The sequence below is a fragment of the Harmonia axyridis genome, chromosome 3 (assembly GCF_914767665.1).
Source record: "Harmonia axyridis chromosome 3, icHarAxyr1.1, whole genome shotgun sequence".
NCBI classification, from domain to species: Eukaryota; Metazoa; Arthropoda; class Insecta; order Coleoptera; family Coccinellidae; genus Harmonia; species Harmonia axyridis.
The window spans coordinates 49,336,223-49,408,311 of record NC_059503.1 but is presented as its reverse complement, the minus strand read 5'-3'; the positions used below and the strand labels follow the sequence as shown (position 1 = coordinate 49,408,311).

At 34.3% G+C, this 72,089-nt stretch overlaps 6 protein-coding genes across 6 annotated transcripts; 2 read left to right on the top strand and 4 right to left on the bottom strand.

Annotated features, from left to right (window-relative positions):
* Window positions 1–364: 364 nt before the first annotated feature.
* On the top strand, window positions 365–1,050 carry LOC123675068 (histone H1B-like; the record flags this gene model as incomplete). The annotated part of the gene is made up of 1 exon (XM_045610311.1): window positions 365–1,050. A coding segment is annotated over exon 1 (603 nt), but the record flags the coding sequence as incomplete, so codon positions are not given.
* Window positions 1,051–21,704: 20,654 nt separating this feature from the next.
* Window positions 21,705–22,706, bottom strand: LOC123675071 (histone H2A). The gene has a single exon (XM_045610315.1). The coding sequence runs from the start codon at window positions 22,168–22,170 to the stop codon at window positions 21,796–21,798; it is 375 nt and encodes a 124-aa protein (XP_045466271.1). The 5' UTR covers window positions 22,171–22,706; the 3' UTR covers window positions 21,705–21,795.
* Window positions 22,707–28,353: 5,647 nt separating this feature from the next.
* On the bottom strand, window positions 28,354–28,970 carry LOC123675078 (histone H2B-like). Its single transcript, XM_045610323.1, has one exon. The coding sequence runs from the start codon at window positions 28,763–28,765 to the stop codon at window positions 28,394–28,396; it is 372 nt and encodes a 123-aa protein (XP_045466279.1). The 5' UTR covers window positions 28,766–28,970; the 3' UTR covers window positions 28,354–28,393.
* A 1,405-nt stretch (window positions 28,971–30,375) lies between these two features.
* LOC123675388 (histone H3-like) lies at window positions 30,376–30,956 on the bottom strand. The gene is made up of 2 exons (XM_045610741.1): window positions 30,936–30,956; window positions 30,376–30,877 (listed from the first exon to the last, which is right to left on the bottom strand). The coding sequence occupies exons 1-2, from the start codon at window positions 30,954–30,956 to the stop codon at window positions 30,449–30,451; spliced, it is 450 nt and encodes a 149-aa protein (XP_045466697.1). The 3' UTR covers window positions 30,376–30,448.
* On the top strand, window positions 30,886–65,713 carry LOC123675387. The gene is made up of 3 exons (XM_045610739.1): window positions 30,886–31,371; window positions 34,794–35,071; window positions 65,323–65,713. Exons 1-3 carry the CDS (start codon window positions 31,065–31,067, stop codon window positions 65,665–65,667), a joined length of 930 nt encoding a protein of 309 aa, XP_045466695.1. The 5' UTR covers window positions 30,886–31,064; the 3' UTR covers window positions 65,668–65,713.
* Window positions 55,896–56,395, bottom strand: LOC123675064 (histone H2A-like). The gene has a single exon (XM_045610308.1). The coding sequence runs from the start codon at window positions 56,362–56,364 to the stop codon at window positions 55,990–55,992; it is 375 nt and encodes a 124-aa protein (XP_045466264.1). The 5' UTR covers window positions 56,365–56,395; the 3' UTR covers window positions 55,896–55,989.
* Window positions 65,714–72,089: the final 6,376 nt, after the last annotated feature.

The following is a 72,089-nucleotide window of genomic DNA, read 5'->3' as shown; positions in this document are numbered from 1 at the left end:
ACAATTTACGTTCCCTGAAATACAATTGATTATATTTCCTATTAATCAAATTACATGGAGAAAACTGAGGCCAATACTCTGGCTCGAAGGACCACCTTTGTTAACGATAGCGTTTTATACCGGAATTCACATTCCTTCGTTCGAATGTCGTTTATTATCGATTATGGGAAATTTTCCGGAAATATTTCTAGACGATATGGTGCAGAAATTTTCTATTTTTGATTTTTCCATTCGGAAATTTCAAGGATTGATCAATTGAGCATTTTGCTCGAAATAATCCTCATATTCATACATTTCTAGCCAAAGTTCCGTCGACTTCAGTTTTAATGCATTAATTTTCAGTATTTTTCCTGCAGAAAGTGTATCTAACGTTCTTGATATATATACATATATACATATATAGATAAATATATATACCGTGTAACGATTTCATCAATTATCACGATAATGTCTTCTGCCGATACAGAGGTGCAACAAAGCGGTGCGTCCGTTCCAATCGGTGCGAAAACTGCGAAGAAATCCGAGAAAAAGACTGCGACCGCGAAACAGGCCAAACCCAACCATCCTCCGACTTCAGAGATGGTTAATAACGCCATCAAAGATTTGAAAGAAAGAAGTGGATCGTCATTGCAGGCCATCAAGAAATTTATAGCTTCCAACTATAAAGTAGATTCGGAAAAGTTGGCTCCTTTCATTAAGAAATACCTCAAATCAGCTGTGCAATCTGGATCTTTAGTTCAGACAAAAGGAAAAGGCGCATCTGGTTCGTTCAAATTGGCAGCTGGTGGTTCGACATCGGGATCCCAGAAGAAAGTGATTAAAAAAGCCACCTCCAAGTCCAAAGATGATCTTAAAAAATCCACTTCGGCATCAGCTGTGGTGACCGACAAGAAGAAAAAGAAGTCTACTGTTGCCAAAAAACAAGCCGCTGTAACGAAAACGAAGAAAGCAGTTGCAACAACCGAGAAGAAGAGCCCCAAAGCCGCCAAATCCCCTTCTAAAGCTAAGAAGATTGCGAAATCGCCAACTAAGAAACCGAAAGCTCCAAAACCCAAATCAGTCAAGTCTGTGGCAACTCCGAAAAAAGCAGCACCTTTGAAGAAGAAGAAGTGAATATAAAAATTACTGTTGTGATGAGAATGGTTCGTCTAACTAATCGGTCCTTCTCAGGACCTTCAAAAATTATCGATCAAATTTGAAATATTCATCTTGTTCTCCAATTTTTCTGATTCCCCATTTCTCTGTCCACCTTGAAACCGAAAGGCCTTACCGTATTGATTGTTGTCCTTCAATTTATTTTAGAATGAGACTACAAAAATTTTTTTTACAAATTTTGCCTTGAAAATGTTCTTCATTTCATTTCAGGGATCTTAGGGCTTGATGTGCTCTGAGGAAGATGAAAGACTCTGGCATTCTTGTATCGTCAAGTTCTGCGTGCCGACCAGATCTGTCCCCTATTAATTGTACTTGACTTCTCTCTTCGCCTGAACCACGGCACATTCATCTTTCCCCGGCTTCATTCCGATAGCCTCAAAGAACGCTACCACATTTCCCAATTGCTCGTCGTTAGCGGAGTAGAGCTTGAGGTCGTCGATGTATCTAACTGGCTTCTCAGTAGGTTTAGCGCCAAACAAAACCAGAAGAGACTCTGCGTGTCCCCCTGAAAAATATCTATCCTGATTTTGATTTCGACAGTTTTAACATAGATCTTGTTCTTATCCAAAAACATGTGGACAAGAGGTGGCGGGTCAGGTTTTTTTACCTTTAAAACAAAGTCAGTACTTACAATCAATCATTACCGAATACATATAGGTACTTCAAATAAATATATAATTCAAGCGGAATATCGAAAAAATGCCAATATTCACGTAACAATAAATCGGACAAATGCAGGTACCGAATGAATAATATAAGGCTGCTAATTTCACACATACTTTCTGAAGGACTAATTGATACGTAAGTATCTATCACTTTGCAATCACAAATAAACGTTTCAGAAACTATAATTGATCATTTCAATGAGCGATTAATATTTGTTATTCATATTTAATACCTATATATGTGTGCTCGTTAAATCGCTCTTTGAAATGATCAATTATAGTTTCTGAAAGGTTCTGTGTTTGCAAAATGAAAGGTACCTACGTGTTCATTAGTCCTTTAGGATGTCTGTGTAAAATTAGAAGGTTTTTTCTTATTCCTGCATTTCAAACAGCTGAAAATAGAAAACATGAAATTCGAGCGATTCTTGGGTGTTATTGGTGGTAATAACCTATTGATGGCGGAGCTTATCAGAGAGAAGCACTCTAGCTCAACGATAGAGTCAATAAGGAGGCTCTCAGAAAGGTCCGGAATGATAGTTGGGAAGAGAAACTACTTTCTCTTTCCACAGAAGACAACAGTGTTTGGCGGATGGCCAAAGCACTGCACTCAGATAGGAAACCAACCCCGCCGATTCACGGTTTACGAGGAATGGTATACAGTCCAGAAGAAAAGTCTGAAGCTTTCGCAGATAACCTCCAACGCCAATGCAGCTGTAGTTACAACTATGCGGAATTGGACCACATTGAGGACGTCAACCGCAAAGTGAAAAATGAATCAACGGAAGCTATTGGTTTCGAACCGTTCAGGAAATCCAGAACACTATTATGTCGAGTAAAGTGAGAACGGCACCAGGACCGGACGGCATTACTAACTTGACGTTGCGGAACCTCCCTCGAAAAGCTTTAGTAGCACTGACGAATATAGTCAATGCTAAAGATTCAACACAATAACGAAAGAAAAGAATATCATACAGTAGGAACAGTTCGGTTTTTAAAGCCAACATTCCACTGTGCAACAAGTGCTCCGAGTAGTGGAACCAATCACGGATGGATATAACCGGAAACAAGTCACAGGAGCTGTGTTTTTGGATGTAGCCAAATCGTTTGATAAAGTACGGCCCAAAGGACTGCTATACAAACTGCTTACGGCAGGTTTCCCACTCTCCATGGTCCAACTTTTAGCTTCTTACCTGCATTCTCGCAAGTTTAGAGCCAGATTTGACGGAGTATTGTCTTCAGAGAGGTCTCTTTTAGCCGGAGTTCCGCAAGGATTTCTGCTGTCTCCAATATTTTTCACAATATATGTATCCGAAATGCCAAAAACGGTGAAAAACTCCATGGCACTTTACGCTGACGATACCGCCTTTCTTGCCAGTTCTTGGTGTCCCAAAATGGCAACGAAGTACCTACAAGAAACCCTGAGAAGATCAAAGCAGTTTTTTTTAGCCGAAAGAAAATAGATCCCATCGGACTCGTCGTAATGTTCGGTAGGAGGATTGTAATGGAAAAACGAGGCCAAGTATCTGGGAGTGATACTTGACAAAAAGCTCACTTGGAACCAACACGTCACATCAGCTGTGACGAAGGGGAAAGACAACAGCGGCAGCGTTGCAACCGCTACTTTGCAAAAGCACAAAAATGTCTCTTTCCAACAAGCTTCTTCTTTATAAGTCCACCATCCGGCCGGTCATGTGTTACGCATGTTCGGCTCCTAGGAAACACAAACGACCGAAGATGGCACTTCTCTAGGAAGTGTGTATTAGAGCCAAACCCTTACTGGCACAGAGATTGTGTAATGATTACACAAACTTTGCCACCTGCTAGAGCAGATCAAAATAGCTCACCAGAGGTGAATTATATTGAGATGGAGCAGTAAAAGGCTAATTTATAGCCTGACTGCAAAAGAGAAAGAAGTTGTTAGCTCTTCACTGTATTTAATAAGTAGAGCGAGTATGGACTGTATTTTTATTATAGATGTTGCGATGGCAAAAACAATTCACAGATTTTCCGCTAATGAGAAACTGAATATAAAAGCTCTTACCAACTCCAAATGGGCCGTGATGATTTTGGGGGCTTCCTTTTCTTTCGTAGGCCAGGAGGGATCCCTCAATGATGGCACACCAGTTGTCATGCACTTGATATTCTTGAACCTTATAACTAATTACTGTCTCTATCAGTTACTAACACTTGAATTAATTTGCCACACACAGCGAAGTTAATAAACTTATCGAAATTAGCGATAATGCGAATACTATTGTTTATAGCGACGAAATATGCGGAGAACAAGAAAGTAACATTAACAGTTCCAATTAATAATAATGTTTTTGCTGTTATAAAAAACCGCTCGTTCCATATTGGCTCATATTGCCAATATTTTCAAAGCGTTTTATGAGTCAGCAACCCACAATACAGAAAAGTGCAATTGTGTGCTGCCGACACAACAGAAGTTGTAAGTTAAAAAAATTCATACTAACTTTTTTTCTCAAAAATAAAGGGGGAATTCATTTGTTTCAAATTTGATTCATAATGCATTGGGGAGAAGACACAGTAATAACACTAAGAAGTTTTAACACATGATTTATTACAATTTCGATAAGTATGACAGCTTCATAATTTTTCTTTTTGGGTTGAAGGAATCAATAAGGTCAATTGGCTTGAAAAACAATTATGTATGATAATCAAAAAAACAGTTCCTCTGTCCGAAATGATCAATGAGCCTCTCCTTCAACGGAATCGTTCTTCTAATTCTTTCTTTCTACTGATTACTGGTTTTGGAGTTATCTACTAAAAATCTACCATCATCGTTCAGAAATCTAACAAAAATCTACTGACATACTTTTTAGAAAAAATTCCACAGTTGGCACTGCATTACAATTTCACATTATTCAGATTACACTTCATTCTAGTGTCTCTTATGGTTAAATTTTACTTCATGAATAGGATAGATATTAGAGATGCGTATAGATTCGCACATAAAACAAGAAAATTTTTAGGAAATCGTTAAAGAATGGATCGAATTTTTTAGACGAGATATATTCTACGCCTATGGACTCAAAACGTGAACTTACCTATGATAGGTTAGGTTTTCATTTCCGGATGTTTTACACACTATACATGTTTTTCGAGGTTTTACCATGATTAAAATTAACAATATGTAACTTTAAATTCACAAACTTGTATAAAATAACGACGATTACAAACGTGAAATTAAAATGAACAGTTAACCCTTAACGTCCCTCTAGTTGTCACGTGCAATAACAACAACAGAACCGTGTTGCCAAATCCCCACAATATTCGCAAAACATCTATGCCACAGAACGGAGAAAAGTTTACTTCTTCCTCAGAATGGCAACGCAGTACATTATAAGTGTTTGTAAACAAAAATGTTATAGCGATGTCAACAAATGCTATAAGGCACCTCTATATTTTCTTTCCTCTGACGTATTCACCATAAAATCGTACTCAACTTATTATATTTTTCTGTTTATCAATAAGAATTTTCCTTTTATTTACTGTTTTGAACTTGTGACCAATAAATTTTATGTAATGTTGTCTTTGATTTATTGAAATTCAGATGCTTTTTGGTCAAATTTTATCCAGACTGATATATTGGTTGCTGTTGGTAACGATCAAATCATTCAATGATTCTTTGAAGGTGAAATCGTATTTCACAGATTTTCTTCCTCTAATAATCCAGGCTGTAATGACTTGCCTTCTTTTTTCAAACAGTACTGTGAGAAATACTCAAATAAACTAATCAATGTGTGTTTGAAATTGATACAACTTTTTAGTTTCAAAATTTCTTGGATCAAAACCAATAATACAAACAAACTGAATAATCTAACCTCCTGTCAATGACATTTCCAATGCCAACCCGAAATCTGCAATTCAAAATGTTACTGATCGAATGAGCCATTACCAACTTAATTTCGATTTTCCACCAGCCACCCGGGATGTCAATAATTCCTGAACGGACTATATTCTAAAACAAGTTGCAGAATGGGCTTCTATTCTAACACGAATGCGAAATTCGAACGCATGAGTGTTGGAATTGCCTTCTGCAACGAGTATTAGACGATATTTTCTCTATTTCAGTCAAGTTTTGTGAATTATTGTCGAAATTAAATGAAAAATTTAGATTGAATATCCTAGTGACATTTGTATTGTATCATTGCAGTTGGTGTGACTGTTACGAACATTGACAGATTACGAAATTTGGATATGAATCGTACGTTTAGAATTTTGAAATAATTTACAATTACTCATTAAATTCGTTAGTTATGTCTGACGAAATCGATTTAACACCACCAGAATTAAGAGAAATTGCGATTAATGTTGCAAATCATTTCACTATATCCGAATTACTGTCTCCAATGAGTAACGTCATAAAATTCGTACACTCGCTCATAGATGTCCCTAGCAGTATTAAAAATACGATATATCAAATATGATAATTAATGCAGTTAAGAGTTAACTCGTATTACTCGAAACACCACGGGAGCAAGATTTTTCGTTGAGTTACGTATAGTTCGACATAGGCGTAGTTCGAGTTATACAATTCATTCTTGATTAAATTCGACTTACGGGAGAGTTGGATAATACCGAGCCCCTAAGGACTTGGACCTATAATTAGGAAACTATTTGATATTGAAAGAAACAACATTGAGTAATTAGTAGGACATTTATTCAGGTACAATAACCGCATAACAAAAACTTCTGAAATTTAATCAAAAAGTATTTATTGTCAATTTATAAAAAAAAATAGAGGCGCGGTATTATCGAACTGATTCGATATTATCGTGCCCAGGTTTGACAAAATCGTGCCCACATTATTTGCTCGCGAATGGGTAAGTAACAAAAGTATCTAATAATAAAAAAATTGATATCTTTCTGAGTAATTTTCCTGCGTGAAGATAGGGAGAGCCGAATCTTCTTCTCAAAATTAAATCAGTATATAAAATATCACGCAATAAGTATTGATGGAAACTTAAAGTCTATATGACAACAAAACGTAAATATTTTTTTATAACATGAAGTCTAAGTAAATTTTCGTCTGAAGTTTCTAGCAGATGTCTTTATTTTATTTCCGTTTCGAATAGCCTCAAGTACAGACTTCATATTTTACGGATTGATAATATCGCGCCCCGGCGCGGAATAATCAAACTTGATAATTTTATTTTTTAAGCTCAAAATTTTATGGGAAATATTATAGTACGTAAAAAAGTATTCGGTCAATAATTCTACAGTGTACAAGCATTAGAAATTTATAGTATCAAAGTATTACAATATAAATACAGTATTACTTACCTCTTACTGAAAGTACGCGAAAAATTATAAGGAGTGACGAAAAAAACTTCTACAGGGCGTGCTATTTTCGTCGTTTCAGGGACCGTGATGGCATTGCGCGGAGAAGGATGTAGGCATGTCCAGCTTTGATGTATACACACTACATCAAAGAAAAAGTGAATAGTTTTTGAATAATACTGAAGCGCGGAATTATCAACCCCGCGGTATTATCCAACTCTCCCCTACAAGATGATATAGACCTAAACCGCTTTATAGAGGTAAAGAATAGTGATATTTATTCCCTATAATAGGAGTAGATCGTACATATTTGATGAATTTACTGAAAAATGAATTGACAGTGAAAAATTTTATAATGAGATAGACCAATATGTCTCTCTGTGTTGACAAATTCTGAACATTTTAAGAGTTTGTCTGATGGAGGAGTCTGATTTAGACTCTAAAACAAAGGTTAATTAATTCAAAGTGTAAGTATTCCATTTTTTCGTCAACATTTTTTTCAATCCAAGAGCGTAGAAATGGGGAGGTACTGGGTGTGATTACCCCACCCCAAGATTTTCAAAATATAAAATTCTAGAAATATCGCGAATACGAATAACGAAAATTTCTCCATCAAATGAACCAATAATAATAATCATTTTTCTTTCCTTTGAAATCGACACGTCAGTAAAAAATCGGACCCCTTTACCGTTTATGAGTTTATTATCGCTTTCAAAATGAGTACATTAATTGCATTTCAGCTCGTCTTTGTCCGAGGTTTATTATTTTCCTTCATCTATCCGTTTTCTCGGCATCGCCCCTTTTTTGTTACCTGTGATTTTTGCATTCGTCATCGGTATACACTTACCTACCCGTTGTTTTCAGTTTTTTGTATAATTTTCGTCACAATACTGTAGTTGTCAAAGAACTGAACTGAGTAATTCCCATCTGAAAATTGTCTGGGCTGTGTTATATAATTTATTGTGGATCATTCAAATTGCAATTTTTTTTGTGAATATATCAGTTTTGAATTGATTATATCTGAACGGTGTTCCTAAATTGGAGGTACAAATGAAAATGACAGATTTCTCGGATCCTTTTAGGAAAAAAAGTCCTAACACGATTACGCAAACGCTTTGTTTTTGAGATGCCGGTGTTAAAGTTCAAGTTTTTTTCTCATATCACCTATCCTTCACAAGATATTCAATTTTAATTGGCATAGATCTTCCGATTTAAAGTTTTCAGCTTGTGATATGCTTATTTTGTATGCAAATCTGCAGTGTGATATTTTTTATGGAAGGGTACCTGCTTCTTTCCACCAGTACTATTTTTTGGTGAAGCACTGGTTCTATAGAAAAATGTGGAAAGAAACTCTTGTCTTGTACAACACTTTTTGTTTTGTTATAGTTTTGTCGTTTCTGCTATCGATTTCGAAAAAAAAATTCAAACAGCTCTCTGGTAATCCTCAGGAAAATCCAAATTATTATAAAAATCCAGTTAGTAAGCTGTGATGAATAAATTGATTATAACTTCTGGTACTTATCAACAAATTCTGTAGCGAAGATTAATAAAGATTCGATAAACTAATAAATATAAGCATCACTAAAAATTATGACTATACAAGAAACACCCTGTATCTCGAAAACAAAGCGTTTGCGGTCTCATGTTTATAGGACTTTTTTTTCTTAAAATTATCCTAAGGAATATTTTCCTTCGTAAATCCTTTTTAGGAAAACCCAGTATAAGGTGAGAACAATCGAATTGGTAATAAAAAAAAATATTGAGTAATTAAGATTCAACTTCGTTATCAAACTTTTTTCCCACATTACAGATATGAGTAAACGTTGTTGTAAAAAAAAATTTTGTTCGAGAATCCCCCCCCCCAAGAAAAAGAAAGATCTCCGTCCTTGGTTTCCAGATTCCTCGTCATTGCTCGTTGCGAGGCGTATACTTGAAAACCGAGTTGTGATCTTTCGAATTATTATGTGTGCTCCAATTATTTTTTCTCTTGATATTTTTGGGCGCCCCTGCAGACCTTGCGCCCGTGACAAGTGCACCTTTGCCACGCCCTAGATACGGCACTGGTATTGCCTATTACCCTAACTGAATCAGGGATGTAATGTATTTCACAAAGACGAAAAACAACACTTCGAATTACGTGTGTTAAAGTTGTTTACACATTTAACATATGGAAATTTCCTACGATTCTGCGTTCGAAACTAGTTACTGACAAAGGCTAAGTGTTTTCAGCGGAACAGATGTTTTTAATCTCATTTAGTTTTCGAAGCTTTGCATGCCTTACCGCCCTTTGTATCAAGGCACTTAAACATGAGCCCGCAAACGCTTTGGTTTCGAGATACAGGGTGTTTCTTGTAGTGCTACTTTTTGTGATGCTTAACCAGTTTATCGAATCTTTATTAATCTTCGCTACACAGTTGGTAAATAAGTATCAAAACTTATAATTAATTTATTCATCACAGCTACCTAACTGGATCTTTATAATCATTTGGATTTTCCTGAGAATTGCTATAGAGAGCTGTTTGAATTTTTTTCTCGAAATCGATTGCAAATACGACAAAACTATAACAAACCAAAGTGTAGTACTGAACAAGAGTTTCTTTTTATTTTTTTTAAACTTCCAGTGGTTCACAAAATAGCCTAATTTACATTTTCTTGATATCTCTTTTTGTTAAAAAGTTATTACCATCGGAACACCTTACCCCGGGAACTTCCAGCCCCACTCTCCCCTAATCTCATACCGCCAGTACGTGAAAAATGCAAATCGAATATGAATTCTAACATATGAGTTTAGCAATAAAGAGTTCTAATAATAATAACATAAGATTCTACGGATAGAAAATACATTCGGAAAGATGAGTATGATATGGGTTCTTTGGTTTTTTCAATGAAATAAATTCTACGAAAGTAAGAAAGATAATGGAAAATAAAAAATATATACCTGTATAGCTATAATGGGTTCATATACCTGTATACCTGTAATGGGTCTATGTAGATTGTAGTGTCCCAGCGCAGGTTTTACTGCGTCTACTTAAAGATCTATTGTATTTTGTACGTTGTCATGGAATAGAACTAATTGCTGGATTTTCCAAACGACAATTTGATTATAAAAATATAAGTAACCATTTTTTCGGTAAAACCAGGGTACTCTCGACTTTCCAAGAATAACGAACATTTTTACATTTATCCATCAGATAACAGTAAACTGTGTTCAGTATTACCTGTTCATTCAATAAATCTGTTGAATAATTATGCATATTTTTCTGCTATGGAAATTGATGGCATGGTGGCTATGTTGGAATATCGTGATATTGATGGAGATTCTGTGCCAGTTTTAATGGCATTCAAACATGGATTGGAGGAAGAAAGTCTAGATGACTTTAATAGCAAAATATTATTTATGACAATTCCATCTTTTTTCAATTGTGAAATGCTCATTATTTTTTAAACCACCGGAAATATATTTATTTATTTAAAGATATCAACAAAGTTCCAGTCATAGGTGGCTAGGTTTTTTGAGTGGAATCTGGAATATTCGAATAAGTATTAACTAAATAATCATTGAATATTCACTTAATATTCATTGAATGATCAGTTATTATGTCATAAGAGCATATATAATATTCGATTAAACACTGAGACACGAGAGTGCAACTCGTGTGGTGTTTCCCGAAATACGACGAGATGAAAAGGTCCGCATAATCGAAATATATAGTCTACACTCTGGTATTCGTTATGATTATATCACGAAAAATAATTTCAATTTCTTATTTATTAATGGACCTATAACCAAAGCGCTGCCTTTTAAAAAATTCAATGACATTTCAGTGAGCTTGACTTTTTTTTTTTTGGGCGAACGTCCAAGTACGTTACTATGGAAATAATCACAATCTGACAGGAGGCGAAACACCAAAACGATTATACCAAGTCGTCAAAGGTGTATTTACTTATCAAAACGCCGGAATAGGGTGATAAATTAGTTTGAATAGAGCCTAAAATTATTATGTTATTTAAATTATTCTGAGGAGTATAGTTACGATTGGGTTCCGCTAGCTCAACCGTAAAGCTCGCAGAACCCGCGATTTCTCCGACAATTCAAGAAAAAAAAATTTTTGAATAAGGTAATAATAAATAAGCCTACAAAATCAAAATAAAAATCAAAAATTCGAAAGTCTTTCTGCTAGCTTAACGAGGGTGCACCTTCTCCCCACAAGATATTTAACTTGAATTTGGCATAGATATTCCAATTTAAAGTTTTTGTGATATTTTTTCTGGAAGAGTGCCCGCTTCTTTTCACCAGACCTTTTGGATGAACCACTGGTTGTTTAGAAAAATGTGAAAAGAATCTCTGGTCCAGAACTACACTTAACGGTTTCTTGTCAAACAAATTTTCAGAAATCCCAAGGAAAATTCAAATTATTATAGGATTCAGTGATAAATAATTAATTATAATTTTTGGTATTTATTTATCCAATCTGTAGAGAGGATCAATAAGAGATTCGATAAAATGTTATATGCATCACAAAAAAGTAGGACTACAAGAAACGTAGGTACCCTGTATCCAGAAAACATAGCATTTGCGGGCCCATGTATAGTACATTTGCTCCTTAAAATTATTCAGGGAATTTATCATTTTTCTTCGCACCTCCAATTTAGGAACAATCGAATGGTATGAACAATCGAATTAGAAAAATTCTATTTTAATTTTTGCTTCAAACTTCATTATCGAACTTTTTCTCACATTACAGATATGAGTAAACGTCGTCGTCAACAATTTTTTTTTGATACGCACATTTATCTGGTTATCTAGAACTTCAAATATATCCTTTTCAGAATTTCTAGATGCTTTAACTGTTCCAAAACTTAGAAAGTTTGCGACATACTTCCAAAATATCTTCTCCCTCATCGGAGTTGAATGTGGATATTTTTAATTGAATGTTCGACAAGATCCAAAATTTCATTAATTGAATAGCGGAGATTCACATGGGCGCCCGCAGGGGGGGGCCATGGCCCCCCCTGAGATTTTGATTTCCTCATTTTTCAGCACAACACCCTCAATATAACTTTATCAATCCAAAGAGCAAAGAAAAAAGGAAAGTAATGGATTCACAACAATTTTCCGGTTTTCAATGACAATCAAGGACACCTTATCGTTTTTCAATAATTTTCATTTTGCCCCCCCTGAGAAAAATTTCTGCGGGCGCCCATGGAGATTCAGTTCGTGAAATTATATTGCACTACTTTCAATAATGAATACACCTGTCACTTGTGAAAAAATTACATAGTTTAATTTCTATGCTATAGAATATTTATTTGAAACGCACCCTAAAAACACATTAGATGGAATTAACCCTACGTATAAATAAATAGATAACATTGATTGATAAAATCTCGAATGACTTTTAAATTATTGAATTTGGGAGCATAATAATGCTGGAACAGTACCCGCTTCATTCAATATATACTTGCGCAGAATTACCCCATCCCATGCGCGATATTATCCCAGCACATGGGGAATTTCGCGCAATGACATTATTATTTCAGATTTTTAATATATTCTCAAAGCGATTCGTCAAATAAATGCAAAATTTCGAAGTTAAATTGTGAAAGTTTGCATTTACATAGGAAACATTTTTGAAACCTTTTCCGTTAGGTGCGCGAAATTCCCCCGTTCTCCCCTACTCAATAGATAAATAATAATGATACTTCCGTACACCGTTCTCTGAAACGATTCGTATCAAAGTTGGTATAAATTAAAATCCGATTGTCAAACAGTATTAATATTAGGGAGAAAAGTCTCACAATTAGACATTAGTAGGAAATCGGAGAAATTAAAGTAGAGGCGTAGGGAATAAAATTCCAGTCCTTATTTATTTATTTATTTATTTATTTATTACAAATTATTATTATTATTATTATACCTAAAATGAACATCTGAGTCATTATTAATATTCCTACCCCTGATTTTCGATTATGTGAAAAAGGACCTTTTCTCGGAAATTCTATGGGAACTATTTGTAATATTGTTAATGTCAACTTTCAAAGAAAAAGATGGTCATTTAGCTATTGTATAGGTAGCGTTTATTATTGCATTCAAAGGATTTCAGACATGTTTTATTATATACATAGGAAAGGTTGATTTCACTTTTATATGGGTATCTTCGATTCTGAGAAGCTAAAAAAATATCTGCTCATTAATAACGAATTTGCCTTCTGAAAGACAGGACCTACAAATCCTTTTGTTCGAGTAATAACCAGAGGGCCAAGGGCGTAGAAATGAGAGGATACTCGGGGTAATTACTTCCCCCCCCCCAAGATTTACAAAATATAGAATTTCAGTTTATTATCGCTTTCAAGATGATTACTTTTATTGCTCTGCGAGCACGTCTATGTCCGAAATTTATTATTTTCCTTTATCTACCCGCTTTCGTCGGCGTCCCCTCAGAGGAATATAAATGACTTATCATATTTCAAAATGAAAACAATCTTAACGCGTGACACCACATTTTGCTAAATTCACTATTTGAAGGAAACCTATAAATGTAAGCATTGAATTGAGTTTTACGATATCGCGCAAATACTACACCATAGACGAGATATATTCTATATGTAGAATTACAAGGAACACCCTGTATCTTGAAAACAAAGCGATTGCGGTACCTCCAATTTAGGAACACCCTGTATAAGGGTTGATGATCGAATCGGTAATCAAAAAATTGCTATTATTTTGAGTAATGTTTGCTTCGAACTTCGTTATCGAACCTTTCTTTCTCACATTACAGGTATGAGTAAACGTTGTCGTCGAAAAATGTTTTCGATTTTTTTTCGGTCTATCATATCAGTTCATTTACATATATGTATTATTTCGCGTTATGAACTATTTTGTGTTATCGTTCGAGAAAAACAGACAAATCTGCAACATAAAAATTCCTTTTTTTTTCATTTCGCAAGCTTATAATTATGATGATAATCTTGAGCAAATTTTTGTGATATAAATAAAAATTTTTTTTTATCAAACACGAAAAGCACGGAAGTTCGTTAGGAAAGATATACCTACAGGAGGTATATTTACCCCTAATATCCAGAGGGAAAGGTCATAAAAAAAGGTTATTTTTGAAAACATTTCTTCCCAGAAAAGGCGAGCGGCATTTTCAAAGAAGTGAATAACAACAATCGTAAAACCCACTAGAGTATTAGACCAGATGTAACCATTCACCAAATATTTTGCAGCAGAAAACGGTTCATTTCAATTATGTGCGTTGAGCTGATAAGTGAGTTTTAGGTGCGTCGTTATGTGAATATAATAATTCTTCATTCTACGCAGTGTTCGGAAAATAATACATAGGTTATTTTAATAAAACTGTATGAATCATTCGATGACGCTATTGAAGGTGAATAGGTAGGTCATGTAATCTGTATGTACCTATTTATCGATTAAATATTAATTTCATCAGATTTGTGGTCGATTCTAGATTTATAAAACTAGCAAACTAGAATTCTGTTCGAATCTGAAGGAATCGTTATAAGGATATAACGATCCCCCAAGATGACTCATCATTCGAAGCACTCATTGAAAAGTACATTGTTAGTGGATATCAGACGATTCATTAATAATGAAATTCCATAACATGAAGCAATATCTATATGACATATTTAATTATCAATTGCTCCACTGATCATATTTTTGTACAGTATCGTCACAGTTATTACATCAACCCATAGAAGTACAGTGCATCCCATTTTGGGTGAGACAGCCAGGTTTCTCGCTTGTTATTTAAGATAGAGCCTTGCGGATTTCACGTTCCTGTCCTACTTTTTCGTGAAACTCAAGTTGGTCGAATCAGATTCTGTATAACTGTTTCCGTTCAAAAGATACAGGGTGATTTTGGAAATTTATACTTTTCGGACCCCTTCTTTATCTCCGAAATTATGAGAAACAATGCTGAGCTGAAAACTACGTCTGAATCAGAATTTTGCGTAGAATCCAGTGGCGTACTCAATATTTTTTTTCGGGGTATGGTTTTGAAGATTCAACACAAACCTATATTTTTTTTAATGGAACACCCTATATATCATTACTTCGTTGAATTCGTTATTTTTTTCCCTTCAAAATGATACATGATACTATGTAGGTAGGATGTTCAGAAATGTTAAAAAAACACTAAAACGTCAAATAATGATGATTTTTCTGTAAATGGGCCATGAATTTTCTATGTTTCAATAAGAGGATTATCACTTTCGATTTTTAAAAATAGTAGGTCATTGATGACACAAACATCCTTGTTGTTATTATGGCTACTATGCATTCGGGAGCATTGTTTTATCAAGTAGGCATTGGAGGGAAAAAACCAATCTGATCTAGCTGTCATCGCTATAAATTATTGTTATTATTATTGATTCTTCTTTTCTATGGAAAATCCATTGCCCATTAACAAAAAATCATCATTATTTGATGTTTTAGTGTTTTTTTAACATTTCTGAACATCCTACCCACATAGTGTCATATATCATTTTGAAGGGAAAAAAATAACGAATTCAACGAAGTAACGATACACATAGTGTTCCATTTAAAAAAACATAAGTTTGTGTTGAATCTTCTAAACCATACCCCGAAAAAAAATAATGAGTACGCCACTGGATTCTACGCAGAATTCTGATTCAGAAGTAGTTTTTACCTCAGCATTATTTCTAATAACTTCGGAGATAAAGAAGGGGTCCGAAAAGTATCAATTTCCAAAATCACCCTGTATCTCTTGAACGGAAACAGTTATGCACAATCTGATTAGACCAACTTGAGTTTCACGAAAAAGTAGGACAGGAACGTGAAAACCGCAAGGCTCTATCTTAAATAACAAGCGAGAAACCTGGCAGTCTCACCCAAAATGGGATGCACTGTACAGTGACTGTCTCTGCAGTGTGCAAACAAATATGCTCCGATAACGTTTCTGATTATTTTTCATTCAAATTAATTCAATCGTCATATTTCAAGCGCCATAAATTTTTTCAATTTTGAATCCGTTTTCTCTTCTTCATATCGCCAAATTGTACATATAACAAACTTTTGATGATGACCTTTATTGTTATCTTCATTTACTTCTGAAGATGTATAATTATTTTCTCTACAAATATATTTTAGGACCTCAAAGTATCAACTTAGGTACATGTGTGCTCTAGCTTAATATTCTAACAGTTATCAGTCCATTTGATATCTGAAATTCATAAAAATTAACTTTCATATTGAATATTTGATATGATGCACCTCCAGCCCATAAACGTGTTGATGAACATCTAGAAGACAATACATATTTATTTTCTTTCCATAACATACTATTCTCGTCATTTCAGGTAAAATGACGAGAAATTGAAGGCTCAATTTTAATTAATATTTCATATTGTAAACTATCAGATGAGTCATTTTAGCTATTATTAGCAGTTAGCTATAGCTTTCCGCGTGGTGATGTCGGTTGTTGCCCGAAAACACATTGGGTCTTCCTGCTGAAACCACAAATGGATTGCTGGCTTCTGTTGTTGACTCTGTTTGTTTGTTGTTTCTTTCAAGTGTTGCACATCCTAACACTTGTTCACCGTACTGATGAGGGCCGAAAGCCCGAAACACGTGTCTACGGTTGGTATTTCTCTGAGAGGGACTGTCCTTATCCTTATGATTTATATATATATATATATATATATATATATATATATATATATATATATATATATATACCAACCCTATAAGGTGGAAGAAAGGAGAATATATATATATATATATATATATATATATATATATATATATATATATATATATATGATAGTTCTGGATCACGGATATGGTTATTGTTAAAATCATTAATATTTTCCATACAAGAAACATTTGGGGAAGTTCTGGAATCATAGGGATGATGATAATTAATTTGATATTTCAGTAAAGGCCGAGGAACAGAATTTAACTTAAATCCAGTTGATTTTGAAGGAATATTATAATCGCAAGTAAGAGGGCTTTCAGATATATTAGTACATTGAAATACGATATGAGGAAAAACCCAGTCTAATTATGTTCTAAATTTAGTTTCTCATGGATTACCTGAAACCTAAAACAGAACTTGTAATAAGCGACAATAAAAACTACTTGATCTGTTCATTGCTACCATACATGCATTACAAACACAATTAATTGTTGGCTGTTCAATCAAATACCTATTTATTGGAAACCTCGAACGCTGATTGGCTTGTTATGAGAATAAAATTTTTACATCGTGATACGTATACCGTGTAATGCTGAGTGACTGTGACGTCACATCCGTTGCCAGTGTTAGCACTAGCGGTTTCACCCCCCTGCTCTAAAGGCTGTCGTGTAACTTTGCCAAACCCCTCATTTGTAAGAATAACCCTTTTTACAGTCGCGGTTTTTGTTGCGCGTGTCACAGTATTGTTTCGCTATTTTGATCCACTCTGCTTATGTAATTGAAAGATTTGCGCGAGAATAAGTTATTATGATTCGATTTTCTAACGTTTCCATATCACATTCATTCTCAATTTCAGAAGTTCATCGCACCTGCGCCAACTCAGGAGATGGCAATAATCAAAGCAACCTGTTTTAATATGCACTGAAGGAATTCAGAAGTTACCTCACTAGGGAGACATTCTACAGGAGCATCGTTCAGAAATTTTTATTGCTCCGGAAGGAACACTTGACTTATTCGCTTTGTATCCAACATTCTGCCTTTTCAAGTATCTATGCTCGCTATTTAGCATAATGCACTGGACTTATTTCATCTTCACTCGCACACCAGTTTATAAAAGCTTCGTACGCTTTTCGGATAGCTACTCGAAGTTCTGGTGACGTGGATTCAAATTCACAGTCGAACATTATCCGTTGAAATCGGCGATAATTTAATTAATGACTCAACTGTCGTCAGTATTATCAAAACTTGATTATTGGTGTGATAGATCGTTAAAACTGTTCAAGTATTCTAATGAAAAGTGTTTTTGGCCACAATGGAACGTATGTTCAAAGGGAAAATTAACAATCCGCTGAAGTTTACGGTTCTTAGTGACAAATTGTAGTTTAGTTATAAGTAGATTATAACGATATACTGTGATTGGTAGGTGTTACGATTAACCTATAATGTGGTAGGTAGTGGAGGTAGTTTGAGCCCCCCTCCCCAGGGACATGTTTTGCTATATATAGTTAGTAGCCTAACGTTTCTGAAGATCACATCGTTGGCGAAACGATTCGAGTGTGGTTCTACATAATTCATCAATCGTGAAACATTTTCATCATTCTCTACCTCGTTGAATTTTTCATATCGGGATGATATAAAATCATCCCGCGTGCTTTCAATTCCCGGATCCCAATTAACCGTAAAAAAATTTCCTTTTGTAGGTAAGATATCATTCACTTTACGCATTTTCAATTAGGTGTTCATGTTGTTAAGTTACGACTTTTATTCCTAGATTGTCGAACTTGTCGGATTGTCGGATTCTTCAGCAAGTAGAATTTTTGCAGCTTTTCGTCGATACATTTTCCTTACTACAACACGAACCCTAGCATTTTTCAAACCACGGGAGCGTTATTGATAGGTGTAGCATTCCTACCTGTTTGTGTGAGTTCGAGGTATAGCGAAAGATGGTAAGTTCGCGAGTGAACAAGTGAACAATTGGTGGCTTCATTCGGAAACTCCCGCATTATTCGTCGATTTTATATTCGCTCGAACGCATTATGTTAGAGCTTTTCTACACCGCCCTTGAAAACCGAAAGTTGGAGCTGAAATACAGGGTGTTTCCTAAACATGCGGCAAAAATTCAGGGGGTTGTTCCTTGGACTATTCTAAGAATATTTTGTCCTTTGATGATTTTTGAAAAACCTATTTGTTTCGAAGATATAGGGGAAACAAAATTTCAGATAACATTTTATTATGAAAAATTACATGAAAATTCAACTCAACCTACAAAAACTGTTGAAAATGACCACCTCTAGCCAGCATACAAGCATCCAATCTTCTCCTCATTGACTGTCGAACCCTTTCAAAAACACCAGGATCATTTCTTATTAAGTTACACCCAGCAATGATCCGATTTCGCAAGTCTTCCACATTTTCTACTGGAGTGGTATAAACTAATGATTTTAGATGGCCCCATAGGAAATAATCTAAGGGGTTTAAGTCCGGGGAACGAGCAGGCCATAAATGAGGTCCACCTCTTCCAATCCAAATTATTATTAATTATTGAACTATTATTAATTTTAAAAATATGAAAAATGTTGTTCGCCCTGTATCTTCGAAACAAAGAGGTTTTTCAAAAATCATCCAAGGACAAAACATGCTTAAAATAGTCCAAGGAACAACCCCCTGAATTTTTGCCGTATGTTTAGGAAACACCCTGTATATCCCGCACCAAGGGCCCTGTGGAGAGGCTATGTTTTCTAACCTGACGCCCATCAGGTAAGTTATAATGTTAACCACAATTTTAGACTTTAGTATCATTTTCATATGTTTCGCTGTCGCTTATACAGTCCACCATTTCTCCACTAATTTAATGAACAATCGGACTCGACTTACCTGTTGCAACCTCGTAGTATAGTTATTTTTTATTGAGTTTGATTTCATTATCTTTTACTTTTGTTTTATTTCATTTTCAAAAGATGAAAGCACCAATTAACATAGCCCCATTAGTTGACATAACTATTGAATAATACAAAATAAATAAATTGTAGCTCGAAAGTAACTCCGAAATCCATCGTTGCCACCGGTACGATAATTATCGAATTATACGATAATTTATTCGATTCGATAAATCGAAGTTTGAAGGTCTAGTTAACTAGAATAAGTCCTTTCCTACTGTTCATAGTGGGGGACTGTTTTACAAATTTGTTCATTTTTATTCGAAAATAGACCATTATTCAGAACAACCGATTTCGTAAATTTCTTACCTGATCTCCCACTGTATTATATTATGTCTTTCGACCCGATTATCTCGTCGGTGGGTTGCGATCGACCCGGGTCTAATAGCTACCTAAGCCACTGTATATAGGGTAAATGCACTGGTTAGCCGACCGTCAGTGTCTCTCGACTCGACCATTCCGTGATTTGAGATAAAATAATAATAAAATATATCTTGTAGTGTAAAATATTTCCGCCGTACGTGTTTTCTCGACCATTGCTACCCTTTCAAGATAGTTTGCATAGTAGGGGTATAGGTCAAAGTTTTCGCGCTGAAATAGTATATTGTGCAACAAGTGGGGAAAGTCCAACTTTTCTCGCGAGTTCACACGAGCGAGAAAAGGACATTCTCCACATGTTGCACACTGTACTTTTCCTACAACTGCACAAATTTCAATAATTCAAGTAATGGACTTGATTCAAATTAAAATGGCCTTCGTTGACAGTATGCGCGAATTTATTGCGTTTCCATAGAAACGACTCAAAAGCCCAATTACATTGGTCTACCCAGCGAGGTGTGGGCAAAGTGCTGTGAGAAATAATATTTCCCACAGTATGAGCAATACATAGTTTTGAAATTGAGTAAGCTATGAAGAATACGCTACTTTTCATAGCAGTTGTGGGAAAATGTATATTATTCGACAGTCGCGAACTGGTATTGGAAAATTTTTACCTTTTATTTCTCGACCAAAGTGGTCGACAACCAATATGTAATTTCAATAATTGTTTATTTCAACCGATATATTTCTGTTGGATCATGTTCGTTTTTTTTTTTGAATATTAGTTTGCGACCACTGAATTAACGTTGAAACATACTTATTCTACCTTTCATTTATTCTCGGTCGAGAACCAATTTGATTGTATAGTATATACAAAGCCACTTGAACTAGTCCATAAAAACGCTCGGCCAGATGTCTCTTTGAAATGGAAACCGCGATCCGCTAAATACCGGGGGTTTATTCGAAAGTATTGTTAGGCAATAAATTCACTGGCCCCAAAGGAATTTCTGGAAACTTGGACAACCCTTGAACATATAATTGAAATATTCTGGCTTCCTCCAAGTGACTTTGGATATACTATACTTAATTCTCGACCACTTGTGGTCGGTGTTTTATATACTCATTAGTTTCTGAAAAGATATTAAGAACAAAATAACCAAATAATATTATTTAATATGAGTTCCTATTTTGAAATACTTATAGAAAATGAAAACTTTTGCAGAATAATTTTTTTACGTTCCCAGTGTTTCTTACTCAATTACCTCATCTGAAATCCATCTGATTGATATAAATATAAAATTTTTAAGTGAAGACGAGAAGTGAGCAGCCACTATTATTAGTGGTCGAAAACAAACAAAAAAATGGTCGAGAACTCTGCGGCATGGTCGTGACCCGAATGTTATTCAGATTTTCTCTGTTTTCACATTTCGAAGGTTGAATGCGAAGAGAACGTTTGAAATTATATGACAAATTATTTAAAACTAGCCAAAGAATCGATGAACATCAACACCTTTAAAATTAGTTTATGATTAGTTTATGTGTGAAAAAGTCGTACCCGAAATCGATGTTTTTGTTAATTTGGTCGAAAATCAGAGCATTTACCCTACTTACGAATGTCAGTAGGACCGTGAAATTGTCGCAATTTTATTATACCCAAAGTGATCAGATGATAAAAAAATCTTTTCAATGAGGAAATATTGTGGCCCTGAAAAGGGCCGTTTCACATACAGATTGTATTTATGATTTCTTTTCTGTCTTCTTTGGCAAGAGGACGGCTTGGATATTCGGTAAAACACCACCTTGAGCGATAGTTACTCCCGATAGCAATTTGTTCAACTCTTCGTCGTTTCTGATTGCCAGCTGAAGATGTCTGGGAATAATTCTGGTTTTCTTGTTGTCACGTGCTGCGTTACCGGCCAATTCCAAAACTTCGGCGGCTAGATATTCCATAACAGCGGCTAGATAGACGGGTGCTCCAGCTCCAACTCGTTCAGCATAATTTCCTTTGCGTAATAAACGATGAATACGACCAACTGGAAATTGTAATCCAGCTCGGTTGGAACGAGACTTTGCCTTACCCTTAACTTTTCCACCTTTACCGCGACCAGACATTATAATATAATACGGGAATATGGGAGAGTAAAACGATTGTTGGGCTTTGATAATTCCTCGAAAATGTCCTCGTATACATATATATATACTCGCGGTTTCGACCAATCAGCGTAGTACGTTCCATACTCTGAATGAGGTAGGGCTTAGTATACTAATTTCATACATTGAATGCCATTGATTGCCATCCATAGAGTTTGAATTATTATTTGTTTTTTGTTTGTTTTTTTATTTGCATACAGTCCCAATATATTTGATAATTGGTTCCGCAAACAGCTAGAAATTAACAGGAAGAAAAATACAATCGCACAGTTGACTATGCAGGTTTAGTCATTTCATTTGAATCTTTCACTTAATGAAACATTCGTCTGTAATATATAAATCATCTAGTGCTGCGATCACTATTCTGTAAATGACATCTATCATCTGCGTATAGAGCTAGCATATTCCTTGACCTTTTTGGGGCGTTGCATATGCAGATGTTGTTGATTTTGGGCTTAGAACTGAACCTTGAGGCACTCCTGCTTCCATTTGTCTGGTGGGGATATTACGTCGTCTATTTTAACATAAAAACTCTTCAGAATCCGAATAGCTCGAGCGTTCTATCAGATACGGATCAAAATAATGATTTTGACTAATTTATTCGGTGTGATGTCATTTTGATGATGACATCAGCATATTGGATTCCCTTCACTTCTAGGTACTGTTGTTGCCTAGTGATACCGGCAGCTAGATAGGTCAGGAGAGGAGTTTTTTTTCATCTTTCGTAGAAGTAGATTGTGTGATATTAACTACGTCCTTTGGGGAGACCTCTGATTGCTTACGGGCTCTAGAGTTTCCGTTAATTGAAGAACACGTAATGATTGTAACAGCATGATATATGTAATCTTTTAGCGTTAGTTACTCTGAGAAATACAGAGTTGAAAATTACTACACAGCAGAAAGGATGCCCCAAGAATAGGATCGAAAGAACAGCTAGTAGACATCCTAATTAGGAAAAAATCTGGGTAAATCTTTTTACGACATACATATTTAAATTTTGAGAATATACAAGATCCGACCCCAATTAAAATAAACTTCCTGGAGTATGCGACTGGAGAACTATGATATCATCTAACATATAAGATCCCCAATTAATGGGGGCCATTTCTATCGAGACTCCTCCACCCCTACTCAACTCTATCTATAAACAACTGAACGGCTACTGAAACGAAAAAAAAAGGTTTCAATATCAGAGGCAACAATCTACACAACAGTTGTAGAATCTATTTTAACTTATGGCTGTGAATGCTGGCAACTTCCAGAAAAAAAAGACCATAGACAAATTAGAGATGGACATTTCGATAAGATCTTGTAGAGTTTCCAGATTGCAACATATCAGGAACGAAGAGATAAGAAGGGAAACTGGGCGGGATTTTACAACGGTAGAACGCATGGAAACTAAACAGTTACTGATATTATTTATATATATATATATATATATATATATATATATATATATATATATATATATATATATATATAAATCGAGGTGTATGTTTGGTTGTCTCGTCTTGAATCATGATTTTCTTTGTTGGTTGAAATATACTGTATATATATATATATATATACTATATATATATATATATATACTATATATATATATATATATATATAATGCAGTACTCTTACTGCTCTTGCCGGATGTAAGCATGAGTTGTTTTTGTAGCTTTCCAACTCTGATTTTGTAATTTGTGTGATTTTAGCCTCCTGAAGAAGAACCGCACCTTGGTTCGAAATATAGATGAACAGACGATAGATTGTTGATCATTGATATATATATATATATATATATATATATATATATATATATATATATATACAGGGTGAGTCTTTGACTTGTACATATATTTTAACCCAAGATTCCTGAGGTCAAAAGAAACACTTTTTTCCTTTACCATTTTTTCCGATTCGGCCCGGTTAAAAAGATACAGGCTGTTGAAAATCGTTAAAAAAATGTGATTTTCGGCTATATCTCGTAAATGGTTGTATCGAAGGAAATGATTTTTGAAATATAGCTTTTTTTTGATGTGATACATCTTCTCCGAACACCAGATTCCATACACATTCTTCTGTTTCTTTGTTATGAACATAACATACCATAAAAATACCAGAAATTCGAAGAAACCAACTCTTAATAGTAATTTGAACGTTCATTGAAGAATATTTGGCTAATTTGAAAAATAAAAGTATTCTTCATATTTTCTCGTACAAAGCGCCGTTTTCGAATAACTTGATCTTAAAAAAAAAAAATTATCTGTGAAATTCAAAAAATTGGGTACTTTGGCTGAATGCAACTCTGTTCTATTGTGGAAAAAAAAACCACAGAAATGAATATTTACTATGAAGTCATGTCTCAGATTTAAGAATTGAAGTACTAGCCAACTTAGTTTGAAAATGAAGTTATTTGAATAAGCTCACCTCAACTCCTCGATTTGATTAAAAATCACTGAGCTTTGGCACAGCTCTGATAATAAGAAGATACTTCACTAAAATCAACATTCTTTTTGAAAAGTCCAGATTATTCATAAAACCCATGTTTAAAAAAGTTTTCACAAAATAGTCCCATTATAATGACAACAATCAATATCCCACTAAAGACTGCTGCTATCGAACAATACTGTATTCTTCTTCGGCTCATTCAAACTCACATCGAAACATAGGACTAGGTACATACTAGACAAATTTTCATGTGATTGAGATTGAATACTTTTATTCTTTTGCTATTCCATAAATTCATCCTAAGAGCTTATGATTGACATACTTCCAAGAGGGCCATAATTGTTTTAATGTGAAAACAAATTAGGTGAGTTGAAAGAAACCAAATATTCTATTGTGGATATTTACATTGAATACTTCTCATTTATTTTCAATGCCAAAATCAAGATGAATTAAGTAGTAAAGTTGGCTATAATGTAGGTACACATTAACAACAAATTTGATTACAAGTGGAGTCTAACATTTTCCATTGATTACAGAGCCAGAATATTTTACATATTTCCATATTTTCATACTGATGGTTTCAAAAATATTGATGCATTTCAATATTTTTATGAGATAGTTGGAACAAATCAAATGCTTCATTTCATAACAAATATCTTATAACAATAACAGTGTAAACTGTAAACTGTAAATGAAAATTTTAGGTTAGAACTTAGAACATAGATTATTCGAACCGAACTGCTGTGTTTATATTTGGCATCACTCGAAATTTGAAATTCAAACTTAAAACCACAGATTACTATAGTCTGTGTTAGATCTTTCATAGATGAATATTATTTATTTGAGATTTTAAGGTTAATTCTTGCACGAAAAATAAACAACGATATCATATAAATGAAATATAATGAATGAATGGATATGAGTATCAGAGCTAATATGGGTGGTAGCGAGCTCAATTCGTTATAATTATCGAAAATGAAATAGAAATCAAGAGAAGAATATTTAATCTTTAGCGTCAACGAAATTGGAATAACTCATTTATTTGATTATAAACACTACTTTGTTCAACAAATGGAATGTTAAACGTGAGTTTATGATGGTTTTTCTAATTTAGTAGCTTATTTCCAAGGTTCAAGAGGTATATCTTATGCTTGAGAAAACTTCAGTGTTCCGGTTTTCAGGGGTGAATTAGCTCATTTTGAAAATTTAAAATGGCTATATCTTTTTAACAGGGCCGAATCGGAAAAAATGGTAAATGAAAAAAGTGTTTCTTTTGACCTCAAGAACCTTCGGTTAAAATATATGTACAAGTCAAAGACTCACCCTGTATATATATATATATATATATATATATATATATATATATACAGTAAGAGAATTATTTGCCGAATAAAGTAAGTAGGGGGTGATTTGGGTATCTAGGCAATTTGAAATGATCAACAATCTATCGTCTGTTCATCTATATTTCGAACCAAGGTGCGGTTCTTCTTCAGGATGCTAAAATTACAAAATCAAGAGTTGGAAAGCTGAAAAAACAACTCATGCTCACATCCGACAAGACAGTATTATCAATGCTAATAAGTATAGCAACAAAGGTCTTCTGCTCATAAAAATTATAAAAATTACAATAAACCAAAAAGAAAGGAAAGAAACGCTATCACAATGAATCTGTCAAAATTATAGGTTAACATTCACAGACAAGGGAACACAGAGAAAACAACAATGCAGGAAGTGACATAAAGTCATGTTTGTCTAGATGGCCTACGATCTAAGGATAATAAATAACTATATATAACACTTAAATTCTTTAAGTCAATCTTCTTATTAATATTATTTTCATTTTTGTTTATGAAACACATTTCAAATTTTGGTACTAGACTAAAGATAACCTCAACTTCGGTGGGAATTTGTGTAATAGTGAGATTGCAAAGCCAGACAGATTCATTGTGATAGCGTTTCTTTCCTTTCTTTTTGGTTTATTGTAATTTTTATAATTTTTATGAGCAGAAGACCTTTGTTGCTATACTTATTAGCATTGATGATACTGTCTTGTCGGATGTGAGCATGAGTTGTTTTTTCAGCTTTCCAACTCTTGATTTTGTAATTTTGTAATTTTAGCATCCTGAAGAAGAACCGCACCTTGGTTCGAAATATAGATGAACAGACGATAGATTGTTGATCATTTCAAATTGCCTAGATACCCAAATCACCCCTACTTATATATATATATATATATATATATATATATATATATATATATATATATATATATATATATTATAAGTGAATTTAAGAGTCTCAGGTATATTTAGATCAATGAGATAAGGGTTTATCGACTCAATGTTTGGAGGAATAAATAAAAAGATAAACTCTTTATTCTGTGCCAAGCTTTCGCATTTTTTTAATGCTTCTTCAGGGCTTCTAAAAGAATGTACAATAATTTTCACAATGAACAATCTAAAATATTTTTTACACATTGAACTTACCGAATGTGAGATTTTTGAAGTCACTAGCATCATGCTCAAACATTCGTCATTAAATAAAACTTACAGACTAGACAAAACAATACAAATACAATTATCAATGTAAATTAGCCGCATCGCAGTTTATAGAAATAAATGATTGATAAACTTGTTATTGTTGCTTTGTTTACGAAATAATTACAGGTTATGTTACAGCTCTCTGTGGATTTAGATGGGATGGGATGGGAACACAAAGTAAAGATCTAAATCCACAGAGAGCTGTAACATAACCTGTAATTATTTCGTAAACAAAGCAACAATAACAAGTTTATCAATCATTTATTTCTATAAACTGCGATGCGGCTAATTTACATTGATAATTGTATTTGTATTGTTTTGTCTAGTCTGTAAGTTTTATTTAATGACGAATGTTTGAGCATGATGCTAGTGACTTTAAAAATCTCACATTCGGTAAGTTCAATGTGTAAAAAATATTTTAGATTGTTCATTGTGAAAATTATTGTACATTCTTTTAGAAGCCCTGAAGAAGCATTAAAAAAATGCGAAAGCTTGTCACAGAATAAAGAGTTCATCTTTTTATTTATTCCTCCAAACATTGAGTCGATAAACCCTTATCTCATTGATCTATATATATATATATATATATATATATATATATATATATATATTTTTTTTTTTTGTTAACAATCACTGTTTGCAACAGGTTTATATATATATATATATATATATATATATATATATATATATCTACTCACACCACGAATGGGCTGGTTGAGATGCATCTAACTGGGAACACAGCCAAACTTGGACTTCACGAAGATCTAATAGAGAAGGCGCAAAAGGAGATGATCTTGTGGACCACGAGAATTGTGAGAAGTTTCCTCAGAAGCAATTGAGTGTTGCCTTGTTCTGAGAGGAACCGGCAACCTCTAAGCCTTACCCTGCAACGGTATAAATATATATTTATATATATATATATATATATATATATATATATATATATATATATAGTAACAATTGAAAAGCAGGTAAATAACATTGAACCGAATATATATACATATATATATGATATTGGTGTGCAAAATTATCAGACATGGTATAGGAAGTTGACGAACATATTCGAATTATATTAGTATGGATTATTTCAAATTGATAAATCTACATGTCGTTAACGGTGAAATTAGAGATCAGACTATAATTATAAGTTTTAAAAAGTTGTGGTTCTGAAAAGAACCGTTTGATATGCAACAACAATTCCTGCTTTATTTGGAACTGGTGTATTTTGTTACTGCTTTAGTTCCTTCGCTGACGGCGTGTTTTGCCAACTCACCGGGCAAGAGAAGGCGCACTGCTGTTTGAATTTCCCTGCTGGTTATTGTCGAACGTTTGTTGTAGTGAGCAAGTCTACTCGCCTCGGCGGCGATGCGTTCGAAAATATCATTAACGAAACTGTTCATGATGCTCATAGCCTTGCTTGAAATACCCGTATCCGGATGGACTTGTTTCAATACTTTATAAATGTAGATAGCGTAACTTTCCTTCCTCTTGCGTTTCTTCTTCTTGTCGCTTTTAGAAATGTTTTTTTGGGCCTTGCCAGCTTTCTTGGCAGCTTTTCCGCTAGTTTTAGGAGGCATCTTCAATCGATCAATCTGACGATAAGTGTAAACTAAAAAATTGGCTTCTCAGTGTAAACTTTTTATTTGAGATCGTACCACCTAAATTGACTCCACCTATTTAAGTTCGGGTATATACCCGAACCTACAAACTTCAAAAGAAAATAGAAGTTGGTCCCGGGTCATCTCCGACAAAACCATTTAGGAACCATAGCACTGCCTTTCACAACACTGCTGACGCATCACCTGAATAATCAACTGATGGACATTTCATCAAACCCGAAGAATTAAAGCTTAGCACAGAGTTCGATGGACTCTAGCAATGGCGAGTGTCTGCAAAAACTACCGCCATCTCATCGTCTATGGTATTCCAAACATGTCGCAAGCTAGATTGTTGTACATTAACCCTTACTGGTGATGGGATGTTATTTACAACTTGTATGCTCATTATCCTCTTCAAAATGTTATGAAACAGTCGGTGGAATGCTGATTAGAGAAGAGCGATATTTCACGAACTGTGATTTAATCACTGAGATCAGAATGTCACAGGTAGTCACGGTTCCGAAAAACGAATACAGAGCGTGACGGGATCACAGTTTGAACATTTCACAGATCTTTTCAGGGCATATCATCGTCCGTTGCAATCGTAAATTATGAAGGCAGCCTGATGTTTTTATTGCTTCGGAACCTTTTTCGACTAACATAATTGCATATTTTTATGACAATCCCAGCATCGTAGGCAACTTTGCATGCTGTAGGAAGTATTTTTGTAGAACTAGTTAAACAATAAATACTTGCTGCAAACTAATAACTACTGCATTACTGCATAATTGGTGGTGGCAATAAAATTCTAATTTTATGCTTATCTTTGATAAACAACCCCAAAGAAATTCTTTCTATATTGAAGTTGTCGACCGAAGCAATAAATGGTACTCTGTATTAGAAAAAATAAACGAAAACACGTCAGCGACATAATAATAATAGGCGAAAGAATAATAACAGGCGAAAGACCAGCAATCTTTGGGCTTTCTTCACAAAAGTTGATGTAAATTATGCTACTTGTAATTTATGCAAGTTGAAATTATCTTTCAAAATCACCTCTTCAAATTTGAGGAAACATTTGAAAAGTCGATATCCTTCTGTTACGTTCCTAACTAAATCTGAAATAAGGAAAAGAGTTGAATATGTAAGAAAAATGGATGTTTTCATAACAATTTTGCTTTGAATGAGTGACCAATTCGAGTTGCAAATATAATCGAACCCAGGTTTGGGTGATTCATACAAATATTATTAACAAGCAACCTAAACAGTGATCACGTCACGCTTTAATTTCACTGATATCATAAAGTAACGTTCACGTTTCACAACGTGATCTAGAAATCACGGTATCGCTTCTCTCTAATGCTGGTCATCAGAATCTTTTGCAGTTGAATGATCGAATTGGAAATGAGACGGCATAATTTGCTTCCAGCTTAAAATAAGCTATTGCGCCAAGATATAGAGGATATCAAAAGACTGATATCCATAATCAAAATTGAAATTCGTAACGCATTTTGTTGGAAGAAATTAAGTAAGGTTATATTGCACTATTGATATCGGATCTTTAATTTGGGATACCTTATAAGAAAGCAATCAATTGTATAAATGTAAAAAAAAAGTTGTGGTTCTGAAAAGAACCGATTTTAAACTTTGTGAAAAAGATGCTTAAGCACGTTCGCCACGGATACGTCGAGCAAGTTGAATGTCCTTCGGCATAATGGTTACTCTCTTGGCGTGAATGGCACATAAATTTGTATCTTCGAATAGACCGACCAGATAAGCTTCGCTAGCTTCTTGAAGGGCCATCACGGCGGAGCTCTGGAAACGGAGATCGGTCTTGAAGTCTTGGGCAATTTCGCGCACTAACCTTTGGAAAGGAAGTTTGCGAATCAACAGCTCGGTACTTTTCTGATAACGACGGATCTCACGAAGAGCTACGGTACCTGGACGGTAACGATGAGGTTTTTTTACGCCACCTGTAGCGGGTGCACTTTTACGTGCCGCTTTTGTGGCAAGTTGCTTACGCGGTGCCTTTCCGCCAGTGGATTTTCTTGCCGTTTGCTTCGTACGGGCCATCTCGAGTATGGGTATAAACTAGTTGAGGTAAATCTTAGATTCATCTATTTATAGCGGAATAGGTAGGCGGTTCCACTGCACATTCTCGCAATATCATTGGTTGGTCGTGTAGATCTAGTGGTGGGGAAAACTGTGATGGTATAAAAGCCGTATTTTACGGTAAAACCTTTAGTTAATTCTTGTTATTGTAATCGTTAACGGAAAAATGACTGGCAGAGGCAAAGGTGGTAAGGGTTTGGGAAAAGGTGGCGCTAAGCGTCACAGGAAAGTTCTACGAGACAATATCCAAGGAATCACGAAGCCCGCTATCAGAAGATTGGCCCGCCGCGGAGGGGTGAAACGTATCTCTGGTTTGATTTACGAAGAAACTAGAGGTGTACTTAAGGTATTCCTAGAAAACGTTATTAGAGACGCTGTAACTTACACCGAACACGCAAAAAGGAAGACTGTAACAGCAATGGACGTCGTATATGCTTTGAAACGCCAAGGTCGTACGTTGTACGGTTTCGGAGGTTAAATTTCACCATCGAAATATTGCTATCGGTCCTTTTCAGGACCACAAAGTTAACGTTTCTTCGTTTTTTCCATTACACAAATATCATACAATCCGAAAGCAAACAAAATTCCCACAAAGGCTAAACCTGTCCGTGAGATGGGCAACCAAATTACAATGACGAGATAATTCTTTTGGAATTCACCGTTAAGGGTAAACAGCTAACATTTTCATTCACCCAACTATAAATATTATTTATTAATTTTTTTTTACTTGGAATTGCTGTGACCATACGATCACAAAATATATAAATATTCCGAGGACAAACAAAAGTGTTGTCTATTCAAGTTTATAAGCATTTAGTTAGTAGTGCTCTAGGAGGAACATTTCTTATCCAAATTTTATTGCCACCTTATTTTATCAATTTGAACAAATTAAGAAATGGGCATATATAAATTATTCCATAAAATATTTTCACAGAATCGATGACGGTAGGCGGCGATAAGATATATAATTATTTCTTCTGCGCGTTCCGTTCATCAACTTTACATCGACAACAGAATGGTAGAGAGTCGAAACAATTTCGTACCTCGGCATGGGATCATTCAAGGGAAATCCGCTGTAGGATTGAAAAGGCAAGAGCAGCTTTCATTAAAATGAAAAAACTTTTCACGATTCACGACCTGAACAAGAAGACCAAAATACGACTTCTTATTAAATATATTCATGTACTAGTACAATACATGTTTTTCCTATGATTACACTTTTCGTTTATTATTATTGTTATGGCAATCAAAAAAAACTTGCAACCTGGTGTGGACATTTTTATTATGGTCCTTAATTTCAGAAGAAAGATTATAGTTTATACCTGTATTTAAATTAAGATAATATTCAGAAAATTTTAAGATTCGTTGTAGGTACTAAAAATACACGTGATGTTGCGAAGGGGGAGGGGGGTGGTCTTAAACCTCACTACGTATCACCAATGGGTGAGGGGGGTTTAAAAAATGCTAAAAAAAGATCACGTGATTAATGGACAACCCCTAATACAGCAGGCATGGTTGGGGGAAGGAGAGGTCCCGGCAGGAGGAGAATTTCGTGGCTCTGAAATTTGAGAGTCTGGTTCTGGGAAACAACAATTGGACTGTTTCGTGCAGCAGTGAATAAGGTCACAATAGCCAGAATGGTCTCCAATATCCGATAACGGATTGGCACTATCAAGAAGAAGAAGTTCCGTTCATCCCACCCGTTTGAGTTGATAATTCTCGCTAAGTTAATCCCCTCCGCGTATAACGAGATCACACATTTTCTAATCGAGAAGCCAATTTTCTCATTCCTATCCCGCATTGCACAATATTTCACACACGGTACAATCCATATTATATTTACAAAGAAAAAACATATATATCAACCGTTGAACTTATCTCTCATAAGGGTGTCAAATATGAACCGCTGGGTTCATATATATATATATATATATATATATATATATATATATATATATATATATATATTAGGCCATTAAATATGCTGATGATGTCAGTGGTGCCGGTATTAATCATATTAATTGCTTTCACTTAAATATAACATCATTAGTAGTGAATCTTACAATAGAGCGTCTGCCAAAAATATTACATGCAAACTGCTCACCAAAACCTCTCAGCGTGTTCAGATGTTCATTTCTGTTCTATATTGTTAACAAGTGTCGGGGACGTGGCACATCCTTGTATTAATGCTTTTTGAACAATATTCCTTATTCTTCATATAGGGATCTTGTTTTCGCTGTATATTACATGACTCCGATCAACAATACCATTGCATAAACCAGCAAAAATTCTTCATTGCTCACCTCTTTCTTTCTTCTTTTCTTCAATAACAGATTTATGGAAAATTACATTACGGCACTATTATGACCGTTAATAACAATAAAAATTAAATCTGCCAGTATGTACTCATCATCATAAACATTTCAGGCTCTCTTCATCGTTCAGCTTAATGACGAGTTGATGGAAATTTATACTTTCGATTCTATGACCATTCAATCTGCCAGTGAGTTATCAGACTCATCATCAAGACATTCCATATCCATTATAATATAATTATAATACAATATTATTATAATATGATAATAATAATGAGTGGAGGGTGAAGCAACTTTACCTAGACATTCTTCCAGTGCCCATTGGACTGACAATATTATACTTGAGATTTATACTCTCCCGTGTTAATTAAGTTTCACATGTTTGAAGTGCAGAATTAACAATTTAGTATTTCACTTGAATTATTAAAAGTAGTTTACTTACTGAATTATTTGATATCTTAATTAAATGAGGTAATATAGTTTTGTTTGCACGATATCGCTGGTTCCCATTTATATCATTCGCTGATTCCTGCTTCAGGTATGGGATTACAAATTGTTTTTTTTTATGGAGATTTTATATTATCCTTTTTTTTCAAACTATTAATTTGTATGATTACCTCCTGGTCCGTTCTTCAGGTAATTCATCCGTTAGTGCGTGTCTAACATTAATCGAGTTTTCATATTAGATTGACTACTTTTTCCGAACGCTCTTTTGTATTACGGCATTATGTAGCGGAAAAGCTTTTCTATGAATTTATGAACAATCAGCTACATTTCCAGCCTGCTCCAAAATACGATTATTATCCTTTCCTGTTTGTTATTTCTCACGAGTTGATTTAAAATTGTCTTCATTGAACAGTTAGAAGATTCATCCACACTAGATCACCCTACCGACTCGCCACTTTCAGAACTATAATAACCCTAATTGTAGGAAAGTTATCGATTATATCAAGTATGCTTTGAATTAATGAAAATTCGAACAATTTACGTTCCCTGAAATACAATTGATTATATTTCCTATTAATCAAATTACATGGAGAAAACTGAGGCCAATACTCTGGCTCGAAGGACCACCTTTGTTAACGATAGCGTTTTATACCGGAATTCACATTCCTTCGTTCGAATGTCGTTTATTATCGATTATGGGAAATTTTCCGGAAATATTTCTAGACGATATGGTGCAGAAATTTTCTATTTTTGATTTTTCCATTCGGAAATTTCAAGGATTGATCAATTGAGCATTTTGCTCGAAATAATCCTCATATTCATACATTTCTAGCCAAAGTTCCGTCGACTTCAGTTTTAATGCATTAATTTTCAGTATTTTTCCTGCAGAAAGTGTATCTAACGTTCTTGATATATATACATATATACATATATAGATAAATATATATACCGTGTAACGATTTCATCAATTATCACGATAATGTCTTCTGCCGATACAGAGGTGCAACAAAGCGGTGCGTCCGTTCCAATCGGTGCGAAAACTGCGAAGAAATCCGAGAAAAAGACTGCGACCGCGAAACAGGCCAAACCCAACCATCCTCCGACTTCAGAGATGGTTAATAACGCCATCAAAGATTTGAAAGAAAGAAGTGGATCGTCATTGCAGGCCATCAAGAAATTTATAGCTTCCAACTATAAAGTAGATTCGGAAAAGTTGGCTCCTTTCATTAAGAAATACCTCAAATCAGCTGTGCAATCTGGATCTTTAGTTCAGACAAAAGGAAAAGGCGCATCTGGTTCGTTCAAATTGGCAGCTGGTGGTTCGACATCGGGATCCCAGAAGAAAGTGATTAAAAAAGCCACCTCCAAGTCCAAAGATGATCTTAAAAAATCCACTTCGGCATCAGCTGTGGTGACCGACAAGAAGAAAAAGAAGTCTACTGTTGCCAAAAAACAAGCCGCTGTAACGAAAACGAAGAAAGCAGTTGCAACAACCGAGAAGAAGAGCCCCAAAGCCGCCAAATCCCCTTCTAAAGCTAAGAAGATTGCGAAATCGCCAACTAAGAAACCGAAAGCTCCAAAACCCAAATCAGTCAAGTCTGTGGCAACTCCGAAAAAAGCAGCACCTTTGAAGAAGAAGAAGTGAATATAAAAATTACTGTTGTGATGAGAATGGTTCGTCTAACTAATCGGTCCTTCTCAGGACCTTCAAAAATTATCGATCAAATTTGAAATATTCATCTTGTTCTCCAATTTTTCTGATTCCCCATTTCTCTGTCCACCTTGAAACCGAAAGGCCTTACCGTATTGATTGTTGTCCTTCAATTTATTTTAGAATGAGACTACAAAAATTTTTTTTACAAATTTTGCCTTGAAAATGTTCTTCATTTCATTTCAGGGATCTTAGGGCTTGATGTGCTCTGAGGAAGATGAAAGACTCTGGCATTCTTGTATCGTCAAGTTCTGCGTGCCGACCAGATCTGTCCCCTATTAATTGTACTTGACTTCTCTCTTCGCCTGAACCACGGCACATTCATCTTTCCCCGGCTTCATTCCGATAGCCTCAAAGAACGCTACCACATTTCCCAATTGCTCGTCGTTAGCGGAGTAGAGCTTGAGGTCGTCGATGTATCTAACTGGCTTCTCAGTAGGTTTAGCGCCAAACAAAACCAGAAGAGACTCTGCGTGTCCCCCTGAAAAATATCTATCCTGATTTTGATTTCGACAGTTTTAACATAGATCTTGTTCTTATCCAAAAACATGTGGACAAGAGGTGGCGGGTCAGGTTTTTTTACCTTTAAAACAAAGTCAGTACTTACAATCAATCATTACCGAATACATATAGGTACTTCAAATAAATATATAATTCAAGCGGAATATCGAAAAAATGCCAATATTCACGTAACAATAAATCGGACAAATGCAGGTACCGAATGAATAATATAAGGCTGCTAATTTCACACATACTTTCTGAAGGACTAATTGATACGTAAGTATCTATCACTTTGCAATCACAAATAAACGTTTCAGAAACTATAATTGATCATTTCAATGAGCGATTAATATTTGTTATTCATATTTAATACCTATATATGTGTGCTCGTTAAATCGCTCTTTGAAATGATCAATTATAGTTTCTGAAAGGTTCTGTGTTTGCAAAATGAAAGGTACCTACGTGTTCATTAGTCCTTTAGGATGTCTGTGTAAAATTAGAAGGTTTTTTCTTATTCCTGCATTTCAAACAGCTGAAAATAGAAAACATGAAATTCGAGCGATTCTTGGGTGTTATTGGTGGTAATAACCTATTGATGGCGGAGCTTATCAGAGAGAAGCACTCTAGCTCAACGATAGAGTCAATAAGGAGGCTCTCAGAAAGGTCCGGAATGATAGTTGGGAAGAGAAACTACTTTCTCTTTCCACAGAAGACAACAGTGTTTGGCGGATGGCCAAAGCACTGCACTCAGATAGGAAACCAACCCCGCCGATTCACGGTTTACGAGGAATGGTATACAGTCCAGAAGAAAAGTCTGAAGCTTTCGCAGATAACCTCCAACGCCAATGCAGCTGTAGTTACAACTATGCGGAATTGGACCACATTGAGGACGTCAACCGCAAAGTGAAAAATGAATCAACGGAAGCTATTGGTTTCGAACCGTTCAGGAAATCCAGAACACTATTATGTCGAGTAAAGTGAGAACGGCACCAGGACCGGACGGCATTACTAACTTGACGTTGCGGAACCTCCCTCGAAAAGCTTTAGTAGCACTGACGAATATAGTCAATGCTAAAGATTCAACACAATAACGAAAGAAAAGAATATCATACAGTAGGAACAGTTCGGTTTTTAAAGCCAACATTCCACTGTGCAACAAGTGCTCCGAGTAGTGGAACCAATCACGGATGGATATAACCGGAAACAAGTCACAGGAGCTGTGTTTTTGGATGTAGCCAAATCGTTTGATAAAGTACGGCCCAAAGGACTGCTATACAAACTGCTTACGGCAGGTTTCCCACTCTCCATGGTCCAACTTTTAGCTTCTTACCTGCATTCTCGCAAGTTTAGAGCCAGATTTGACGGAGTATTGTCTTCAGAGAGGTCTCTTTTAGCCGGAGTTCCGCAAGGATTTCTGCTGTCTCCAATATTTTTCACAATATATGTATCCGAAATGCCAAAAACGGTGAAAAACTCCATGGCACTTTACGCTGACGATACCGCCTTTCTTGCCAGTTCTTGGTGTCCCAAAATGGCAACGAAGTACCTACAAGAAACCCTGAGAAGATCAAAGCAGTTTTTTTTAGCCGAAAGAAAATAGATCCCATCGGACTCGTCGTAATGTTCGGTAGGAGGATTGTAATGGAAAAACGAGGCCAAGTATCTGGGAGTGATACTTGACAAAAAGCTCACTTGGAACCAACACGTCACATCAGCTGTGACGAAGGGGAAAGACAACAGCGGCAGCGTTGCAACCGCTACTTTGCAAAAGCACAAAAATGTCTCTTTCCAACAAGCTTCTTCTTTATAAGTCCACCATCCGGCCGGTCATGTGTTACGCATGTTCGGCTCCTAGGAAACACAAACGACCGAAGATGGCACTTCTCTAGGAAGTGTGTATTAGAGCCAAACCCTTACTGGCACAGAGATTGTGTAATGATTACACAAACTTTGCCACCTGCTAGAGCAGATCAAAATAGCTCACCAGAGGTGAATTATATTGAGATGGAGCAGTAAAAGGCTAATTTATAGCCTGACTGCAAAAGAGAAAGAAGTTGTTAGCTCTTCACTGTATTTAATAAGTAGAGCGAGTATGGACTGTATTTTTATTATAGATGTTGCGATGGCAAAAACAATTCACAGATTTTCCGCTAATGAGAAACTGAATATAAAAGCTCTTACCAACTCCAAATGGGCCGTGATGATTTTGGGGGCTTCCTTTTCTTTCGTAGGCCAGGAGGGATCCCTCAATGATGGCACACCAGTTGTCATGCACTTGATATTCTTGAACCTTATAACTAATTACTGTCTCTATCAGTTACTAACACTTGAATTAATTTGCCACACACAGCGAAGTTAATAAACTTATCGAAATTAGCGATAATGCGAATACTATTGTTTATAGCGACGAAATATGCGGAGAACAAGAAAGTAACATTAACAGTTCCAATTAATAATAATGTTTTTGCTGTTATAAAAAACCGCTCGTTCCATATTGGCTCATATTGCCAATATTTTCAAAGCGTTTTATGAGTCAGCAACCCACAATACAGAAAAGTGCAATTGTGTGCTGCCGACACAACAGAAGTTGTAAGTTAAAAAAATTCATACTAACTTTTTTTCTCAAAAATAAAGGGGGAATTCATTTGTTTCAAATTTGATTCATAATGCATTGGGGAGAAGACACAGTAATAACACTAAGAAGTTTTAACACATGATTTATTACAATTTCGATAAGTATGACAGCTTCATAATTTTTCTTTTTGGGTTGAAGGAATCAATAAGGTCAATTGGCTTGAAAAACAATTATGTATGATAATCAAAAAAACAGTTCCTCTGTCCGAAATGATCAATGAGCCTCTCCTTCAACGGAATCGTTCTTCTAATTCTTTCTTTCTACTGATTACTGGTTTTGGAGTTATCTACTAAAAATCTACCATCATCGTTCAGAAATCTAACAAAAATCTACTGACATACTTTTTAGAAAAAATTCCACAGTTGGCACTGCATTACAATTTCACATTATTCAGATTACACTTCATTCTAGTGTCTCTTATGGTTAAATTTTACTTCATGAATAGGATAGATATTAGAGATGCGTATAGATTCGCACATAAAACAAGAAAATTTTTAGGAAATCGTTAAAGAATGGATCGAATTTTTTAGACGAGATATATTCTACGCCTATGGACTCAAAACGTGAACTTACCTATGATAGGTTAGGTTTTCATTTCCGGATGTTTTACACACTATACATGTTTTTCGAGGTTTTACCATGATTAAAATTAACAATATGTAACTTTAAATTCACAAACTTGTATAAAATAACGACGATTACAAACGTGAAATTAAAATGAACAGTTAACCCTTAACGTCCCTCTAGTTGTCACGTGCAATAACAACAACAGAACCGTGTTGCCAAATCCCCACAATATTCGCAAAACATCTATGCCACAGAACGGAGAAAAGTTTACTTCTTCCTCAGAATGGCAACGCAGTACATTATAAGTGTTTGTAAACAAAAATGTTATAGCGATGTCAACAAATGCTATAAGGCACCTCTATATTTTCTTTCCTCTGACGTATTCACCATAAAATCGTACTCAACTTATTATATTTTTCTGTTTATCAATAAGAATTTTCCTTTTATTTACTGTTTTGAACTTGTGACCAATAAATTTTATGTAATGTTGTCTTTGATTTATTGAAATTCAGATGCTTTTTGGTCAAATTTTATCCAGACTGATATATTGGTTGCTGTTGGTAACGATCAAATCATTCAATGATTCTTTGAAGGTGAAATCGTATTTCACAGATTTTCTTCCTCTAATAATCCAGGCTGTAATGACTTGCCTTCTTTTTTCAAACAGTACTGTGAGAAATACTCAAATAAACTAATCAATGTGTGTTTGAAATTGATACAACTTTTTAGTTTCAAAATTTCTTGGATCAAAACCAATAATACAAACAAACTGAATAATCTAACCTCCTGTCAATGACATTTCCAATGCCAACCCGAAATCTGCAATTCAAAATGTTACTGATCGAATGAGCCATTACCAACTTAATTTCGATTTTCCACCAGCCACCCGGGATGTCAATAATTCCTGAACGGACTATATTCTAAAACAAGTTGCAGAATGGGCTTCTATTCTAACACGAATGCGAAATTCGAACGCATGAGTGTTGGAATTGCCTTCTGCAACGAGTATTAGACGATATTTTCTCTATTTCAGTCAAGTTTTGTGAATTATTGTCGAAATTAAATGAAAAATTTAGATTGAATATCCTAGTGACATTTGTATTGTATCATTGCAGTTGGTGTGACTGTTACGAACATTGACAGATTACGAAATTTGGATATGAATCGTACGTTTAGAATTTTGAAATAATTTACAATTACTCATTAAATTCGTTAGTTATGTCTGACGAAATCGATTTAACACCACCAGAATTAAGAGAAATTGCGATTAATGTTGCAAATCATTTCACTATATCCGAATTACTGTCTCCAATGAGTAACGTCATAAAATTCGTACACTCGCTCATAGATGTCCCTAGCAGTATTAAAAATACGATATATCAAATATGATAATTAATGCAGTTAAGAGTTAACTCGTATTACTCGAAACACCACGGGAGCAAGATTTTTCGTTGAGTTACGTATAGTTCGACATAGGCGTAGTTCGAGTTATACAATTCATTCTTGATTAAATTCGACTTACGGGAGAGTTGGATAATACCGAGCCCCTAAGGACTTGGACCTATAATTAGGAAACTATTTGATATTGAAAGAAACAACATTGAGTAATTAGTAGGACATTTATTCAGGTACAATAACCGCATAACAAAAACTTCTGAAATTTAATCAAAAAGTATTTATTGTCAATTTATAAAAAAAAATAGAGGCGCGGTATTATCGAACTGATTCGATATTATCGTGCCCAGGTTTGACAAAATCGTGCCCACATTATTTGCTCGCGAATGGGTAAGTAACAAAAGTATCTAATAATAAAAAAATTGATATCTTTCTGAGTAATTTTCCTGCGTGAAGATAGGGAGAGCCGAATCTTCTTCTCAAAATTAAATCAGTATATAAAATATCACGCAATAAGTATTGATGGAAACTTAAAGTCTATATGACAACAAAACGTAAATATTTTTTTATAACATGAAGTCTAAGTAAATTTTCGTCTGAAGTTTCTAGCAGATGTCTTTATTTTATTTCCGTTTCGAATAGCCTCAAGTACAGACTTCATATTTTACGGATTGATAATATCGCGCCCCGGCGCGGAATAATCAAACTTGATAATTTTATTTTTTAAGCTCAAAATTTTATGGGAAATATTATAGTACGTAAAAAAGTATTCGGTCAATAATTCTACAGTGTACAAGCATTAGAAATTTATAGTATCAAAGTATTACAATATAAATACAGTATTACTTACCTTACTGAAAGTACGCGAAAAATTATAAGGAGTGACGAAAAAAACTTCTACAGGGCGTGCTATTTTCGTCGTTTCAGGGACCGTGATGGCATTGCGCGGAGAAGGATGTAGGCATGTCCAGCTTTGATGTATACACACTACATCAAAGAAAAAGTGAATAGTTTTTGAATAATACTGAAGCGCGGAATTATCAACCCCGCGGTATTATCCAACTCTCCCCTACAAGATGATATAGACCTAAACCGCTTTATAGAGGTAAAGAATAGTGATATTTATTCCCTATAATAGGAGTAGATCGTACATATTTGATGAATTTACTGAAAAATGAATTGACAGTGAAAAATTTTATAATGAGATAGACCAATATGTCTCTCTGTGTTGACAAATTCTGAACATTTTAAGAGTTTGTCTGATGGAGGAGTCTGATTTAGACTCTAAAACAAAGGTTAATTAATTCAAAGTGTAAGTATTCCATTTTTTCGTCAACATTTTTTTCAATCCAAGAGCGTAGAAATGGGGAGGTACTGGGTGTGATTACCCCACCCCAAGATTTTCAAAATATAAAATTCTAGAAATATCGCGAATACGAATAACGAAAATTTCTCCATCAAATGAACCAATAATAATAATCATTTTTCTTTCCTTTGAAATCGACACGTCAGTAAAAAATCGGACCCCTTTACCGTTTATGAGTTTATTATCGCTTTCAAAATGAGTACATTAATTGCATTTCAGCTCGTCTTTGTCCGAGGTTTATTATTTTCCTTCATCTATCCGTTTTCTCGGCATCGCCCCTTTTTTGTTACCTGTGATTTTTGCATTCGTCATCGGTATACACTTACCTACCCGTTGTTTTCAGTTTTTTGTATAATTTTCGTCACAATACTGTAGTTGTCAAAGAACTGAACTGAGTAATTCCCATCTGAAAATTGTCTGGGCTGTGTTATATAATTTATTGTGGATCATTCAAATTGCAATTTTTTTTGTGAATATATCAGTTTTGAATTGATTATATCTGAACGGTGTTCCTAAATTGGAGGTACAAATGAAAATGACAGATTTCTCGGATCCTTTTAGGAAAAAAAGTCCTAACACGATTACGCAAACGCTTTGTTTTTGAGATGCCGGTGTTAAAGTTCAAGTTTTTTTCTCATATCACCTATCCTTCACAAGATATTCAATTTTAATTGGCATAGATCTTCCGATTTAAAGTTTTCAGCTTGTGATATGCTTATTTTGTATGCAAATCTGCAGTGTGATATTTTTTATGGAAGGGTACCTGCTTCTTTCCACCAGTACTATTTTTTGGTGAAGCACTGGTTCTATAGAAAAATGTGGAAAGAAACTCTTGTCTTGTACAACACTTTTTGTTTTGTTATAGTTTTGTCGTTTCTGCTATCGATTTCGAAAAAAAAATTCAAACAGCTCTCTGGTAATCCTCAGGAAAATCCAAATTATTATAAAAATCCAGTTAGTAAGCTGTGATGAATAAATTGATTATAACTTCTGGTACTTATCAACAAATTCTGTAGCGAAGATTAATAAAGATTCGATAAACTAATAAATATAAGCATCACTAAAAATTATGACTATACAAGAAACACCCTGTATCTCGAAAACAAAGCGTTTGCGGTCTCATGTTTATAGGACTTTTTTTTCTTAAAATTATCCTAAGGAATATTTTCCTTCGTAAATCCTTTTTAGGAAAACCCAGTATAAGGTGAGAACAATCGAATTGGTAATAAAAAAAAATATTGAGTAATTAAGATTCAACTTCGTTATCAAACTTTTTTCCCACATTACAGATATGAGTAAACGTTGTTGTAAAAAAAAATTTTGTTCGAGAATCCCCCCCCCCAAGAAAAAGAAAGATCTCCGTCCTTGGTTTCCAGATTCCTCGTCATTGCTCGTTGCGAGGCGTATACTTGAAAACCGAGTTGTGATCTTTCGAATTATTATGTGTGCTCCAATTATTTTTTCTCTTGATATTTTTGGGCGCCCCTGCAGACCTTGCGCCCGTGACAAGTGCACCTTTGCCACGCCCTAGATACGGCACTGGTATTGCCTATTACCCTAACTGAATCAGGGATGTAATGTATTTCACAAAGACGAAAAACAACACTTCGAATTACGTGTGTTAAAGTTGTTTACACATTTAACATATGGAAATTTCCTACGATTCTGCGTTCGAAACTAGTTACTGACAAAGGCTAAGTGTTTTCAGCGGAACAGATGTTTTTAATCTCATTTAGTTTTCGAAGCTTTGCATGCCTTACCGCCCTTTGTATCAAGGCACTTAAACATGAGCCCGCAAACGCTTTGGTTTCGAGATACAGGGTGTTTCTTGTAGTGCTACTTTTTGTGATGCTTAACCAGTTTATCGAATCTTTATTAATCTTCGCTACACAGTTGGTAAATAAGTATCAAAACTTATAATTAATTTATTCATCACAGCTACCTAACTGGATCTTTATAATCATTTGGATTTTCCTGAGAATTGCTATAGAGAGCTGTTTGAATTTTTTTCTCGAAATCGATTGCAAATACGACAAAACTATAACAAACCAAAGTGTAGTACTGAACAAGAGTTTCTTTTTATTTTTTTTAAACTTCCAGTGGTTCACAAAATAGCCTAATTTACATTTTCTTGATATCTCTTTTTGTTAAAAAGTTATTACCATCGGAACACCTTACCCCGGGAACTTCCAGCCCCACTCTCCCCTAATCTCATACCGCCAGTACGTGAAAAATGCAAATCGAATATGAATTCTAACATATGAGTTTAGCAATAAAGAGTTCTAATAATAATAACATAAGATTCTACGGATAGAAAATACATTCGGAAAGATGAGTATGATATGGGTTCTTTGGTTTTTTCAATGAAATAAATTCTACGAAAGTAAGAAAGATAATGGAAAATAAAAAATATATACCTGTATAGCTATAATGGGTTCATATACCTGTATACCTGTAATGGGTCTATGTAGATTGTAGTGTCCCAGCGCAGGTTTTACTGCGTCTACTTAAAGATCTATTGTATTTTGTACGTTGTCATGGAATAGAACTAATTGCTGGATTTTCCAAACGACAATTTGATTATAAAAATATAAGTAACCATTTTTTCGGTAAAACCAGGGTACTCTCGACTTTCCAAGAATAACGAACATTTTTACATTTATCCATCAGATAACAGTAAACTGTGTTCAGTATTACCTGTTCATTCAATAAATCTGTTGAATAATTATGCATATTTTTCTGCTATGGAAATTGATGGCATGGTGGCTATGTTGGAATATCGTGATATTGATGGAGATTCTGTGCCAGTTTTAATGGCATTCAAACATGGATTGGAGGAAGAAAGTCTAGATGACTTTAATAGCAAAATATTATTTATGACAATTCCATCTTTTTTCAATTGTGAAATGCTCATTATTTTTTAAACCACCGGAAATATATTTATTTATTTAAAGATATCAACAAAGTTCCAGTCATAGGTGGCTAGGTTTTTTGAGTGGAATCTGGAATATTCGAATAAGTATTAACTAAATAATCATTGAATATTCACTTAATATTCATTGAATGATCAGTTATTATGTCATAAGAGCATATATAATATTCGATTAAACACTGAGACACGAGAGTGCAACTCGTGTGGTGTTTCCCGAAATACGACGAGATGAAAAGGTCCGCATAATCGAAATATATAGTCTACACTCTGGTATTCGTTATGATTATATCACGAAAAATAATTTCAATTTCTTATTTATTAATGGACCTATAACCAAAGCGCTGCCTTTTAAAAAATTCAATGACATTTCAGTTAGCTTGACTTTTTTTTTTTTGGGCGAACGTCCAAGTACGTTACTATGGAAATAATCACAATCTGACAGGAGGCGAAACACCAAAACGATTATACCAAGTCGTCATAGGTGTATTTACTTATCAAAACGCCGGAATAGGGTGATAAATTAGTTTGAATAGAGCCTAAAATTATTATGTTATTTAAATTATTCTGAGGAGTATAGTTACGATTGGGTTCCGCTAGCTCAACCGTAAAGCTCGCAGAACCCGCGATTTCTCCGACAATTCAAGAAAAAAAAATTTTTGAATAAGGTAATAATAAATAAGCCTACAAAATCAAAATAAAAATCAAAAATTCGAAAGTCTTTCTGCTAGCTTAACGAGGGTGCACCTTCTCCCCACAAGATATTTAACTTGAATTTGGCATAGATATTCCAATTTAAAGTTTTTGTGATATTTTTTCTGGAAGAGTGCCCGCTTCTTTTCACCAGACCTTTTGGATGAACCACTGGTTGTTTAGAAAAATGTGAAAAGAATCTCTGGTCCAGAACTACACTTAACGGTTTCTTGTCAAACAAATTTTCAGAAATCCCAAGGAAAATTCAAATTATTATAGGATTCAGTGATAAATAATTAATTATAATTTTTGGTATTTATTTATCCAATCTGTAGAGAGGATCAATAAGAGATTCGATAAAATGTTATATGCATCACAAAAAAGTAGGACTACAAGAAACGTAGGTACCCTGTATCCAGAAAACATAGCATTTGCGGGCCCATGTATAGTACATTTGCTCCTTAAAATTATTCAGGGAATTTATCATTTTTCTTCGCACCTCCAATTTAGGAACAATCGAATGGTATGAACAATCGAATTAGAAAAATTCTATTTTAATTTTTGCTTCAAACTTCATTATCGAACTTTTTCTCACATTACAGATATGAGTAAACGTCGTCGTCAACAATTTTTTTTTGATACGCACATTTATCTGGTTATCTAGAACTTCAAATATATCCTTTTCAGAATTTCTAGATGCTTTAACTGTTCCAAAACTTAGAAAGTTTGCGACATACTTCCAAAATATCTTCTCCCTCATCGGAGTTGAATGTGGATATTTTTAATTGAATGTTCGACAAGATCCAAAATTTCATTAATTGAATAGCGGAGATTCACATGGGCGCCCGCAGGGGGGGGCCATGGCCCCCCCTGAGATTTTGATTTCCTCATTTTTCAGCACAACACCCTCAATATAACTTTATCAATCCAAAGAGCAAAGAAAAAAGGAAAGTAATGGATTCACAACAATTTTCCGGTTTTCAATGACAATCAAGGACACCTTATCGTTTTTCAATAATTTTCATTTTGCCCCCCCTGAGAAAAATTTCTGCGGGCGCCCATGGAGATTCAGTTCGTGAAATTATATTGCACTACTTTCAATAATGAATACACCTGTCACTTGTGAAAAAATTACATAGTTTAATTTCTATGCTATAGAATATTTATTTGAAACGCACCCTAAAAACACATTAGATGGAATTAACCCTACGTATAAATAAATAGATAACATTGATTGATAAAATCTCGAATGACTTTTAAATTATTGAATTTGGGAGCATAATAATGCTGGAACAGTACCCGCTTCATTCAATATATACTTGCGCAGAATTACCCCATCCCATGCGCGATATTATCCCAGCACATGGGGAATTTCGCGCAATGACATTATTATTTCAGATTTTTAATATATTCTCAAAGCGATTCGTCAAATAAATGCAAAATTTCGAAGTTAAATTGTGAAAGTTTGCATTTACATAGGAAACATTTTTGAAACCTTTTCCGTTAGGTGCGCGAAATTCCCCCGTTCTCCCCTACTCAATAGATAAATAATAATGATACTTCCGTACACCGTTCTCTGAAACGATTCGTATCAAAGTTGGTATAAATTAAAATCCGATTGTCAAACAGTATTAATATTAGGGAGAAAAGTCTCACAATTAGACATTAGTAGGAAATCGGAGAAATTAAAGTAGAGGCGTAGGGAATAAAATTCCAGTCCTTATTTATTTATTTATTTATTTATTTATTACAAATTATTATTATTATTATTATACCTAAAATGAACATCTGAGTCATTATTAATATTCCTACCCCTGATTTTCGATTATGTGAAAAAAGACCTTTTCTCGGAAATTCTATGGGAACTATTTGTAATATTGTTAATGTCAACTTTCAAAGAAAAAGATGGTCATTTAGCTATTGTATAGGTAGCGTTTATTATTGCATTCAAAGGATTTCAGACATGTTTTATTATATACATAGGAAAGGTTGATTTCACTTTTATATGGGTATCTTCGATTCTGAGAAGCTACCAACTTTATCTATTCAAAATATCTGCTCATTAATAACGAATTTGCCTTCTGAAAGACAGGACCTACAAATCCTTTTGTTCGAGTAATAACCAGAGGGCCAAGGGCGTAGAAATGAGAGGATACTCGGGGTAATTACTTCCCCCCCCCCAAGATTTACAAAATATAGAATTTCAGTTTATTATCGCTTTCAAGATGATTACTTTTATTGCTCTGCGAGCACGTCTATGTCCGAAATTTATTATTTTCCTTTATCTACCCGCTTTCGTCGGCGTCCCCTCAGAGGAATATAAATGACTTATCATATTTCAAAATGAAAACAATCTTAACGCGTGACACCACATTTTGCTAAATTCACTATTTGAAGGAAACCTATAAATGTAAGCATTGAATTGAGTTTTACGATATCGCGCAAATACTACACCATAGACGAGATATATTCTATATGTAGAATTACAAGGAACACCCTGTATCTTGAAAACAAAGCGATTGCGGTACCTCCAATTTAGGAACACCCTGTATAAGGGTTGATGATCGAATCGGTAATCAAAAAATTGCTATTATTTTGAGTAATGTTTGCTTCGAACTTCGTTATCGAACCTTTCTTTCTCACATTACAGGTATGAGTAAACGTTGTCGTCGAAAAATGTTTTCGATTTTTTTTCGGTCTATCATATCAGTTCATTTACATATATGTATTATTTCGCGTTATGAACTATTTTGTGTTATCGTTCGAGAAAAACAGACAAATCTGCAACATAAAAATTCCTTTTTTTTTCATTTCGCAAGCTTATAATTATGATGATAATCTTGAGCAAATTTTTGTGATATAAATAAAAATTTTTTTTTATCAAACACGAAAAGCACGGAAGTTCGTTAGGAAAGATATACCTACAGGAGGTATATTTACCCCTAATATCCAGAGGGAAAGGTCATAAAAAAAGGTTATTTTTGAAAACATTTCTTCCCAGAAAAGGCGAGCGGCATTTTCAAAGAAGTGAATAACAACAATCGTAAAACCCACTAGAGTATTAGACCAGATGTAACCATTCACCAAATATTTTGCAGCAGAAAACGGTTCATTTCAATTATGTGCGTTGAGCTGATAAGTGAGTTTTAGGTGCGTCGTTATGTGAATATAATAATTCTTCATTCTACGCAGTGTTCGGAAAATAATACATAGGTTATTTTAATAAAACTGTATGAATCATTCGATGACGCTATTGAAGGTGAATAGGTAGGTCATGTAATCTGTATGTACCTATTTATCGATTAAATATTAATTTCATCAGATTTGTGGTCGATTCTAGATTTATAAAACTAGCAAACTAGAATTCTGTTCGAATCTGAAGGAATCGTTATAAGGATATAACGATCCCCCAAGATGACTCATCATTCGAAGCACTCATTGAAAAGTACATTGTTAGTGGATATCAGACGATTCATTAATAATGAAATTCCATAACATGAAGCAATATCTATATGACATATTTAATTATCAATTGCTCCACTGATCATATTTTTGTACAGTATCGTCACAGTTATTACATCAACCCATAGAAGTACAGTGCATCCCATTTTGGGTGAGACAGCCAGGTTTCTCGCTTGTTATTTAAGATAGAGCCTTGCGGATTTCACGTTCCTGTCCTACTTTTTCGTGAAACTCAAGTTGGTCGAATCAGATTCTGTATAACTGTTTCCGTTCAAAAGATACAGGGTGATTTTGGAAATTTATACTTTTCGGACCCCTTCTTTATCTCCGAAATTATGAGAAACAATGCTGAGCTGAAAACTACGTCTGAATCAGAATTTTGCGTAGAATCCAGTGGCGTACTCAATATTTTTTTTCGGGGTATGGTTTTGAAGATTCAACACAAACCTATATTTTTTTTAATGGAACACCCTATATATCATTACTTCGTTGAATTCGTTATTTTTTTCCCTTCAAAATGATACATGATACTATGTAGGTAGGATGTTCAGAAATGTTAAAAAAACACTAAAACGTCAAATAATGATGATTTTTCTGTAAATGGGCCATGAATTTTCTATGTTTCAATAAGAGGATTATCACTTTCGATTTTTAAAAATAGTAGGTCATTGATGACACAAACATCCTTGTTGTTATTATGGCTACTATGCATTCGGGAGCATTGTTTTATCAAGTAGGCATTGGAGGGAAAAAACCAATCTGATCTAGCTGTCATCGCTATAAATTATTGTTATTATTATTGATTCTTCTTTTCTATGGAAAATCCATTGCCCATTAACAAAAAATCATCATTATTTGATGTTTTAGTGTTTTTTTAACATTTCTGAACATCCTACCCACATAGTGTCATATATCATTTTGAAGGGAAAAAAATAACGAATTCAACGAAGTAACGATACACATAGTGTTCCATTTAAAAAAACATAAGTTTGTGTTGAATCTTCTAAACCATACCCCGAAAAAAAATAATGAGTACGCCACTGGATTCTACGCAGAATTCTGATTCAGAAGTAGTTTTTACCTCAGCATTATTTCTAATAACTTCGGAGATAAAGAAGGGGTCCGAAAAGTATCAATTTCCAAAATCACCCTGTATCTCTTGAACGGAAACAGTTATGCACAATCTGATTAGACCAACTTGAGTTTCACGAAAAAGTAGGACAGGAACGTGAAAACCGCAAGGCTCTATCTTAAATAACAAGCGAGAAACCTGGCAGTCTCACCCAAAATGGGATGCACTGTACAGTGACTGTCTCTGCAGTGTGCAAACAAATATGCTCCGATAACGTTTCTGATTATTTTTCATTCAAATTAATTCAATCGTCATATTTCAAGCGCCATAAATTTTTTCAATTTTGAATCCGTTTTCTCTTCTTCATATCGCCAAATTGTACATATAACAAACTTTTGATGATGACCTTTATTGTTATCTTCATTTACTTCTGAAGATGTATAATTATTTTCTCTACAAATCTATTTTAGGACCTCAAAGTATCAACTTAGGTACATGTGTGCTCTAGCTTAATATTCTAACAGTTATCAGTCCATTTGATATCTGAAATTCATAAAAATTAACTTTCATATTGAATATTTGATATGATGCACCTCCAGCCCATAAACGTGTTGATGAACATCTAGAAGACAATACATATTTATTTTCTTTCCATAACATACTATTCTCGTCATTTCAGGTAAAATGACGAGAAATTGAAGGCTCAATTTTAATTAATATTTCATATTGTAAACTATCAGATGAGTCATTTTAGCTATTATTAGCAGTTAGCTATAGCTTTCCGCGTGGTGATGTCGGTTGTTGCCCGAAAACACATTGGGTCTTCCTGCTGAAACCACAAATGGATTGCTGGCTTCTGTTGTTGACTCTGTTTGTTTGTTGTTTCTTTCAAGTGTTGCACATCCTAACACTTGTTCACCGTACTGATGAGGGCCGAAAGCCCGAAACACGTGTCTACGGTTGGTATTTCTCTGAGAGGGACTGTCCTTATCCTTATGATTTATATATATATATATATATATATATATATATATATATATATATATATATATATATATATACCAACCCTATAAGGTGGAAGAAAGGAGAATATATATATATATATATATATATATATATATATATATATATGATAGTTCTGGATCACGGATATGGTTATTGTTAAAATCATTAATATTTTCCATACAAGAAACATTTGGGGAAGTTCTGGAATCATAGGGATGATGATAATTAATTTGATATTTCAGTAAAGGCCGAGGAACAGAATTTAACTTAAATCCAGTTGATTTTGAAGGAATATTATAATCGCAAGTAAGAGGGCTTTCAGATATATTAGTACATTGAAATACGATATGAGGAAAAACCCAGTCTAATTATGTTCTAAATTTAGTTTCTCATGGATTACCTGAAACCTAAAACAGAACTTGTAATAAGCGACAATAAAAACTACTTGATCTGTTCATTGCTACCATACATGCATTACAAACACAATTAATTGTTGGCTGTTCAATCAAATACCTATTTATTGGAAACCTCGAACGCTGATTGGCTTGTTATGAGAATAAAATTTTTACATCGTGATACGTATACCGTGTAATGCTGAGTGACTGTGACGTCACATCCGTTGCCAGTGTTAGCACTAGCGGTTTCACCCCCCTGCTCTAAAGGCTGTCGTGTAACTTTGCCAAACCCCTCATTTGTAAGAATAACCCTTTTTACAGTCGCGGTTTTTGTTGCGCGTGTCACAGTATTGTTTCGCTATTTTGATCCACTCTGCTTATGTAATTGAAAGATTTGCGCGAGAATAAGTTATTATGATTCGATTTTCTAACGTTTCCATATCACATTCATTCTCAATTTCAGAAGTTCATCGCACCTGCGCCAACTCAGGAGATGGCAATAATCAAAGCAACCTGTTTTAATATGCACTGAAGGAATTCAGAAGTTACCTCACTAGGGAGACATTCTACAGGAGCATCGTTCAGAAATTTTTATTGCTCCGGAAGGAACACTTGACTTATTCGCTTTGTATCCAACATTCTGCCTTTTCAAGTATCTATGCTCGCTATTTAGCATAATGCACTGGACTTATTTCATCTTCACTCGCACACCAGTTTATAAAAGCTTCGTACGCTTTTCTGATAGCTACTCGAAGTTCTGGTGACGTGGATTCAAATTCACAGTCGAACATTATCCGTTGAAATCGGCGATAATTTAATTAATGACTCAACTGTCGTCAGTATTATCAAAACTTGATTATTGGTGTGATAGATCGTTAAAACTGTTCAAGTATTCTAATGAAAAGTGTTTTTGGCCACAATGGAACGTATGTTCAAAGGGAAAATTAACAATCCGCTGAAGTTTACGGTTCTTAGTGACAAATTGTAGTTTAGTTATAAGTAGATTATAACGATATACTGTGATTGGTAGGTGTTACGATTAACCTATAATGTGGTAGGTAGTGGAGGTAGTTTGAGCCCCCCTCCCCAGGGACATGTTTTGCTATATATAGTTAGTAGCCTAACGTTTCTGAAGATCACATCGTTGGCGAAACGATTCGAGTGTGGTTCTACATAATTCATCAATCGTGAAACATTTTCATCATTCTCTACCTCGTTGAATTTTTCATATCGGGATGATATAAAATCATCCCGCGTGCTTTCAATTCCCGGATCCCAATTAACCGTAAAAAAATTTCCTTTTGTAGGTAAGATATCATTCACTTTACGCATTTTCAATTAGGTGTTCATGTTGTTAAGTTACGACTTTTATTCCTAGATTGTCGAACTTGTCGGATTGTCGGATTCTTCAGCAAGTAGAATTTTTGCAGCTTTTCGTCGATACATTTTCCTTACTACAACACGAACCCTAGCATTTTTCAAACCACGGGAGCGTTATTGATAGGTGTAGCATTCCTACCTGTTTGTGTGAGTTCGAGGTATAGCGAAAGATGGTAAGTTCGCGAGTGAACAAGTGAACAATTGGTGGCTTCATTCGGAAACTCCCGCATTATTCGTCGATTTTATATTCGCTCGAACGCATTATGTTAGAGCTTTTCTACACCGCCCTTGAAAACCGAAAGTTGGAGCTGAAATACAGGGTGTTTCCTAAACATGCGGCAAAAATTCAGGGGGTTGTTCCTTGGACTATTCTAAGAATATTTTGTCCTTTGATGATTTTTGAAAAACCTATTTGTTTCGAAGATATAGGGGAAACAAAATTTCAGATAACATTTTATTATGAAAAATTACATGAAAATTCAACTCAACCTACAAAAACTGTTGAAAATGACCACCTCTAGCCAGCATACAAGCATCCAATCTTCTCCTCATTGACTGTCGAACCCTTTCAAAAACACCAGGATCATTTCTTATTAAGTTACACCCAGCAATGATCCGATTTCGCAAGTCTTCCACATTTTCTACTGGAGTGGTATAAACTAATGATTTTAGATGGCCCCATAGGAAATAATCTAAGGGGTTTAAGTCCGGGGAACGAGCAGGCCATAAATGAGGTCCACCTCTTCCAATCCAAATTATTATTAATTATTGAACTATTATTAATTTTAAAAATATGAAAAATGTTGTTCGCCCTGTATCTTCGAAACAAAGAGGTTTTTCAAAAATCATCCAAGGACAAAACATGCTTAAAATAGTCCAAGGAACAACCCCCTGAATTTTTGCCGTATGTTTAGGAAACACCCTGTATATCCCGCACCAAGGGCCCTGTGGAGAGGCTATGTTTTCTAACCTGACGCCCATCAGGTAAGTTATAATGTTAACCACAATTTTAGACTTTAGTATCATTTTCATATGTTTCGCTGTCGCTTATACAGTCCACCATTTCTCCACTAATTTAATGAACAATCGGACTCGACTTACCTGTTGCAACCTCGTAGTATAGTTATTTTTTATTGAGTTTGATTTCATTATCTTTTACTTTTGTTTTATTTCATTTTCAAAAGATGAAAGCACCAATTAACATAGCCCCATTAGTTGACATAACTATTGAATAATACAAAATAAATAAATTGTAGCTCGAAAGTAACTCCGAAATCCATCGTTGCCACCGGTACGATAATTATCGAATTATACGATAATTTATTCGATTCGATAAATCGAAGTTTGAAGGTCTAGTTAACTAGAATAAGTCCTTTCCTACTGTTCATAGTGGGGGACTGTTTTACAAATTTGTTCATTTTTATTCGAAAATAGACCATTATTCAGAACAACCGATTTCGTAAATTTCTTACCTGATCTCCCACTGTATTATATTATGTCTTTCGACCCGATTATCTCGTCGGTGGGTTGCGATCGACCCGGGTCTAATAGCTACCTAAGCCACTGTATATAGGGTAAATGCACTGGTTAGCCGACCGTCAGTGTCTCTCGACTCGACCATTCCGTGATTTGAGATAAAATAATAATAAAATATATCTTGTAGTGTAAAATATTTCCGCCGTACGTGTTTTCTCGACCATTGCTACCCTTTCAAGATAGTTTGCATAGAAGGGGTATAGGTCAAAGTTTTCGCGCTGAAATAGTATATTGTGCAACAAGTGGGGAAAGTCCAACTTTTCTCGCGAGTTCACACGAGCGAGAAAAGGACATTCTCCACATGTTGCACACTGTACTTTTCCTACAACTGCACAAATTTCAATAATTCAAGTAATGGACTTGATTCAAATTAAAATGGCCTTCGTTGACAGTATGCGCGAATTTATTGCGTTTCCATAGAAACGACTCAAAAGCCCAATTACATTGGTCTACCCAGCGAGGTGTGGGCAAAGTGCTGTGAGAAATAATATTTCCCACAGTATGAGCAATACATAGTTTTGAAATTGAGTAAGCTATGAAGAATACGCTACTTTTCATAGCAGTTGTGGGAAAATGTATATTATTCGACAGTCGCGAACTGGTATTGGAAAATTTTTACCTTTTATTTCTCGACCAAAGTGGTCGACAACCAATATGTAATTTCAATAATTGTTTATTTCAACCGATATATTTCTGTCGGATCATGTTCGTTTTTTTTTTTTAATATTAGTTTGCGACCACTGAATTAACGTTGAAACATACTTATTCTACCTTTCATTTATTCTCGGTCGAGAACCAATTTGATTGTATAGTATATACAAAGCCACTTGAACTAGTCCATAAAAACGCTCGGCCAGATGTCTCTTTGAAATGGAAACCGCGATCCGCTAAATACCGGGGGTTTATTCGAAAGTATTGTTAGGCAATAAATTCACTGGCCCCAAAGGAATTTCTGGAAACTTGGACAACCCTTGAACATATAATTGAAATATTCTGGCTTCCTCCAAGTGACTTTGGATATACTATACTTAATTCTCGACCACTTGTGGTCGGTGTTTTATATACTCATTAGTTTCTGAAAAGATATTAAGAACAAAATAACCAAATAATATTATTTAATATGAGTTCCTATTTTGAAATACTTATAGAAAATGAAAACTTTTGCAGAATAATTTTTTTACGTTCCCAGTGTTTCTTACTCAATTACCTCATCTGAAATCCATCTGATTGATATAAATATAAAATTTTTAAGTGAAGACGAGAAGTGAGCAGCCACTATTATTAGTGGTCGAAAACAAACAAAAAAATGGTCGAGAACTCTGCGGCATGGTCGTGACCCGAATGTTATTCAGATTTTCTCTGTTTTCACATTTCGAAGGTTGAATGCGAAGAGAACGTTTGAAATTATATGACAAATTATTTAAAACTAGCCAAAGAATCGATGAACATCAACACCTTTAAAATTAGTTTATGATTAGTTTATGTGTGAAAAAGTCGTACCCGAAATCGATGTTTTTGTTAATTTGGTCGAAAATCAGAGCATTTACCCTACTTACGAATGTCAGTAGGACCGTGAAATTGTCGCAATTTTATTATACCCAAAGTGATCAGATGATAAAAAAATCTTTTCAATGAGGAAATATTGTGGCCCTGAAAAGGGCCGTTTCACATACAGATTGTATTTATGATTTCTTTTCTGTCTTCTTTGGCAAGAGGACGGCTTGGATATTCGGTAAAACACCACCTTGAGCGATAGTTACTCCCGATAGCAATTTGTTCAACTCTTCGTCGTTTCTGATTGCCAGCTGAAGATGTCTGGGAATAATTTTGGTTTTCTTGTTGTCACGTGCTGCGTTACCGGCCAATTCCAAAACTTCGGCGGCTAGATATTCCATAACAGCGGCTAGATAGACGGGTGCTCCAGCTCCAACTCGTTCAGCATAATTTCCTTTGCGTAATAAACGATGAATACGACCAACTGGAAATTGTAATCCAGCTCGGTTGGAACGAGACTTTGCCTTACCCTTAACTTTTCCACCTTTACCGCGACCAGACATTATAATATAATACGGGAATATGGGAGAGTAAAACGATTGTTGGGCTTTGATAATTCCTCGAAAATGTCCTCGTATACATATATATATACTCGCGGTTTCGACTAATCAGCGTAGTACGTTCCATACTCTGAATGAGGTAGGGCTTAGTATACTAATTTCATACATTGAATGCCATTGATTGCCATCCATAGAGTTTGAATTATTATTTGTTTTTTGTTTGTTTTTTTATTTGCATACAGTCCCAATATATTTGATAATTGGTTCCGCAAACAGCTAGAAATTAACAGGAAGAAAAATACAATCGCACAGTTGACTATGCAGGTTTAGTCATTTCATTTGAATCTTTCACTTAATGAAACATTCGTCTGTAATATATAAATCATCTAGTGCTGCGATCACTATTCTGTAAATGACATCTATCATCTGCGTATAGAGCTAGCATATTCCTTGACCTTTTTGGGGCGTTGCATATGCAGATGTTGTTGATTTTGGGCTTAGAACTGAACCTTGAGGCACTCCTGCTTCCATTTGTCTGGTGGGGATATTACGTCGTCTATTTTAACATAAAAACTCTTCAGAATCCGAATAGCTCGAGCGTTCTATCAGATACGGATCAAAATAATGATTTTGACTAATTTATTCGGTGTGATGTCATTTTGATGATGACATCAGCATATTGGATTCCCTTCACTTCTAGGTACTGTTGTTGCCTAGTGATACCGGCAGCTAGATAGGTCAGGAGAGGAGTTTTTTTTCATCTTTCGTAGAAGTAGATTGTGTGATATTAACTACGTCCTTTGGGGAGACCTCTGATTGCTTACGGGCTCTAGAGTTTCCGTTAATTGAAGAACACGTAATGATTGTAACAGCATGATATATGTAATCTTTTAGCGTTAGTTACTCTGAGAAATACAGAGTTGAAAATTACTACACAGCAGAAAGGATGCCCCAAGAATAGGATCGAAAGAACAGCTAGTAGACATCCTAATTAGGAAAAAATCTGGGTAAATCTTTTTACGACATACATATTTAAATTTTGAGAATATACAAGATCCGACCCCAATTAAAATAAACTTCCTGGAGTATGCGACTGGAGAACTATGATATCATCTAACATATAAGATCCCCAATTAATGGGGGCCATTTCTATCGAGACTCCTCCACCCCTACTCAACTCTATCTATAAACAACTGAACGGCTACTGAAACGAAAAAAAAAGGTTTCAATATCAGAGGCAACAATCTACACAACAGTTGTAGAATCTATTTTAACTTATGGCTGTGAATGCTGGCAACTTCCAGAAAAAAAAGACCATAGACAAATTAGAGATGGACATTTCGATAAGATCTTGTAGAGTTTCCAGATTGCAACATATCAGGAACGAAGAGATAAGAAGGGAAACTGGGCGGGATTTTACAACGGTAGAACGCATGGAAACTAAACAGTTACTGATATTATTTATATATATATATATATATATATATATATATATATATATATATATATATATATATATAAATCGAGGTGTATGTTTGGTTGTCTCGTCTTGAATCATGATTTTCTTTGTTGGTTGAAATATACTATATATATATATATATATACTATATATATATATATATATATATACTATATATATATATATATATATATATATATATATATATATATATATATATATATATATATATATATATATATATAATGCAGTACTCTTACTGCTCTTGCCGGATGTAAGCATGAGTTGTTTTTGTAGCTTTCCAACTCTGATTTTGTAATTTGTGTGATTTTAGCCTCCTGAAGAAGAACCGCACCTTGGTTCGAAATATAGATGAACAGACGATAGATTGTTGATCATTGATATATATATATATATATATATATATATATATATATATATATATATATATATATATATATATACAGGGTGAGTCTTTGACTTGTACATATATTTTAACCCAAGATTCCTGAGGTCAAAAGAAACACTTTTTTCCTTTACCATTTTTTCCGATTCGGCCCGGTTAAAAAGATACAGGCTGTTGAAAATCGTTAAAAAAATGTGATTTTCGGCTATATCTCGTAAATGGTTGTATCGAAGGAAATGATTTTTGAAATATAGCTTTTTTTTGATGTGATACATCTTCTCCGAACACCAGATTCCATACACATTCTTCTGTTTCTTTGTTATGAACATAACATACCATAAAAATACCAGAAATTCGAAGAAACCAACTCTTAATAGTAATTTGAACGTTCATTGAAGAATATTTGGCTAATTTGAAAAATAAAAGTATTCTTCATATTTTCTCGTACAAAGCGCCGTTTTCGAATAACTTGATCTTAAAAAAAAAAAATTATCTGTGAAATTCAAAAAATTGGGTACTTTGGCTGAATGCAACTCTGTTCTATTGTGGAAAAAAAAACCACAGAAATGAATATTTACTATGAAGTCATGTCTCAGATTTAAGAATTGAAGTACTAGCCAACTTAGTTTGAAAATGAAGTTATTTGAATAAGCTCACCTCAACTCCTCGATTTGATTAAAAATCACTGAGCTTTGGCACAGCTCTGATAATAAGAAGATACTTCACTAAAATCAACATTCTTTTTGAAAAGTCCAGATTATTCATAAAACCCATGTTTAAAAAAGTTTTCACAAAATAGTCCCATTATAATGACAACAATCAATATCCCACTAAAGACTGCTGCTATCGAACAATACTGTATTCTTCTTCGGCTCATTCAAACTCACATCGAAACATAGGACTAGGTACATACTAGACAAATTTTCATGTGATTGAGATTGAATACTTTTATTCTTTTGCTATTCCATAAATTCATCCTAAGAGCTTATGATTGACATACTTCCAAGAGGGCCATAATTGTTTTAATGTGAAAACAAATTAGGTGAGTTGAAAGAAACCAAATATTCTATTGTGGATATTTACATTGAATACTTCTCATTTATTTTCAATGCCAAAATCAAGATGAATTAAGTAGTAAAGTTGGCTATAATGTAGGTACACATTAACAACAAATTTGATTACAAGTGGAGTCTAACATTTTCCATTGATTACAGAGCCAGAATATTTTACATATTTCCATATTTTCATACTGATGGTTTCAAAAATATTGATGCATTTCAATATTTTTATGAGATAGTTGGAACAAATCAAATGCTTCATTTCATAACAAATATCTTATAACAATAACAGTGTAAACTGTAAACTGTAAATGAAAATTTTAGGTTAGAACTTAGAACATAGATTATTCGAACCGAACTGCTGTGTTTATATTTGGCATCACTCGAAATTTGAAATTCAAACTTAAAACCACAGATTACTATAGTCTGTGTTAGATCTTTCATAGATGAATATTATTTATTTGAGATTTTAAGGTTAATTCTTGCACGAAAAATAAACAACGATATCATATAAATGAAATATAATGAATGAATGGATATGAGTATCAGAGCTAATATGGGTGGTAGCGAGCTCAATTCGTTATAATTATCGAAAATGAAATAGAAATCAAGAGAAGAATATTTAATCTTTAGCGTCAACGAAATTGGAATAACTCATTTATTTGATTATAAACACTACTTTGTTCAACAAATGGAATGTTAAACGTGAGTTTATGATGGTTTTTCTAATTTAGTAGCTTATTTCCAAGGTTCAAGAGGTATATCTTATGCTTGAGAAAACTTCAGTGTTCCGGTTTTCAGGGGTGAATTAGCTCATTTTGAAAATTTAAAATGGCTATATCTTTTTAACAGGGCCGAATCGGAAAAAATGGTAAATGAAAAAAGTGTTTCTTTTGACCTCAAGAACCTTCGGTTAAAATATATGTACAAGTCAAAGACTCACCCTGTATATATATATATATATATATATATATATATATATATAATATAATATATATATAAAAAAAAAAATATATATATATACAGTAAGAGAATTATTTGCCGAATAAAGTAAGTAGGGGGTGATTTGGGTATCTAGGCAATTTGAAATGATCAACAATCTATCGTCTGTTCATCTATATTTCGAACCAAGGTGCGGTTCTTCTTCAGGATGCTAAAATTACAAAATCAAGAGTTGGAAAGCTGAAAAAACAACTCATGCTCACATCCGACAAGACAGTATTATCAATGCTAATAAGTATAGCAACAAAGGTCTTCTGCTCATAAAAATTATAAAAATTACAATAAACCAAAAAGAAAGGAAAGAAACGCTATCACAATGAATCTGTCAAAATTATAGGTTAACATTCACAGACAAGGGAACACAGAGAAAACAACAATGCAGGAAGTGACATAAAGTCATGTTTGTCTAGATGGCCTACGATCTAAGGATAATAAATAACTATATATAACACTTAAATTCTTTAAGTCAATCTTCTTATTAATATTATTTTCATTTTTGTTTATGAAACACATTTCAAATTTTGGTACTAGACTAAAGATAACCTCAACTTCGGTGGGAATTTGTGTAATAGTGAGATTGCAAAGCCAGACAGATTCATTGTGATAGCGTTTCTTTCCTTTCTTTTTGGTTTATTGTAATTTTTATAATTTTTATGAGCAGAAGACCTTTGTTGCTATACTTATTAGCATTGATAATACTGTCTTGTCGGATGTGAGCATGAGTTGTTTTTTCAGCTTTCCAACTCTTGATTTTGTAATTTTGTAATTTTAGCATCCTGAAGAAGAACCGCACCTTGGTTCGAAATATAGATGAACAGACGATAGATTGTTGATCATTTCAAATTGCCTAGATACCCAAATCACCCCTACTTATATATATATATATATATATATATATATATATATATATATATATATATTATAAGTGAATTTAAGAGTCTCAGGTATATTTAGATCAATGAGATAAGGGTTTATCGACTCAATGTTTGGAGGAATAAATAAAAAGATAAACTCTTTATTCTGTGCCAAGCTTTCGCATTTTTTTAATGCTTCTTCAGGGCTTCTAAAAGAATGTACAATAATTTTCACAATGAACAATCTAAAATATTTTTTACACATTGAACTTACCGAATGTGAGATTTTTGAAGTCACTAGCATCATGCTCAAACATTCGTCATTAAATAAAACTTACAGACTAGACAAAACAATACAAATACAATTATCAATGTAAATTAGCCGCATCGCAGTTTATAGAAATAAATGATTGATAAACTTGTTATTGTTGCTTTGTTTACGAAATAATTACAGGTTATGTTACAGCTCTCTGTGGATTTAGATGGGATGGGATGGGAACACAAAGTAAAGATCTAAATCCACAGAGAGCTGTAACATAACCTGTAATTATTTCGTAAACAAAGCAACAATAACAAGTTTATCAATCATTTATTTCTATAAACTGCGATGCGGCTAATTTACATTGATAATTGTATTTGTATTGTTTTGTCTAGTCTGTAAGTTTTATTTAATGACGAATGTTTGAGCATGATGCTAGTGACTTTAAAAATCTCACATTCGGTAAGTTCAATGTGTAAAAAATATTTTAGATTGTTCATTGTGAAAATTATTGTACATTCTTTTAGAAGCCCTGAAGAAGCATTAAAAAAATGCGAAAGCTTGTCACAGAATAAAGAGTTCATCTTTTTATTTATTCCTCCAAACATTGAGTCGATAAACCCTTATCTCATTGATCTATATATATATATATATATATATATATATATATATATATATTTTTTTTTTTGTTAACAATCACTGTTTGCAACAGGTTTATATATATATATATATATATATATATATATATATATATCTACTCACACCACGAATGGGCTGGTTGAGATGCATCTAACTGGGAACACAGCCAAACTTGGACTTCACGAAGATCTAATAGAGAAGGCGCAAAAGGAGATGATCTTGTGGACCACGAGAATTGTGAGAAGTTTCCTCAGAAGCAATTGAGTGTTGCCTTGTTCTGAGAGGAACCGGCAACCTCTAAGCCTTACCCTGCAACGGTATAAATATATATTTATATATATATATATATATATATATATATATATATATATATATATATATATATATATATATAGTAACAATTGAAAAGCAGGTAAATAACATTGAACCGAATATATATACATATATATATGATATTGGTGTGCAAAATTATCAGACATGGTATAGGAAGTTGACGAACATATTCGAATTATATTAGTATGGATTATTTCAAATTGATAAATCTACATGTCGTTAACGGTGAAATTAGAGATCAGACTATAATTATAAGTTTTAAAAATTTGTGGTTCTGAAAAGAACCGTTTGATATGCAACAACAATTCCTGCTTTATTTGGAACTGGTGTATTTTGTTACTGCTTTAGTTCCTTCGCTGACGGCGTGTTTTGCCAACTCACCGGGCAAGAGAAGGCGCACTGCTGTTTGAATTTCCCTGCTGGTTATTGTCGAACGTTTGTTGTAGTGAGCAAGTCTACTCGCCTCGGCGGCGATGCGTTCGAAAATATCATTAACGAAACTGTTCATGATGCTCATAGCCTTGCTTGAAATACCCGTATCCGGATGGACTTGTTTCAATACTTTATAAATGTAGATAGCGTAACTTTCCTTCCTCTTGCGTTTCTTCTTCTTGTCGCTTTTAGAAATGTTTTTTTGGGCCTTGCCAGCTTTCTTGGCAGCTTTTCCGCTAGTTTTAGGAGGATTCTTCAATCGATCAATCTGACGATAAGTGAAAACTAAAAAATTGGCTTCTCAGTGTAAACTTTTTATTTGAGATCGTACCACCTAAATTGACTCCACCTATTTAAGTTCGGGTATATACCCGAACCTACAAACTTCAAAAGAAAATAGAAGTTGGTCCCGGGTCATCTCCGACAAAACCATTTAGGAACCATAGCACTGCCTTTCACAACACTGCTGACGCATCACCTGAATAATCAACTGATGGACATTTCATCAAACCCGAAGAATTAAAGCTTAGCACAGAGTTCGATGGACTCTAGCAATGGCGAGTGTCTGCAAAAACTACCGCCATCTCATCGTCTATGGTATTCCAAACATGTCGCAAGCTAGATTGTTGTACATTAACCCTTACTGGTGATGGGATGTTATTTACAACTTGTATGCTCATTATCCTCTTCAAAATGTTATGAAACAGTCGGTGGAATGCTGATTAGAGAAGAGCGATATTTCACGAACTGTGATTTAATCACTGAGATCAGAATGTCACAGGTAGTCACGGTTCCGAAAAACGAATACAGAGCGTGACGGGATCACAGTTTGAACATTTCACAGATCTTTTCAGGGCATATCATCGTCCGTTGCAATCGTAAATTATGAAGGCAGCCTGATGTTTTTATTGCTTCGGAACCTTTTTCGACTAACATAATTGCATATTTTTATGACAATCCCAGCATCGTAGGCAACTTTGCATGCTGTAGGAAGTATTTTTGTAGAACTAGTTAAACAATAAATACTTGCTGCAAACTAATAACTACTGCATTACTGCATAATTGGTGGTGGCAATAAAATTCTAATTTTATGCTTATCTTTGATAAACAACCCCAAAGAAATTCTTTCTATATTGAAGTTGTCGACCGAAGCAATAAATGGTACTCTGTATTATAAAAAATAAACGAAAACACGTCAGCGACATAATAATAATAGGCGAAAGAATAATAACAGGCGAAAGACCAGCAATCTTTGGGCTTTCTTCACAAAAGTTGATGTAAATTATGCTACTTGTAATTTATGCAAGTTGAAATTATCTTTCAAAATCACCTCTTCAAATTTGAGGAAACATTTGAAAAGTCGATATCCTTCTGTTACGTTCCTAACTAAATCTGAAATAAGGAAAAGAGTTGAATATGTAAGAAAAATGGATGTTTTCATAACAATTTTGCTTTGAATGAGTGACCAATTCGAGTTGCAAATATAATCGAACCCAGGTTTGGGTGATTCATACAAATATTATTAACAAGCAACCTAAACAGTGATCACGTCACGCTTTAATTTCACTGATATCATAAAGTAACGTTCACGTTTCACAACGTGATCTAGAAATCACGGTATCGCTTCTCTCTAATGCTGGTCATCAGAATCTTTTGCAGTTGAATGATCGAATTGGAAATAAGACGGCATAATTTGCTTCCAGCTTAAAATAAGCTATTGCGCCAAGATATAGAGGATATCAAAAGACTGATATCCATAATCAAAATTGAAATTCGTAACGCATTTTGTTGGAAGAAATTAAGTAAGGTTATATTGCACTATTGATATCGGATCTTTAATTTGGGATACCTTATAAGAAAGCAATCAATTGTATAAATGTAAAAAAAAAGTTGTGGTTCTGAAAAGAACCGATTTTAAACTTTGTGAAAAAGATGCTTAAGCACGTTCGCCACGGATACGTCGAGCAAGTTGAATGTCCTTCGGCATAATGGTTACTCTCTTGGCGTGAATGGCACATAAATTTGTATCTTCGAATAGACCGACCAGATAAGCTTCGCTAGCTTCTTGAAGGGCCATCACGGCGGAGCTCTGGAAACGGAGATCGGTCTTGAAGTCTTGGGCAATTTCGCGCACTAACCTTTGGAAAGGAAGTTTGCGAATCAACAGCTCGGTACTTTTCTGATAACGACGGATCTCACGAAGAGCTACGGTACCTGGACGGTAACGATGAGGTTTTTTTACGCCACCTGTAGCGGGTGCACTTTTACGTGCCGCTTTTGTGGCAAGTTGCTTACGCGGTGCCTTTCCGCCAGTGGATTTTCTTGCCGTTTGCTTCGTACGGGCCATCTCGAGTATGGGTATAAACTAGTTGAGGTAAATCTTAGATTCATCTATTTATAGCGGAATAGGTAGGCGGTTCCACTGCACATTCTCGCAATATCATTGGTTGGTCGTGTAGATCTAGTGGTGGGGAAAACTGTGATGGTATAAAAGCCGTATTTTACGGTAAAACCTTTAGTTAATTCTTGTTATTGTAATCGTTAACGGAAAAATGACTGGCAGGGGCAAAGGTGGTAAGGGTTTGGGAAAAGGTGGCGCTAAGCGTCACAGGAAAGTTCTACGAGACAATATCCAAGGAATCACGAAGCCCGCTATCAGAAGATTGGCCCGCCGCGGAGGGGTGAAACGTATCTCTGGTTTGATTTACGAAGAAACTAGAGGTGTACTTAAGGTATTCCTAGAAAACGTTATTAGAGACGCTGTAACTTACACCGAACACGCAAAAAGGAAGACTGTAACAGCAATGGACGTCGTATATGCTTTGAAACGCCAAGGTCGTACGTTGTACGGTTTCGGAGGTTAAATTTCACCATCGAAATATTGCTATCGGTCCTTTTCAGGACCACAAAGTTAACGTTTCTTCGTTTTTTCCATTACACAAATATCATACAATCCGAAAGCAAACAAAATTCCCACAAAGGCTAAACCTGTCCGTGAGATGGGCAACCAAATTACAATGACGAGATAATTCTTTTGGAATTCACCGTTAAGGGTAAACAGCTAACATTTTCATTCACCCAACTATAAATATTATTTATTAATTTTTTTTTACTTGGAATTGCTGTGACCATACGATCACAAAATATATAAATATTCCGAGGACAAACTAAAGTGTTGTCTATTCAAGTTTATAAGCATTTAGTTAGTAGTGCTCTAGGAGGAACATTTCTTATCCAAATTTTATTGCCACCTTATTTTATCAATTTGAACAAATTAAGAAATGGGCATATATAAATTATTCCATAAAATATTTTCACAGAATCGATGACGGTAGGCGGCGATAAGATATATAATTATTTCTTCTGCGCGTTCCGTTCATCAACTTTACATCGACAACAGAATGGTAGAGAGTCGAAACAATTTCGTACCTCGGCATGGGATCATTCAAGGGAAATCCGCTGTAGGATTGAAAAGGCAAGAGCAGCTTTCATTAAAATGAAAAAACTTTTCACGATTCACGACCTGAACAAGAAGACCAAAATACGACTTCTTATTAAATATATTCATGTACTAGTACCATAGTATAAGGAAAGGTTTCGATCATTTTTTCCCAACCTTTTACGATTCTTAGAGTTATTTATTTTATTATTCGACTGTAATAATATTTTCTGACCGAAAAATCAGCCTATGTTTTTATGAATATTTGAAGAAAAGTTTACCTTCAACAACCAAATTATATTGAAATATCTCAATGATGTTGAAAATAAATAAAATCATGTTTTATTTTTATATTTACCTTATATTTAAAATTGAAATGAATATTTTCGGGTTATAGTTTGTGGATTGAACATATCAATGGATTTTTCATATAGCTCAGGAGCTTGAAATATTAGAGGTTTCCTAGTAATACATCTTTTTTGGTAAAAATGAAGGAAAAAACTTGAAAATTGGAAAATTCAGTTTTAATATCAAATAAAAGAAATTTTATAAAGAAAAGTTCAAGAGTTGGTAGAGACAGATGGAATTTTAGTTCTTCTATACATACTAAGCAAATAGCCACTCTTAGTGCTGTGCAGTTTTTTTTATAAAGTAAATAAGCTACTTTATTAAATCCAAGCTCAACCATTAACGAAGAAAGAACTGATAATGATTTTTTAAATCAGAATCGTTGTTATCCTTGTTTAATTAAAACTCTTAGCTCTCTGGTTAACATCAGTTCTACAAGATCTTGTTCTAAATCTGTTATTTATCCAGCATTTGAGAAAGGACCTATTGCCTCAATCCCTTCAATATTCAAGTAAATGGTAACAAGTGAGTATCAAGGTGAATTTAGATGTCAGAAATACATTAAAGAATTTAGCTACGACCAGGTCAGAAGCTTTCGATTTCTAATTCAATAAAAATTTAGAGAGATTTCCTCAAATTTTACTGAATTAGAAATCAAAAGTTTCTAATTTTTTTTTTGTTCTTGGAAGGAAACAATATGATGTATTTTTTCGATACTCTCTATTATTTGAATTCAACCCGCACCAATTCTTTACAAAATAATTTTCTATGGGAATAAAGCTTTTCCGATATAAGACACTATACGATATTGATGAGGGTTATTGAGTCTCAGTGCTGCCCTGGTGATAATGAATTTGATGCTTTGAAAAGCACACAGTTTCAGTCAATAAAACCTTGTAATCATGAAGATACTGAGCGAATGCTCTTGCAACCATCAATAATCATTATGAATTAATTGGCAATTATATCTTTGAAGTTGGCAAAAATAACAAATTAGGTACCGAGACCCATATATTTGATGGTTTCCTTGTCACTATATATAAAAACCGTGTAGCAACTTGCAACGGATAAAAAATGTGGGCTCAAAAATTCATTGACAGAAAGGCTTATTCAAGATCGACTCAAGAATCAAATCCCAATACAATACAGAGAATGGAAATCCCACAATAAGCATTCAAAATTAGCATTGTTACAAATTACATCCGCAACAGAGTCTACCTGCAAGGTAGTCAGCCATATGTTAATGAAAATATTTTGGTAGTATGACAACAATTCCGTTTATGATATGTTGAAACTCAATGAAAGCCTCAATTTTGATGACGCCATTTCATTATGATTTGAATTATTGTGGAATAAAGAGAATTATTTATTTATTTTTAGTAGTCCCACAATCGAATAGCTCGAACCGAAGTGACATTAGAAAAATATTCTATTTTATCTTTATATTTTGAAGGTTATTTGGACTTTCCTTCTGTTCGTACAATATTAAGTTATAAGTTGTTTTGCCTTTCTGTTCATTTGTAACGAATTTAAATCAATAAAGTCCTATTTTCTAAAAATGGGACTTAATTGATTATTATTATTATTATTATTTTGAATGATTAAAAATTGGCCTTTTGTATATTCAATAATGTTGAACAATTGAGTTTCACATTTTTCGATGATTGCCGAGATTTAAGTAGGCTGGAAATATTTTTGCAATATTTATATATTGCAGTTCTTAACAACAAATCTAAAATATATCTTCTATGTTCCGAGCAGATGATATTCGTTGCGAACCATTCGGGCAGAAAATTTTTAATGCATTTAACACTTTTTTTTTCAAATTACACATGACTTTATCATTGCAACTTTTCCCTATATCTTTGCTGAAACAATCCAAAACTATTGTTGTGAATTTCTCCAGCAAAGATGTAGGTGCTTTTAATCCACATTCAAAATTTAAACCGTAATTTTTGAAAAAGATCAAGAGCTCATCTTCATTTTCAAGATTTTTAGGAGCCTCCAAAGTGATTTTTCAATCTTCACACCCGAAACGCTCCCAACATTTTTTGACCAAATAACCTGCAAAATAAACTACAGAACATTTTTCCAATGTCACTCCATCTCGAAATTCGATGGCAGGAGTACTACTTGGACTACTTGAAGAATCCGAATCGTCCGATTCTGATGAAGACGAGTTTTCATCGAGATTCAATAAGGAAAAAGGTTCGTTGTTATCTGCCACTAAAATATTTTCATCGTCATCTGCCTTACTTACTGTGGGATTTCTGTTATATCCCCCTCTCTGACGATACACAGAAAATTGATTCTCGAGAGGATCTTGAATAAGCCTTCCCGTGAATAAATAGTTGAATCCCTCATTTCTTTGATCAAATGCAAATTGCTTCACGGCATTTATAGTTAATAGAAAACCATCAAAACTATCAGGCCTCGTTAATTTGTTATTTTTGCCAACTTTATACAAGTTTTCAATTAATTCATAACCATTATTAATGGCTGTTATAACTTCCGGATTTCTATCACTAAGTGCACGATTACAAGGTTTTGTTGAATGAAACCGTGTGCTATTCAAAGCATCAAATAAGTTGTTGATGGTTTCCACAAAGCGTGCAGTATTTTCGGCTGTTGCCGATACTAGTTCTCCAGTTCTTAGGGCTGTCATTATGGCAGCATAAACACTGTGAAAGGAGAAAATAAGATATTTACCCAAGTACATGTTAAATTCTATAGAAAAACTACCGCTCAATTGAGAGTGAGCAAAATAGGTACCAAATGGTATTTTATGATCCGGTCCTAGGGTCGTAATGCGTTCAATAATCCTTTTGACCTTGTAATAAAAGAAATTGGAGGTACACAAGAAATCGCTCAAAAGATAGAAGTGTCTAACGACAAGAGATGTAATAAACCATAACAGGCACTTTGAAAATTTGCCGCCTGGCATTTCCTTATCATTTTAAGATAAATATAGTTAGTATGTTTCAGGATATACTAAAATACAAATTCAATTTAATGCATCCTCAAACCCCAAAACAATTTTCGTTAAAAAAATTGCATAAAAAAATCATCCAAGTAGACTAGCAGTATCATTCATTATCGCTCATTGTTCCAAATTATCGAGAAAATTAATACCGATCATACAAAGCGGAGCTAATTTTCGAGACTAATTCTCAATCAAAAACCTCATTTTGGAAATCCATAAATAATTTTCATTACATGACAACGTTCAAAATACAATTATAGATCCTTATGTAGACGCAGTAATCCTACGCTGGGACACAGCAATACAATCTAAATGCCATAAATAAATTCATTCTCATTACAGGTATACAGATACCAAAACAATGATCGAGCGGATTTTGAGAACATTAAATCCTCCAAGAATACACTTCGTCCTCAATTCTATGAATGATTCAAAACACTTTGTTTTTCTGATTCAGTTTAGTTAGAAGAGGATGTGTGTACATTTCAAGACCCCAGGTTTGAAAGAATAGAAAGATTCGTCGGTTCTCAATTCAGAATAAAAAAATTTTTGACCACTGAAATAGAGAAATGTCTAAAAATCACAATGCATAGGGAACAGAAAAGCAAGATTTCAAATGAAAAAACTTTGCCAACGATTTAAAAGACGACATTACATTTCGAATATGGAATCTTATATTATTATTTTTAGAACTCTTTATTGCTAAATTCATATGTTTGAATCTTATATTCAATTTTTATATTTTTTTCATTGATAATATCCCAATTCTATTCATATTTCTTCGGATGAAACCACTTTCTACTATTATATGAATAATTTTAATTCAATTGTATCTATCAATTTGTTTTAATTATTCCTGAATAGAGAGTTAAGTGATCATTCAAACTTTTATCGTAATGCAAATCGCAATTATTCGAATAAATATTCAAATGTAGTGGTAACTTAATAATAACATAAAAATTGTTGGCAATGTCATGCGACCCCTTTTCAACCACGCCACTGAATTAATTATCGTATTATTTCTGCGCCATCTATAGCTCATGATTCAGCGCCGTCTATTATCGAGTTACTTCTCCACTTTGGGTAGTCAATAGTGTTCGATATATGCAACCCGTAAAACACCGGTTCCAACTACAGTAACGACTCCAAGTGACCAGCTCCTTGCCGTCAAACGGCGGTTGGCTTACTATCCATTCCTTATACTATGCTAGTACAATACATGTTTTTCCTATGATTACACTTTTCGTTTATTATTATTGTTATGGCAATCAAAAAAAACTTGCAACCTGGTGTGGACATTTTTATTATGGTCCTTAATTTCAGAAGAAAGATTATAGTTTATACCTGTATTTAAATTAAGATAATATTCAGAAAATTTTAAGATTCGTTGTAGGTACTAAAAATACACGTGATGTTGAGAAGGGGGAGGGGGGGTGGTCTTAAACCTCACTACGTATCACCAATAAGTGAGGGGGGTTTAAAAAATGCTAAAAAAAGATCACGTGATTAATGGACAACCCCTAATACAGCAGGCATGGTTGGGGAAAGGAGAGGTCCCGGCAGGAGGAGAATTTCGTGGCTCTGAAATTTGAGAGTCTGGTTCTGGGAAACAACAATTGGACTGTTTCGTGCAGCAGTGAATAAGGTCACAATAGCCAGAATGGTCTCCAATATCCGATAACGGATTGGCACTATCAAGAAGAAGAAGTTCCGTTCATCCCACCCGTTTGAGTTGATAATTCTCGCTAAGTTAATCCCCTCCGCGTATAACGAGATCACACATTTTCTAATCGAGAAGCCAATTTTCTCATTCCTATCCCGCATTGCACAATATTTCACACACGGTACAATCCATATTATATTTACAAAGAAAAAACATATATATCAACCGTTGAACTTATCTCTCATAAGGGTGTCAAATATGAACCGCTGGGTTCATATATATATATATATATATATATATATATATATATATATATATATATATATATATATATATATATATATATATATATATATATATATATATATATATATATGAAGGTGACGACAGGATTTTTACCTTGGTGCTCCCACCCGGTTGATCCTATATAACCACGAAAGTGTGAAGGGAAAAAAAAAAAAAAAAAAAAAAAAAAAAAAAAAAAAAAGAAAATATATATATATATATATATATATATATATTTTTTTTTTTATATATATATATATATATATATATATATATATATATATATATATATATATTAGGCCATTAAATATGCTGATGATGTCAGTGGTGCCGGTATTAATCATATTAATTGCTTTCACTTAAATATAACATCATTAGTAGTGAATCTTACAATAGAGCGTCTGCCAAAAATATTACATGCAAACTGCTCACCAAAACCTCTCAGCGTGTTCAGATGTTCATTTCTGTTCTATATTGTTAACAAGTGTCGGGGACGTGGCACATCCTTGTATTAATGCTTTTTGAACAATATTCCTTATTCTTCATATAGGGATCTTGTTTTCGCTGT

Coding starts and splice junctions, on each gene's coding strand:
- LOC123675064 (XM_045610308.1), bottom strand. CDS start 56,364: ATGTCTGGTCGCGGTAAAGGTGGAAAAGTTAAGGGTAAGGCAAAGTCT.
- LOC123675071 (XM_045610315.1), bottom strand. CDS start 22,170: ATGTCTGGTCGCGGTAAAGGTGGAAAAGTTAAGGGTAAGGCAAAGTCT.
- LOC123675078 (XM_045610323.1), bottom strand. CDS start 28,765: ATGCCTCCTAAAACTAGCGGAAAAGCTGCCAAGAAAGCTGGCAAGGCC.
- LOC123675387 (XM_045610739.1), top strand. CDS start 31,065: ATGACTGGCAGAGGCAAAGGTGGTAAGGGTTTGGGAAAAGGTGGCGCT. Junction 31,372..34,793: donor TACGTTGTACGGTTTCGGAG/GTTAAATTTCAC, acceptor ACGCCATCAAAG/ATTTGAAAGAAAGAAGTGGA. Junction 35,072..65,322: donor CCACTTCGGCATCAGCTGTG/GTGACCGACAAG, acceptor TAAAACCTTTAG/TTAATTCTTGTTATTGTAAT.
- LOC123675388 (XM_045610741.1), bottom strand. CDS start 30,956: ATGATATTGCGAGAATGTGCA. Junction 30,878..30,935: donor TGATATTGCGAGAATGTGCA/GTGGAACCGCCT, acceptor TACCTCAACTAG/TTTATACCCATACTCGAGAT.